Genomic DNA, 72,089 nt, shown 5'->3' with positions numbered 1-72,089 from the left:
GAACACGTGTGGTAGCATGCCCCCCAAAGCTGTTCGAGATTTAACCATAGGGGGCGCCACAAATGCGAAAACCATAGCTAAAAAATGCAATGTTTGACAGGCCTCGCCCCTCGCCCCCTGACTCTGATGGATTTGTAACTTCTTACACACGTACAGCTCATGGTGCACTAAAATAAAGCCTCTTGGACCATATGGGTCAGCCATGATTTTTTTTTTTACCTCATTTGCATAAACTGAAATACAGTCTCTTGACATCTACTTCATGGATTTCCAAGCTATCATCACCAAATTATGTGCACATCCTTAGGGGACTGACATACACATGTGTATAAAGTTTTAGTGAGATAACTAAAAAACATGGCTGCCGTTGACAAAAACGTCTTCAAGAGAGTGGGCCTTTGCTGCTAATTAGCCACGACAGCAACTGTTTGATCGGCCCCAACTTGAGGGGTGCTTGTGGTTGCATTTCCAATTCAGACAGACATACAGACAGTATATTAATGGATCCTCTACCTGTAATGTCAGCATTGATTTGACCCAATGACCTTACCTGTTTGCCTGGGAAATCCCTTATTGCACCACCAGCAGATGCATCCAACACTTAGCCTCAATTTGTGGTTAATAAGGCTGGCATGCTTCAAAGCCCTGGCTGGAACGAGATGTTCTAAACTGCCGTGAGCTGTCGGGAGCTGCTCTGAGGTGCTATGATGTGGTGTTATGATGAGCCATGACCTCGGGGGTCATTTGTCACCAACGTTAATGTGGTAGCTCTGAGTGAGTGTTGATAGTAAAAGGTTTCGGGGCCTGGAACTGAACCAGCGGGGGGCCAGCCAAAGCCAGCAGCTGCACGTAGCACATGAAGAGCTGATGGCAGGTAGAGCAGGTGCTCGCCTCCAAACGAGGGCTTTTATCAAGCCTTTATGACACAAAGATAACGATTGGCTGATAAATATAACTTGTATTCAATAATAATTTCAGAGAAATGTTAATCCTGATGTGAAAACGTGCCAAGGACTAAAGTTGACGAAAGCTAACGAAAGAAAGAGCCAAGAGAAACTGATGATTAATTGAACATATGCCAGTGATCTTGTGAGATCAAAGGTGAGACTTTACAAAAAGGGGCTTTTATTGTCCGCGGGCTGCTTATGAACATCTTGATTTTGTTGTGTATAAATTTATAATTAGTAGTCTGCGTAGTTCAAAAGTTGATGCCCCATTTCTGTTTCATCTTTGAAAACAAAATAAGCCATAAAAAAACATTATCAAGTATTTCAAAAGCCTCAAACCATACTTTGTTATCAGCACATAATTATATTTTGTCAGTCAGATTATAAGAAAAGCATTTTTATTTTTTCACGCGTAACTAAAATAATTTAGTATATTTATCCTAAAGGTGAAGTGTGAAGTACATCATACCCATGTGACTGACCACAAACTACCTTTATAGAAGCGTACAAAAATATGTGCAACAATGACATCTCGGCCTACACACAATCACAGTAATACTCACACACATCACAGACCAACCACAGATTATAGGCCACTTCTTCAGTAATTACTACTGGCCAGGCCTAGGGCATAATCTTGCAATTTCCTCTATGACGCGCAAAGCATGCAACTCCATGTAGGCACCCAATTCCACATGGATCCCCAGGTTCTTTTTTAAACTGGCAACGCAAACATGCGATTCTTCCGATAAGAGATGAGCCATTACCTCAAGTGTGTGTGTGTGTGTGTGTGTGTGTGTGTGTGTGTGTTTTGAAAAAACAAACATTGTTTACGTGGGCTCATTTCCTTGTGTCCATGGCTACTGAGCATCGGCCCTCCTCCTCAGCAGGCGTCATACACCTTGCTGCATCACCATGGAACGCCGGCTGAACCACATGACCTCACGGGAAGAGATTTACTTACCACCAGGTCTCTTACCCCTGCTTGTAAAGAAAGATCTGTGTTAACATTGCCTTGCTAGTTGAGAAAAATCTACCGTAGTTGTGCTGATCTATATTGAAACAATTGTGTCCTCAACATAGCCCCAAAACACACCTTTTACTTACACTGATTTATTGTGAAGGTAAACTCTAGAACGGTCCACTGAAGCCTCCAAGGTGGAGCAGAAGAATTAGGTAAAACCGCTGGGTGTTGAGGAAAAGTGGACTAAGAAACTATTTGAATTTCTTCTTTACAGTTAATTTTTTGGCAGATTAACACAATTATTCTCCAAGTATGAGTTGTGAAGCCGTTGAAGATACATACATAACAAACTACTATATTCAATTGCTGCCATTTGGTAACAATGGATTGGTTTGATAAAAAAAACAGGAACATCAATCCTCTTCCTTGTTCCGATGTGATGCCATAAAAGCGAATGAAAAATGATTTCAGTCCATAGACATAGCCTGTGAAAGCTACGTATATTGCCCAGTTATATGTGTACAGCTGCTTTTATCTGGATCATAATCAGCAAATACACATAACCATATGTTATATTACTCGTATATTACTGACAAAGATTTGTCTATTTAGAACTTTAAAGTTGCTTGTAACTGAATAATCATAAGCGTGTTCGCAGTTTATAGCAGGATGACATTAACGTGATTAAGGCATCTCGTATACTTGTTTATATTTATGTGGGACAGAGTAGAGCCCACACAGTCCCTTTTACCTGCTAAAATACTTTTTTATTTGACTGAAATTACTTTTTAGCAGACAATCACTTTTTAGCACCACACGGGCAAAAATACTTTGTCACCCAGAATGAACTAATCTGCATAATCATTACAAGCTGAGCTGCTGAGCCTAAAACAACTGTACATTGATTCCAACTAAAGATTACAGAAGTAAGTAGAAGAGATCCAAAAGATCAAGAAAGGAAGTAAAGGTGGTCAGATGTGGATGGTCAGACGTATGCTCTCGTCTTGGTCCAGGGGTTGACACTCTGCACAGCTATCCTCCTCTGCTTTCTGCCAATGGTTTTGATTGCTTGATTGATTGATTCAATTTATTTCAGACATATCAACAACACAAAATAAAATGAAAAGCATGAAAATACAACGAACAAAAAATATGTTTAATTTATTTCACAAAAAAAAAAGTGAAACACCCTGTAAAGAGAAGTAATGGAGTGTGTTCTCCTCAGTCCTTATCAGCACACAAGGTTTTTATTGAGAGGCCCTCGGAGAGGTTGAGGGGCAAAACTTTGCCTAATCCCGGAAATATTGTCTAGCTACATGAGCTATTTAAAAATACCCCATTCAACAAGCACTTCCCTGCTTAATGATTTACTATTATTAACAGCACAATACCAGATAGGCCATGATATGTGGTTCTATTTTATGGACGACTCTGAAGGGAATGGGAACAAGTTGTATTAATCAATAAATGCAATTTAACAGAGGAATTTTGTTTTAAAGATGTGTCCGGCTCTTTATAGGGTGTTTCATAAAACTTGAGACAGAGAAGAGCAAAGGCTTAATTTATCAATTAATCAGCAAACACAAAACTTCAAACGCTTAATTACCAGGTACACACTTTACCCCTTTCGGATGTGCTTTGTTGTAGGAGGTACTTTCAATATGGTGGAATTAATAGTCATACTGCTGCCATGTCATGGGCCTGTTTTATTTTCTCTAACAAGATCTGCAAAAGTGAAATTTGAAATTGAGCATCTCAGACTATTATCCCGTCTCCTGTCATTTAATGAGTCGTTCAATAAGGGATATTTCAAGGTCAGTTTATTAAATGAGGCATGGAAAGTATGTTGCCTGCACCATGAGAGCTAGACACGACACTGACACCTAGTGTTAGAGAAAGCAACTTAAGTTTAACCTCATAGACTGCTCATATCACGTTTATTAACGGTATATTAACAGCAACAAAACAAGACAGTGCCTGTCAGTGAACACAAGAAGATTCATGTAGGTATGAAACACACAAACAGAGAGGTAGCGGTTCACTGCGTGTTTGTGTTTCCCACGCTGATTTGTAAAAACACACAGAATCTCGAACCAAAATATGAATTAGGGGAGATGTGAGTGATGCTGATACAATTGAACGTGACATTGTTCCCAAAACCACACAAAGACGAAAACACATGCCATGATATGACTTATTGCACATACACACACACACACACACACACACACACACACACACACACACACACACACACACACACACACACACACACACACACACACACACACACACACACACACACACACACACACACACGCACAGTGAGCCTAGCAAAGCCATGGAGCAGAGAGTGATAATTATGCGTGCAAATTCCAGGACCCCTCTCAGCAGCTCTGCTGGCTGGTGTTGAGTGCTGCATCCACTGGCTCCGCTAGTAATGGTAACCCGCATACAGCTTGCTGATTCCAGCCTGTATACAGAAATGTGACAACATACTGTACGTGTGCATCTGGGTTGGTGTGTTCTTGGGCTGAACAAATGCAGTACCAATGAGGAAGCACCTGGCATGATAGTTGGCATGACTTCAATCTATTTAAACAAGTTTTATATCAATAAATAATAATTATGGAAAATAATGCGTAAAGAGAGGGACAAAGCCCCCAAAAGGGCTGATTTATGACCTCCTTCTCTAAGAAAGATTGGGTAAGAGATGTTAACTGCTTGTAGGCAGACAACCTGTCTTTTGTTATACAAAGCAGTGGTAAAACTGTACAAAAGACACTGCAATGGACCCATATAAGTGCCAGGTGTTTGATGCAGATTCCAATGTTTTCATAAGTTTGTCCATGGTGCAATGACAGATTTGGTGGATTAGTCACATCATATAACTTCAGGCAATGAAAATCCATCCATGCATGCATTCATTCATTCATATCAATATACACCCACAATAATGACGTGCCATAAACTGACCAAACTTAACCCTTCCTCCAATGATCATACCATGAAGTGCCTGGTGAGGTCAGCACGACCACCAGAGTTTTTTTTTCTTTTTAATCCTTTCATTTTCTCCCATGGGAATTACTGCAGCATGTTTTCCCTTTCTGCCTAATGTTTATTCTGGTCGGCATGGTGGTGGTGTGATATCTGAGGTGCAATGAGCCAAGACTGCCGTGAACACATTCCTCTCTATACCTGACCGATGAATGCTAAGCATGTAGGTAATGCGAGTGCTGCTGAACCACATCAAGGCCATATACCTCTTGGCTGGTGTTCACCGCATGCACTTGATGCATAGAAAAAAAAGTGCATGACAACCATCCCGTTGAATTCATAGCCGCTTAAATGTGGACGCGGCAACTCTGGTGAACACTTGTTGTCAATACTACTTTTTGTCAAAATCTTTAAATATCTCCTCGCGATCCGCTACCTGTGTGATAATACACTGCCTAGGCTCTGCAAACGGGCATGTTGCTAGCTACGGAGGGCCCCCTGTGTTCACATACCCGTTTAAAGAGCCTAGGCTGTGTATTTATTTTCAGCACACACACAGAACGTATGGATAGCGGATCGTGAGGAGATACTCACTGATTTTGACAAAAGAGCTCGGCAGATGGTAATCACATAATGCAACTATTTTAGCAGGGCAGTGGCAAGGAGGCATCAGCTGGTTTTAGTCTGGGATGAGACTCAAGGCACTGAGAAGAGGGAAAAGAGAAGTTTGTGGCGATTGGCCTGATCTAATCTGGTCTGTACCAAGCTGTCTGCAAAGAGGCAGATGACAAACAGAGGACGGTGGTGGAAGTGGAAGTGGTGGTGGTGGTGTGTGTGTGTGTGTGTGTGTGTGTGTGGGGAGGTGGGGGTCTGATTCCTGTTACATCATCTGTGGCTGACAGACACATTGTGGCAGACTTATCTGTCTGTGGTCCGGGGTGGCATTTGTCTGGACTAGCAGTGAGTCACTCTTTCTGTTTACCTCAACATGAACCCATCCCTGAAGCTCCTAATTCACCGTCCACCAGCCTCCACTCACCATCCCAGCTGCATGAGGGCCGGTAGCAGGGTGGCTTCCTCCCGCGGGTTGGCATGCCATGCCAGGAATGTGCAGTGCCCACACCTTGCTAAACTGTGACACCTTTCCTGTGGTGTAGGAACTGGTTCCCTTGAAAAAGCTCTCAGATGGAACCCAGGAGAGTAAATATAGCCCTTCATACTGTAGTTGCTCTTCCTCTGGAGCAGACGTAGGTCAAACAGTGTTGAAAATACTGTTCTGCTGTTTGTTTTTGCCTGCTGAGGTGCCAGATTTGTAGGATTAACCACATAAAACACTAAATTAATCCAAGGCTGTTTGGACAAGCACGGGGAAGTGCAAGGAGGAAAGTTTATTTCACTTCTCAATGACAACTTAACAGACTATCTGAATTGACCTGATGTGGCAAACCCCAGCCACCTGGTTCCCTGTGACTGTTCAAATAAACACAATTCTTTGCTAAGAACAAGTCTATTCTGTGTGGAGATTTATACAAGGTGTTCTAATTCTGGCACTGAGAGTTGCAATGGAAGAGTGAAGCTTCCTCACATTTACTTATGTATTTTGCTTGTGCAGGTTGTTATCACAAGATTCAGACAAAATGTTGGTGCATAGCACTTATTCATCTCAATGCCCACATTGTTATGCCATTTTAAATATGTACTTTGGGCATTTAGTTTGTATCTTTAGGTAAAGAAGCAGTACGAGGACAGGGCTAACACTTACTCTCGCTATTGTGAACACTGTACCTTTGATCTTTCAAATACAGTGATGTTGATAAAGCCTAATTAGCTCTTATTAACACACAAAATTAATTGTTTTCTGATCAATATTTTGATCAAGTGAACCACTCTGAAAGAATTCCAGCTTTTGTATTGTAAACTATTTTGTATTGTATTATATTGTAAAAGTTCCAATGTTACAGCCAAGTCACACTTGATGTGTCTTGAATTACTCGTCAATAAAGGCCCAATGGGGTGCGTAACCTCAGACTTTGCAACTTGCAGGGCAGTCGGTCCCGTCCAAAATAGAGTCAAGCACATCACCCCCTATAATACCGCAAATTGTCCATTTACACATTATACTGTGCAGATTAATCAAACAGAACAATTTATTAAGTAGTGAGTCCTAGAGGTGTTGGATTGTGTTATCTTCAGACAAAGTGAGGCTAGCTTGTTCCCCGTTTCCAGTCTTTCTGTTAAGCTAAGCTAACCAGCTTCTGGGACCAGGTACTAATTACATACAAGAGGTATCAAATTTCTCATCTTACTCTCGCAAGGGAGCTGATGAGTGCATTTTCCCAAGTGCCCAGGCCATACACCTCTGTCCATCGCATATCACAGTTTACCCTCTCCCCTCCTCCCTTGCCCTGCAGTGGCTGCTTGGCAGTGGCTCATGTGACCCCCCCCCCCCCCCCCCCCATGAGCAAGTTCAACATTAACCAATGGTGACAACATCCTCAACTGGTCAGGAAGCCCCATCAGTGGGACACAAACTCAGATTAGTGGCTCATCCCTGGTGAAAAGAGCTGCTGGCATGTTGCCCTGGCTCCCAAATCTAAACCAGCAGCGCTCTCATGAGAATGACAGGGTTTGGTCCGCCTCTCCTTTGGCCCCCTCCACCCGCGATGGCCTCACCCACATCCTCTTTTTTATCTCCTGAATGTTGTCTTTTCCTTTACATAAAGACATTCCCTTCATACATTGATGCAGAATAGGCACGAAGTAGGGCATACTAAATATCACCAGGATTCAGGAAATGTGCATGACACATTTGTGTCATGCACATTTATGCAAGTGTTTGACACTCAAAATGTTCCGGGAGAACCCCCACGCCGCTCTGCTTAATGTTTACCCCAAGGTCTAAACAAAACTTACACCTATGTTTCAAAGGATACCTTGGTTTACTGGAAGATCAAACTTTGTAGGTGAAATCTGTGCAACTGTATCCCGACACCTATCTACAACTATCTGCTATGCGGTCGATCTCTCTGAGCTTGTCGTGCAGGAATAGCAGCCACTGCATCTCTGCTTCCAAGTCCAAACTGATGAAACCACAGAGCGGTTAACGAGACAATGATAGAGCCAATCAAGGAAAGCAAGGCTTTGCATTTATTATAAGGAACTCAACAAAGGCCCTGGACTCATGCCCTGGGGATGAGGCCACACTTCCAGTAGAGCAAGACTAATCATGAATGCAAATAAGCACAATGAAAGCAACGAGAGGGAGAGAGGTGCTGCGACGTCCTTTGATAAACCTCTGGGAAACAGCACTTGGCACGTCTCAGGGGTTCTACTTATCACTCAAAGAGAGACTAAAACACACTGGATGCTGAGACAATGATGTATTCCCACCAAGCAGACAGAGAGGGAGAGGGTAAATGAATCCGAGAGAACAAGAGATTAGCAGATAAAGTTAGCAAAAAAAGGCAGTGTAATCATCCCCGCTAATTTGTTCGCTGCAGTTTCGGGGCAACCAGATACACTCATTAGCCAAGGAATAACCCTACAAGCAGAGCGTGCTGTAAAGTTGTAGACATCATAAGGGGAGATGTCAGTGGTCTATGACAAAATGGCTTGGAGAGATGAGCAGGCTGTGAGGAAGAAATCTTTAAGTGCTATGTGACAGCTTTATTGGGATTGATCATGTTTGAATTGTGTGGTGAAACCTCCGGAGGAGTATCACTAACTCGAGTCTGGCCGTGCAACTGATATTGCTTCATCTCATGCATAAAGCTCTGAGCCTGGCATTCCTCGTTATTACAGGAGATTATTGTTTATGCTATCATATGCAATAGAATATATTGCTAATAAATCCCTGTGAATTAAACAGGTCTCCCACAGACACAACACACAGTAGGTAAGTAAGTAAACTGTGCATATACACAGAAAGTTCTCCGAACTCAAAGCACAGAGTTCACAACCCAAACACACACACACACATATTGACCAAATATGTATTATTTACATTTATAAACAAGATAATATCTGTATAATGTATAGCATGCTATTATGTTTGATTATGTGTCTCAGAAATTTGTTTATTTCTTATATACAGGTTTAAGTGGCAGTACCATCCATGGTTGAAATTGTAAATCAATAGTTGGAGATTTAGAGAAGAACACAATGGCCTCAGAGCTCGCACAGAGCTGAGCCATTCCAAGCGGAGGGCTATCTGGAACGCGGAAGAGTGTGCCAGTTCACACTGAAACATAAGCAAATACTCAATGAATGAGCCGGCTTCCAGGAAAAGCCGGAGCCCAGTGGAGATAGCTGCTAATCTGAGCATGAAGCAGAAACCCAAACAGAGGGCGACCGCAGGGCAGGCCACCCGAGCACGACGGCCAAATGCATCAGACACCTTTGGGTGATACCAAACCGCGGGGCGCGCAAGATGCCTGGGAGCCACGGCAAAGGCAGAGCAGCTGTAACCCACCGTTGAAATAACTGACCACACAAGGAACGTCAGGGAAGAACAGCCATCCCACCGCTGACTGTAAGGAACGAGGAACTCTATACATTACACTTTCAGACATGCAACAGCCACAGCTGAGCATTTTACACCTACAAGAGCTTCAGGCAGTTGTTCAGTATAAAACACATTTTCGACTGTATCAAAATGTAAATTCAGGGACAACCAGACTTTATTCATGTTTTTTTTAGTTGTTTAACACCTGAAAGTGTCACTGAAAATGTGTAGTGTTGTGTTATTCCTGGAGATGGTCAAGTTCTCTGCCTCAGGAGCCTTGATCCGAGAAACTACTGTTACTATGCAGACTACTGTCACTTTGTGCGACGCAGCATTTGATACTTGGATGAATCTGTAATCTTGGAGACATGGGTCATTCAAAATAAAAATTCATATAATCAACATTGATAATCCACCCACAGTTTACTACATCTAAAGTGAAGACAAATCCTCCTAGTCTACCATTGTGTCACTTTTTGTTGCTTTGTTGGCAAATCACTGAAACTAGAACTACAAATGTTAGCCGTAGTCAGTTGATTCCGAGTTCTCCTTGCTGTGTCTGACTCTACTTTCGCAAAAAAAAATTAAAAATATTTCAGGGAAAGGAAACTATTTTAATCATGGGCATATCATAAAACACTATACAACATCAAACTATGGTATCGTCTGTGAACAAAAGATGTATCAGGGGGAACACGGGCCAAAGCTGATTTGACTTAATACAGATTTATTTTTATGAACAAAGACTTATACACTCAGCAAGGGATCTTTTAAAGAATTTATTTTACAGATCTCAAGCGGTCTGTCTGGGATACAATTAAGTTTTATGGTGTTCATAACGTAGCACAGAACAATTTTGGTAACATAAAAATATTCATCTCGTTGGAAATGTTCTCACTTTGTGGCGGAAATTGCAGATGAATTAGAAAGCATTTGTGGAATATCTTACAAAACACTATTGTATCTTATTTCAGATTCATATTTACGATGATAAGTTTATTGATACCCATTCATTGTAATGTTGTAAAATGTTGTACAAAATACAAATAAATTACTATGACTGCAAAGCCATATTCTTCTTTGGAGACCAAAATAATGATGGACTCAAGACACTCAATGAACTCTCTCAGCAAGTCTGACAACGTCCGGGGATTCCTTTCACAGAGAAATGGACAATTATAGGGAAGTCCAAAAAGTCTTCTCTTACAACTGTAATTCATATTGACAGGAAAACAATAACAGTGTGGTTGTTTCACAAACAAGTGGAAAACACGAATGTGGGCTTTCCCCATATTTTTGTTTGTGGAAAAGCCTGTTTGTCCTCAATATGTCACATTCTTCACCATCAGTGGCACAACACACCACATAGCCTTGACCTAATGTTGTGGGTTTCCTCATAGGAGTAGCCAGGCATATTTCACAAGCACACATTTCACGCTAACGTGTTGCACTAAATTCTTCTCTGTGAGCTTTCAAGGGATTTTTAATGTGTTTATAAACAGCATCTATTGTGTATTGGAATTATTTCCTAAAGTTGATTCTTAGAAGCAAGCACACACACACACACACACACACACACACACACACACACACACACACACACACTCACAGTAATGCATCCAAAGATTCTACCGCCCACCCATAAGGAAGTAAGCACCACATAAGAAAATAATATGGTAAACAGGAAACTTGGGCGTAAGAATGCCAAATGCATTCTGCAGTTTCAGCTCCAGCATCTCCTCAGCACAGCAGCATCTATTTCTGGGAAAGGCTGTGAAAACAGTCAGCAGGCTATCTGTGTTGAAATAAAATGCTATACCCTTTGTTTTGGAGTGAAATAATATGGTATCATAGAGTAAAATAAATGACAAGTCTAATGAGTGACAGTAGATAACATGATGTTTATGAGCTCTGTGAAGACCATAAGAGAGTTTTCCACTCTATTGTCTGCAGCTGGTTGAATCATTGGCAGTGTAGATTGGCAAGCGAGGCAAAGTCCTGGCGCTCTGCCAGCTTTTGGTTCCTGCCATTATCTGTGCTTTGTGTCTCAGTGATGGCCACATGCACGTAATGAATAGGCAACTCTTTTCCATTAAAATAATACCCTCATCAAGTGGGCTCCTGTCAGCAAGGTTGCATCTGTGCCTGACTGAGCCCCATGCTTCAAGACAGCTCACAGGGTGAGGGCCAAAGGCTGGAATTTTAATTGTTTCACGGGAATCAACTAGTTAGCCATTCAAACAGGCTGGTGAAGGACAGCTTTCCATGAAAGATGATGAGCAGATAGAAAGAAGGGATTTAGGAAATGTTGCCATGAATTAATCCCGGACAAACCACAGCTTTGCAAAGTTTTGCCTTGTTGAAATGGACTACAAAGGGGTGGACTACAAAGAGGAGTGGACTTGAAAGACGAGGTTAGAAGGAGAATGAGGAGGGGGTTGGCGGCTACTTGTGAAGTATGCCAACGGAGAGATGCTTCCTTTTGAATCTCAGGGAGATTAGACATTTCTTCAAGTGACAAAACACCTTATTAACCTCCGCCTGACCTCTGAGGATTGACCTTTGACTTGTGACCCCGACACTGCTGCGCCTTACTGCTGTTGGGAGTCATTAGCATGAACCTTTTCATTTCAACTGATGGTTGTGCCAAAATGCCAAAAGAAGCAGACAATGTGGGCATTGTACGTGTGCATGTGGGCCAGAAGATGGAGGGATAGAAGTGAGGGGGGAAGCAAGAGAGAGAGGAGTTTAATTAGAGACACAGCACCTTTGGTAATCCACTCCCGCCCTATTCACAAAAAGAACAAGGGTGGGAGGGATGGGCAGGGAGAGATGAGAAGTTTTTAACAAGAGGTCAGAGAAACTTTGGCTTAGAACATGGGCCTTTATCAAATCCACTGGCAAATCCGCAGATTAGTCCATTCCATTGTTTTCAGGAAGTCCGCTCCCACCGACCCAGAATGCAGGAGGCGGATTTAGGAACTTTGCAAGTGCTCCAAGCCACTGAGCTGGATGGCAGAGCATGTGTGTGTGTGTGTGTGTGTGTGTGTGTGTGTGTGTGTGTGTGTGTGTGTGTGTGTGCGTGTGTGTGCGTGTGTGTGTGTGTGTGTGTGTGTATGTGAGTTCACGTGTGAACTGTGTGTGCAAGTGTGCATACACGTGTGCATGTGTCTGTGTCCCTGTGTGCATGGGGGGATGACACAGTGAGGAAGGGGCTGTCAGGAAAGCTTGGGCTCAAACACGAAGCTCTGACCAAAAATTCCAATGATCACTCATGACTTTCTGGCCACCGAATGCAATGCAGATGGATGGCGGGCCGCTTTCCCAATGTGACCTCTCCACAGATAATATGTTCTTTGGAAACTGTCACCCTGCATGGTTTCATTAAAGCTTTTTTTTATATTTACATGGCCTGCTGAGCTGTTCTCTATACAGAGTCAATTTGGTCAAAATGTGAAATTCTCCCCCTTGAATAAACACTCTGCTTTCTTCCCTGCCGAGTCACTTTACCACAACCAGAGTCACTGGTATTTGATATTGAACTATGGTCTAAACACTTGTGGACAGCAACAAAAGTCAGCACAGGACTAAGATCCAATATTTTATTACCACATTTTGACAAAAGCCCATTATTTGTTCCCCCTTTTTCCTCTCCTCTACCTGTTACTTGTCACAATATGTCTCCAGCAGTATGCTTCCTGTGCTATTCAGCCTGGGGAAATGGGGCATTGGAGTGATGACAAGAAGAAAGAATCACTTGCAAGCACTGAATCTGCCTTAGCACACTTCTGCACCCATTTAAAGCAAGCCTCTTTCAACCCCAAAACCAGAATGTAGGAGAGAAAACACATTAGCAAAATAGGGAGAAAGCCGAGACACAAAAGACAAATGATTTATTATAGCTTTCAGCAGAAATACCTGTGGAGGAGTGCAAGCCCTCAGGTGCTTTTCTGGCAGAGTATAGAGAAGGATAAGAGAGGCAGTGCTGAGAGATGCGCTGGAATGAGGAGCCAGGGAGTCTTTGGCAGCAGGTAGGCAGAGAAGATGTTGGTCCCTCTCTTGGCAGGTGGGGATCTCAGGGAGAGCTGAGTGAAGGCTACTATAGGAAGGCTGCAAATGCATTTTTGGGGACATTTTTTTTAAACAGTATATGTTGGGGCTTGTCTACATTTGGATTGATTATTATCCTAAGGTGAACATGTGCCATACAGCCCCAATAATAAGCAGCCTCCGTCCATGAGGTCTCTGTCCTGTCAATAACTCTACACAGCTCGTCCAGAAATTGGTTGGTGTCATCAGCATATAGTATAATGTTCACTGCTTTTGCATGACCAATATAAACTCCCTCGGCGGATAGTAAAGGTGGTTTCCGATGATGAGATGCTTAAGGTTATAGGAGAACAATCCAAACAGAGTATCCCCACATCTGAGAACCACGTAAAGTGATAATACCTTACCCCAAATCAAATCTTCCTTTAGGCCCTGAAAATTCTAGGGCTGACCCTGCCACAATGCATTGTGGAATCACCATGCCTGACTTATGAGACTGGAGCACGTTTTTCAAGAGGCTGGAAGAGTACATCAACCCAATATCCCAGTGAAACCTAGCTAAACAGAGTTACCCACAATACAAAGTTTTGGTCAGAATGATTAAACAAACCTGGGTCTTTGGGTGTTGCCATAGTGTCACAGATGCCAAGTGACTTAATTGTAATGTCTGCAGTTGTGTCTGTGTATTTCCTCAATGTAAATCCTAGATGGGGCAAGATTAAAACATTCCTGTGATGAAAATAAACATTACTTTAATTGCTTGCAATTCACTCTCCTCTTGTGTAGTAAATAAGAAGCAGGATCTCCCATCCTTTTGTGTAATGCTTTTACCCATTCATAGGATCCCACATTAATGTCCATTGTCAGTATAACAGCTTTCACACACATCTCACCATTGTCAAGTCTGGCTTTAATTCTAAAAATGTCATTGGCAACTTAAAGGAAAAGCAAATATTTAACTAAAACTTAAAAATAATTTTTCCATCTCAACAAGAGGACCACACAGACACACACTCACACCAACACATATGCATGCATGCGTGTTCATTCTCCTCTCTCCCTCACACTCTCTCTCTCTCTCACACACACACACACACACACACACACACACACACACACACACACACACACACACACACACACACACACACACACACACACACACACACACACACATACACACACATGCACACACATAGTTCTGCTTTCCTTAACAACCACATCCTGAATCTCCTTCCTCGGGGGAGAAGATTTACACTGTGGTTGTCCTTCAGGTACACCATAAGAGCTCTGCATTAAAGCCTCTTCGTCTACAAACCTCTGATTTTTGACTTCAGTGGTTCAGTGGAAAGAAAGAAAAAGTGGAAGTATGAATCATACGGGTGGCTCAAGAGGAATACGAAACTTGCATCTACAGTGTAGTGACTCAATCCTTTCAGACACAACAAAGCATAAGTTAATAAACACATAGGGAAAGAAAAGCTACGTGAATTTCTCATGTCAGCAGTTTAGCCTATGGAGTGGTTTCACATCTACATTATTTGGATGGGCTCCACTGAGGTCCTCGGTGGCTTTGTTATTAATGTGGCCTGAGTCAAAGAAAAATGTAATGACTAAAAAATCATCATCCATATCCTTAGTAGTATGGACTAGTAAGTACCAATGCTTAAAAAATAAAACGTCTGGCAATATCAACCATTATAGGTGGAGTCAGCGATTCTGGATAATCTTTGTATTCAAAATCTCTTTTGACAAGCTACCACACAGTATGGACAGGTAGATATTCACTGATTTCAAATGGATTTTGACAACAAACATTCTCCAGAATGGCTGACTCCACCTTTTACTGACAATATTTAACGTGTCTGATTTTGGCTGTATAATTTGAGTTGACCTTCGCATCTGGACAGTAACTTTACTGCATAGATTCAGTGTGCAGTGATTTAAATGCGGCACTGTGCATGTTTGCAATTCCAAAGTGGTCATTATATTCAATTCAGGCTGACACTTATGCAGTTTTACCAATCATTCTGTGACAGCCCATGCAGGCGATTGGCTGGCAATAAACACCACCCACCTATCACAGGGGGCCACCAATCTACAATAAACGATGCTTTGGCTTCCTGCGGCTAGCATAGTGTCAGCTAACACATCATCAGCATTCCTGAAGTCTTGCCCAGTGCAAAGGTCTATTTACACTGCCATAATAACACAATTGTTCAAATGGGCTGTATGAAATATGAAATGAAACGGGAGAGGAATGGAATCCAGGCTGATACACATGGTTTCAGGGAGGAAGGAATCGCCTGTCTCGCCTTGTTTACCATATGCAGGCAAAATAAATCATAATGCTGACAAATGTACATTTCTTTGCAATCTATGTCCATATAATGTCTTGTGTGGTTTCTTGTCACAGGGCATGCTGTCAGATGTAATTACGTACAGCAAACCTTCTTCTTAGAAATAAACAATTTACAATAGAGGTAGCAATGCACCGAGGGTTAAATGGTTGCCCTTTGGGCAGCATTTAAGATTGTTTACTTTGAAATGTAGTAAGTGTGTACAGTATGTTAAAATAATATGTCTGAGATTTGGCAACTTCTCTGACCTTGGATATAACACATGGCCTGACCAGCCAGATGCCAGCATGTCTGTGTTTCATGCTTAATATCGGAGGCCATGAGTAGATTGCATGCAGTCAGAGCAGTGACAGTTCCTTTGCAGTGCATTTCAGTTTTGATTACAAAACTCCCAATGGTGGTATCTTGCAGGTCTGCCATGGATTCTTCACTGTAGTTTCTTTAATACAGGTCTAAATAAAACATGACAAGATTAGACTTGCACGTAGTCTCAAAACATAAACAATTACTGTGAAAGCAGCACTGAAGCTTCCAGATGTCATCTCTCTACGAAACAGGTTTCCAAGGAACTTAATCCAACAGCACAGGGCTGGACAAGGCAGAGAAAAAAGAGTGTTTTAGTCCGTGGCATTTCTGTCAAGCAGGAGATAAAATCAGTACATTGTCTGATGGAGAGGTATGCATGGCTTTCCTGGAACAGAATAATGGATAGCCCACCAAAACTGTTGCTAAAATAAAAACCTGCTGCTCATATACAAATGTCGCTCAAGAACAAAAAGAGCAAGAATATATGTCAACCATGCAAGCAGGTTATTCATGACTAGATCGACTATTAGAAATGACTACCGTAACTGTGACAAGATGTTGTCTTTACATAAAGTGATGGGAGAGGATCCCTAATACATACTGGGATTTGAGGTTTGACCCCTATCTTAACTTGACAGATTTTAAACTCTTATCAGACTATCACAAATGGAAATAAGAAGGGAAGTCTGGTGTGCAGTGTGCAGTGTGTGTGTGTTTGCATGTGGGGGCCACAAAGAGGAAACGTGTTCATTTGTTGAATCGGGATTAGTCTTACAAATTGTAGTTTCAAATGTAGTCATGGTTGCCGAGAGGTTAAGGCGTTTCACCTATCTCCGTGGGGGTCAACCAGGTTGCTGCTTCAACCCCCAGCACCCAAAGGAGCATGAGTTGAAGACTATCAGATGGAGGGTGACTGGTTTAATATCTATGTGCCCACCATCTCTACCATTGTGTCCTTGATCAAGGCACTTAACCCCCACACTGCTCCAGGGGCGCTGTACTATGGCTGACCCTGGAATATGACTCGCTCTGGAGAATTGCATGTGTGTGCTGTGTTAGAGATGTTGGAAGGGGTAAACAGAAAGACACATTTCAAGAACCTGAGTGAGTTACCATGTTAAATGTCTGAGAACACCACAGGTGTACAACAGACACATAATACACAGCATATAATCAAAATAATCAAAAATGTATTGTGCTCAGAGGCCCGGTGTGGACAATGCATTGGAACCTTTTGACAATCAGAATAAATGAACTATATTTTTCAGGAAAAGAAAAAGTGGAAATCGATACACATGACCAAAACAGGAGGGTTAAACCTGTACCATCACAGGAAGGTGATGGCACTATATCAATGCTGCTGCTATACTATATATTATATTGTTGCCCTGGTAGGACGACCAGTGGTTAACATTAAAGTTTCATGGATTTTCTTACAATGCTCTTTCACTGTATTACTCTGAAATACTAATGTCACTATAAGTCCTTATACCAACATCTCCCCATGAGGTTAAATGATTATGGATAGTTTATCAATAGATAATAAGCCAAGCAAAATGTCATGCAATTTACAAAATGCCAGGCAAAATAACTTGTTATTGTCCATCTGTGGTGGGAGCGTCGGCTTCCCGAAACAAGGCTCCAGAGGCCAAATGTTGTTGGATTTGTGGACAGAGTCACACTACAGTTTGGCCATCCCATGTGTCATAGATCTGCCCGGTCCCTTGATGGTGGAACAGTGTGTCCAGAGCTGCACTGAAAGGGAAAGCTTCCTGAGGTCAGGGGATTATAATGCACAAGCTGGTTCTCAAATAAAACTGGTTTGTTTTTCTAAAAAGGAGGTTGAGGTTTTTGGGTTTTTAGTCCATCACCCCCACACCACACCACCTCCACTCCTCTCCATTTGTTACAATGGAAGCCTTATGGTGTGTGCATTTTGACCTTTTTTTGATTTTAACACAAGGTGGTGATTGGCAGAAAATGTGTTTCATTGTGACTGGAGCATCGGTTTGGCCCACCTAAATGTCAGCTGTGTATAAATATGGGGAAAAGGGACTGTGTACATAGTACAATTGTTGGAAAGGCTTTTGAAATCAAGAATAATGCTCTGGCAAACAACATATAATTCTTTACACTGTTAAAACTATCAATTGCGAAGACAGCCAATTTATGGAAGCCATTGTAAAGGTTTATTTGCAGGGTCATGGGGAGCCATCTCATGTTTCGCAAAAACGGTTAATTTCGCTTCAGAGACAAAAATAAATCACTCAACATTCACAAAGAGAAATTTGAGAAGGAAAAGTAATTTTCCGTCATCATAAACAGTATGGTCAAAAATGAGGAAAATTGAGTCATTTTATTTTATAAGGTCATATATGAGAAGACGTTTGTTTTATTTTTCTAAGCTATATTAAAGTCTGTGGCTGGCAAAGGAAGAAGTATGGGGAAGAAGTAGCTCCCATGATTGCATTTAAGTGTGAATGCACTCTGTTAACCTGGAGATAGCACCGATCGAAAATAGTTATAGCTCATTGGGTGTAATGGTTAGCTATGGTCAGTAATGGCCAGTGGTTTGGCGAGATCTACTCCTCATTACATAGCCCTTCCTGTCCACACACATACTGTATAATAAAGACTTCCTCAACACATCAGAAACCACTCCGCTCTCACCAGCACTCTTGAGTTCCTCCTTCTCCCTGTACCCCCTCAGTCATTCTTACTTTCTTTCATTTTTGCTTTCTTTAAGTTTCTCCCATTCTCTATCTCTATCTTGCTCTCTCTGTCTACATACTGACCTTCCCAGGCTGGCCTAGGTCTTTATATTTCAGGCTTTGAGGCTACATCTGAAACAAAAGCAAAATTATGGGTCTGGTTTGGCTTGAGGAGAGCGCAGTGACCCCGGCATGTGGTTTTCTTAGGCCAGACCAGAGAGAGGTGAGGTGGGGAGAAGAATTTGTGTGAATCTAGCTGTGTATTTGAAGAAAAACCCTAACCACAGCTAATTTGAATGTGTCATTAGCTGGAGGGGGGTGTAAAGTGAGTAAAGTCCACATACTGCAGAAGACACCACTTGTTTTTGTTGAGAGGTTTTTTGGGGGGAAACATAGGGGCCTCAAGAGTAAGCACACTACTTCTCACCTCCTAAATCTTCTCACCTCCTCATCATTTGTCCAGGTCATGAAGCCATTGTTTCTCAATGCCTCTCTGACGTCTGACATTTCATGTTCTGGGTCATCAACACGAAGTGCGAAATAGTGGGCTTGTATTATCAACCAAATCTCGATGTGTATTATTTTCAGTGACATTTACAATGTGTCCTATACAGTTAATTAAGTAACACAAGTACTCCAAAGTGCGTGGCATGATGTCCCATTGTTGGTATACATGAAATATAGGTGTAGCAATAAAACAGATATACTGTAAGTGGAGAATGGTGTATTGTGAGACCTTACGCAGATAGAGATAAGTAAAACAATGAAGTAAGCTCACAGTTTCTTCTTGTGTCTCTCTGAGTTTCCTGCAGTGGGCCTGCATCATACTGTGTGGTCTTGAACCCTATTTAGACCTAGTGGGTGACCACTGTACAATTAGGTATGCCATGTTTCACAGCAGCAGCAGAAAGTGGAATTCCTGTCAATGGAGCAGACCTTCTCATGTTTACTGCTCACATTTTCTCCCTACCATTCATGGCACTGCACCCAACCTGGCTTATGGTTGATTGTATCATGCCGTATGAATAACACAATTATAAAACCCCATAAGACACTCCATGTTTATGCAACTGCAGATCCTCCAAGGGGAAGGACTTACTACATGCAAGGATGAAAGCTGATGCCCCAGATGGCAATTTCAGAGCTAACATAGATATATGTTTCTTGGCTAGAAGGTGTTTGACACAGCTAATTTAAGGATGACATGGTTTCAGGTCAAAAGGAGAAATGGGTCAGAACCCTGTAGATTTCGATTAAATAATAGTCACGTAAATGTCATACATATAATGTACAATAACAACATAACGTGCAATTTTAAAATGGCAACCTTTGGTGTTATCATACTTCCTCATTTATCTAGATGTCAAGAAACTACATGAATGGCAGAACTCCTGTTAAGATGTGCTGGAGTTAACTTTTAAAAGCGTTTGGTGCATCTGCCTGAGACAAAAACAATGAAAGATTGAATCATCCAGGCAGGATTTAATCAGGCCTTTGAGGAGACAGTGTCAGCACCATAACAGTCTTTAAGTATTCTGGTTTGCACTTTTGTGGAGGAGTAAATTGCCAAGTATTTGGCTTGTTTATAGGTTTCAGTCAGTGGCTGCTGATAGATGACAGCTAAGGTTATCCCCGAAGACTGACTAGACAATCTGGTGTGAGTGCAATTGGGGAAAAAAGAACAACAATGTAGCGAAATCCCATTATGGTTTTGATCCTTTGAGCCAAACGGTGCCATGCTTGATTCATAATGGTGGAAAGGAGACTTGAAGCATCAAAGTGTGGCGGGAGGTCTGACACCCGTCACCGTCTTGAGAAAACTCAGCGAAAAAAGCCACAGTTCTGGAATCATATGTTTAAATCATTACCGAGTGAGACCCTGTAACACTGCAACCATGCCTTGACGACAAATCTATCCATGCTGCTGCTCGCCGAGTGGTGTTGGTGGGAGCTTCGGTGGCAGACCCCAAGTGAACCCAGCGTGAACTACATTTTGCTTCATCACCTTGCAGTCCAATTGCACATCCTTGAGATTAAACTGTACAGGCCTCCATTGCTGCTTAGCAAAGACCAACCAAACACGACTTATGGCTTCTCAGAATTCACAATGCGTTCAATCTGGGCCTGCTTACTCTCCTCTTCAATTACCATATACCACACACAGTCCATTTCGAAACACAGCCGGCATCCATAAATTGTACTGGAAACCATTGACTGATTGGCAATGAGCTCAAATGCAGAGCTCTCTTTAAAATCTACCTTTGCTCAAGTGATCATTCAAAAGTCTGAAACTCACACAGTCTGATTAGATCACAGTAAAGTATAACAGTGGATTCCCTCTATTGAAACAGGCACTCTCTAGTCCTTGACCCAATAAGCTCAGTGTCAGATTTGTTCTCATACTGTAAGTCTGAAACTTATTCTCTGCCTTTTCTCTTAACAAATGGATGGCTTCCTGGCAGGTCCATCTGTTGGACAGTAGACTGATGTAAAATGTGACAGGTGGTCACTGTCGGTACAACCCTCTTCCCACACTGGTGTCTAGGCAAGTGGGCAAAGGCCAGAACGTGCTCTGGGCAGAGGGCTGTGTGTGGTCCATGGAGCTCCCACGACAGACCAATGTTGTCCAAAGAAAGTCAATGCCAAATCCACAGTGTACGTAAAAACGTAATAACATTTCTTTGAATTCAGGAAATCCTATTTTGAAGAATATACAAAAGGACATCCACTCTCCTAGAATATACTGTAAATATATTCTTTGGTTTCCACGTGTGCCAGTCTCCTCGTCAAAGTAGTGTTTCTCTTGCTCTAGAGAGAAAAACTACTTTGTGCCACCAGAATACAATAAAAAACACTTTTAAACAAGTTGGAAAATATTTATGTACTGTCTTTACCCGCAATACAATCACATTCAGACTCAAAAATAAATTACTTTTAAATTTTTATAATTATAGTTAACTTAGTAACTGTAATGACAAGACAGAACAATAGAGCAGACTATTATGATGACATTTTCTGGGCTGAAAAACGTTGTTCTCATAGTCATGTCTCAGAGGAGATGGCAAAGACTGCCTCTTCATCTTGTGCGTTCCCCAGCGCACAGCGGGTCTGCTCTTAATTGTGGCAGGGAGAACATCGGCAAGACTCATTCTATTCTTCATTTCATCCCACAGACACACCAGAAAAGAGCTAGTAGTTTCTGCAAGTTACATTTTCCACGGGAGACAGCCACAAGCCCAAAAAAGCAAAGCGCAATGTCATCACCCAGGAATCCAAGAAATACCAGAAAGTCTGAGTTTTATTACAAAAATCATCTGTGAGCACAAACAAATGTGGAGCACAAACATGCCTTTTAATTGAGAAGGCAGATGGTCACGTCGCGGGCGGGACAGCAGTGAGAAGGGACTGTGGAAAACAAAGCATCCGCAGAGACCGCGACCCTCCATTTGTACCGTTCCAACTGGGAGACAGGGTCTGGGGTTGGAAGCCACAAGACTCAAACAGAAATCACCATTGTTGCCTCAGCGAGACACACAGACAGACCAGTTCACAGGAATACAAGTTGTATTGGGTTTCCGGGGGGAATGTTGTTTATCCACTTCATCATCATTGTTGTGTTTGTGTTGCTGTTTCTTTGATAGCTTTGGGAATAAAGCCACTATCCTGACCTGAAATCCCAATGCAAATTGATATTGGGGGAATAGTCGGTTAAAACACAACATTTACCCTGAACTAAACACAGCGAAGACTCTGGAACTGATCTACGAAGTACTCATCATGTACAAGTAAAAGCAAATTTTTGGGTAGCCACTGGTAATGGAATGGAATTCCACTAGTTGAAATGTTGTTAGTGATTTGAATTACATGTATGAAAAAAAAAGTGTTCTGTTTGCTGGGATTATAGCGAAGCATTCAGAGGAACAAAATCTCTCTCGGGAGATACCTTCCCTCCCAGACTGGCTGTAGTAACTGGATCCTCTGTTTAATAGTTTGCTGTTGCAGGGGACTGACTGAGTGGTTTCCATTCCGCTGGGCTGTAACCGATTGTCCCAGTGACCACAACAAAGGATAAAAAAGGAAGGAGGGTGAGGGGATACAGAATAACTCGGGGCTCAGTACGGATTGGAGAACCCTGAGATCAATGACTCAATGGCTTCCAGAATCTCCTCCGGCTTAACTACATTTTTCCCCCCTAAAACCTTATCTGTAGCATCTGCTTTATCCTTACCACACAACAAGTCAAGGCTGTGTGATACATAGTTTGTATAACATCATCATAAGCTCAGGATATGGTGTCTAACAACCAGTCTGGTTTCTCTGAACTTTACACTAATAGGTCGGAATCAAGAAGGATTGATCTATTTTATTCATCCAGACATGAGAGGAAACAGAGTAAGACAACATCACAGTGGTCTACCAGCAATGTAGGCCATATGTCCATTAAGTAGGCATTTTGTTCTGTTTTGTGAAGTACATGTGTGTGTTCACAAGGGTGACTGATTTGTCAACAGACGTATGGTGTACATGAAGATGAAGAGGCCGTATACCTCCACAGCCCTGCTATCCAGGCGTCTGTTCTGTAGCAGGGAATCATTAACCAAACATACTTGTATGACTGTGTAGACACAGCACTAATGCAAGAAACATTTTGATGGATTTCCTCAACCTCTGAAGTTACAGAAAACACCCTATTGAAAAAAACAAAATGTGACATATTAATTATCATTGGCAATTCTAAGCTCAGTCACACAGAAAAGCTTCACGCCAACGTGTCAGATTCAAAGGCCTTCCACCCATTAATATCGGAGATCACTTTGATGACTTTGTCTCATCGTGGTTCCTGGAAACATAAACCGCTCCGTATTCATGCATGGAGAAAAAAAAGAGCATTGAGCAGACCGAGATACAGTGATGTTAATGGGAAAGCAGGCATTGTGGTTGTCCTCACATTAAAAAAACTAATTGTTTCTGAACAATTGGATAGTTAATTCTCTGAATCTCTCCTCTTAAAAATTGATTACATGCAGAGACAATGGTTTAAAAAGAGTCAAACACAGATGCGCTCTGGAAGATCAAGCTTTTACCATTACAAACCCATAAAAAGTATTTATATCGAAAATATTTTTATATACTTTTCTTTTGAGCTCAGGCAAACACATTTTTTAAATAATCTCATAGCAGTAAATCATTTCCTCACTCCCCTGCTCCGATTGGGACTGGTTCACACTGAGTATGTCAGCTGGCTCCATTCTTTTTGCCTTGTTCAAAACTGCTTCACACATTTGTGTTATGATTGTGGCAATTCCAATGCCAGATGTTTTCTTAGACTTTGTATGCAAGGTGTTTTCCAATTTATCTGCGCTAATAGGAACTCAGCAGCCGAAGCTTAGTTCCTTACTCGTTCTGTTGAGTGATTTAGTGATGAATTACTGGGTGTGATTCTGACCACTGGAAGTGATGACGCTACGTGTCAAACTCAAAAGGGCAAGTGCAAAGTAAGTTCCTGGTGATAACATACTTGACACCTCAAATCAAAACATACAGTACGTAATAGTTTCCTTTGCAACAAAACATCAACTGGCAACTCCCTGAGTTTACAGAGGAAAAAAATCTCCTTTGGGTTGATCTGTTCCCTGTCTGGTCACTGGCCAGAGACCTGAAGTTATCTGAGACGGCGCTAGGTGTCCACTGAGAGGTGACAGTTGGGTGTGTGTACTCAGTCACAGACCAAACAACACTTTGGCAGACACAACAAAGTCCCAGCTCATTTTCACATACAATGAAAAGCTCAAACGTTGGGGTCTGAAGGCCACTTATGTCAGTGAGGCCTTTATGCAGACATGCTTTGAAATCATGGTTATTGTCGGAGTATATATACGAAGCTTAAGTCCTCAAGGACCAAGCCTCACCGCTGGACCAGTTTTTCCAAGTGCAGACAGCCACTTTATGACGTAGGTTTGATATAGGACTAGAATCCCCTTAAAATGTCTATTTGTACTGAAACTGACGAGAAAAAAATGGAAAATGACATGTGAGTCTACCATAGCTATAAAATGCATTCATTTATCTGAAATATTAAGCCTTTAAACTTTAAAAAAAATATATATAAAATCAAGAAACACTCCCCTACTTTTTGAAGTGTTATTTCCTATTACTGGATATTTAAACAGCTAGTGTGTCATGGAATAGGATTAGTTTCCTCAATAAACAATGTGCTTTTTATCTTTATGAAGAACACATTTGTTTTAAATGTCGCAACAGGCAATAAAACTTGACTTAAATTGTAACAAATGAATGCCATGTTAAAGTCATCCATTACATTTCAGAAAAGATGACTTTACAGCCTAAGGTCAGCGCCTATTTTAGGTGGCCATCACCCCCATGCTTATATGTGGTTGGGTTTGTTTCCCGTCCTTTCCTATGATATGTATCCACTTAAGCGCCGTGGACGTCACAGTGTGTTTCTGAGCTGCTTGTAACAACAGACAGGCTGCTCGCTGAATTTTCATGAGTACAGCCTCGGTCTATATTTCCAAATGTGATTGATCCACTGTGTACTCTGGCAACAGGTCCAGTTCAGTAGTGGTTGTAAATGGTTACGTTTAGAATCTGTAAGTTATGGAGGGGCACACTCGGGTGCTTTGTGTTTTTCTTTGGGTCAAGGTGGAGCCACTGTATAATTGGTGGACTGTCTATCACCCTGAACCTCAAAAGATTTAATTGATTTAAGGGGAAGGCAATAATAAGATTCTTAGATCACAAAGGCAGTATAGAAGTTGTCATGAAATACAACATCATGGAGCCAATTATTTATGATCCTATTTTGGGTGAAGGTCCCAGTATACTTTTTTACTGTAACATTCACATCAGACTCCCACATTGTTTTTGTGTTATCCAACACTTTTTTAGGCTTAAATAAGAATGTTATAGGATTTTAATGTTGTACTATTTAGTTCCCATGTGGAATATGTTTAAAAAATGATGGGCATAAATTTTATAAATTCTGATTTTTATAGCGAGGTCTTTACTACTGGATAGAAGGCTAGATTTATGGGGGGATTTTTACTGAAAAGTAAAAAAACATTGGTCTTAGGTTGGCTGTTTCTGTCATTGTAATGTAAGGTGATGACAGTTGTCCAGGGAAATACATTGTTAAAACCTTCTGGCTGTGCAGTGTTGTCTTGTATGTGTCTGCCATCTATTGGTCTTCTATGAAACACCACTTTGCAAATTCCTTTAAGAGCACACTACGTGAGCACTTTTTGACACAGGTGAAATATGTTTAAAAACTGCTCATCAGGGGAGATGGTGAATTATAATTAGTTTGGGGTTTATTCAGTTTTATCATAGGAGAAAAAGCTTGTAATAAATGGTCAAAACGTATCAACCCCTCACATTTAAAGGGTATACATTTACCAAGTCTTTGTCAACATGAATTGTACTCCAGTGATGAGAATCTCAGGGAGACTGGAGTAAAAACCACAGCGAGTTGGTAGTGCCCATCTAAATGAGACATTTTTTGTGTTTATGGTAATAAGGAACAGTGGTTTGTAAAATAGAGGAAAAAAAGAAATACCCCCAAATTTATTAAAAGAACTTACTTATATCCTATAACATGTGTTGCGGTGGGGAGACGGGGTAGGACGCCAGGAAAATGAGGGAGTGGGGTGAGCGGCGCAGGAGTCGTCCGAGCACGTGCCTCCATGAGGTCCTCTGGTCTGTGTCTGGATCCGTCTGCCTCACCAACCCCTGGGCTAGACTCCCATCAGCCCCATACCCGCTCTACTCTGGGCCAGACACCACCATGACCACTTGTATTGAGAGGCCTGACCACCATTGTGCCACAGGAGAGTACACAAACAAACATCGCAGACACACACACACACATACACATACACAGGTCGGCTCCCCTGCTATTACGTCGACTCATCAAGCCCACTCGGCTTACTCATGCCATAGGCTTCCAGTGCTAGCAAGCAGCTCCCTCTTGGCTTTGGGATGGAGAATCTGGCAGAAGAGATTTGCTCATTTGTCCCCACACATGTATGTGGTTTGGTAACGCTGCTTAGGGACTGCTGCCCTTGCCTTTCTTACTGTCCACATTCAGAGCCAGCCAGGCCTCTCCTGAGTAATGTCTTCCCACACAGTCTGGCTCTAGGGCTTTTTTGTTTGCTCATATTTAGCTGTTTACGTCCTTTGCGATGTGTTTACTCTGGATTTTAGTATGCAGTACAGATGAGTCAGATGCAAAGGAATTGCTTTTGACTTGACACTGAGAGCCACTGAAAGGGTTCTCAAGTGACAGTATGAATGAAAATCGCCTTTCATCTGCCATTGAAGAAATAGACTATTTTTGTTATAAGAATGTAGACGTGTGAGATGGACTGTTTTTTTTTCGTTTTGTACAAATAGAAGTGGCCTTAATTATGCTGGGTGTGTACAGCTCTATCTGCTTGTTTCTCCTTCAAGAATGATACAAATGGACACTTTTCTTACTTCTGATTAGCATATGGTCAGATATATAGGCATACAGATGTATTTCATGACTTCCCTGTGGTTCAGAGAAAGAAAAACAAAATTCCACCTATTCCCACTCCTTTTCCAAACCAGTCCATTTGGAATCATTTCTATTATTACATAAGTTAGGTTACTCACTCTCATAGTAGCGTAAAGTTAGGAAATTGTATTAGAAGCATTAAAAAATATGTACCATATCACACACTGCCTGAAAGTATGCTTTTTGGGGATGTGAAGTTAACATACTCTCTCTCTCACACACACACACACACACACACACACACACACAGCATTTCTTCCCTCTTTTCATGTCGACCACAAGGCTGACCTGCTGGCCTCTATTTCCTCTGAAGAGGATATCCCCCTTCAAGTAGAGCCTTAAAATCCATCACAGCAGACGACTTGAAATCCTGATGTATGCGCCTCCTCCTCCATTGTCTTTGAAGCATCGGGAGGATTTGGCTCGGCCCGGGCGCAGTGATGATTGCAGTCTCATAGTTTGGCCGTTACTGACATGTGCTCAGCTCCCTTTCCGTCTGATGTCCCCCCCCCCCCATGTTTGATGGAGAGAGGAGTTCTGGTTCACTGATAAATGTAATTAGGAATGTGGTTTCTGGTACCTAAGCCCCATGTTCTTAAACTACTACTGCCACCTTGTTCCCCTCCTCAGTCACTCTACCAAAGGGGATTTTTTGGGGAAAATCTTACCTCCCCCCAGCTCCAATAATGACAACAAGACCATGAAGGAAACCCACAGTGAGCGTGCTTGCATGCATGCACAGAGTACGTTGAATCAAAGCTTACGTACATCCTAACTCAACTGAGGGCATCCCGAGGACAAGCTGTTAATATAAGTCTTCACTGGCTGTCAACAGATATCACTGGGTGCAAAATAAACGGGATGTTTTAAATGTCACCATGGAAACCGACCTTGCATGGACCACCATGAATGAAAGTAAACTGTCGGGGATAGTTCTATTTGCATGTCTCTGTTTGTTCGCTAATATTGACATGTCTGAATTATCGCAATCAAGTTTCCTGTCATCAGTTTATGACTTCATACAGAGTATTACACAAGTAATCATGTTTTCATGACCAGGGTGAGCCACGTACACAACATTGTCAACATTTGTAAGGGCTATTTTCAGTCCAGCACATTTGCACAAAAATAATTAAAAAAGCAGATAACAGGGTGGCTGTGGACCAGGAAGAGGACTGTCCTCTAATCGTAGGGTTTGTTGTGTGTGTGTGTGTGTGTGTGTGTGTGTGTGTGTGTGTGTGTGTGTGTGTGTGTGTGTGTGTGTGTGTGTGTGTGTGTGTGTGTGTGTGTGAATGAGAAGCAAACGTTTTGGATAAAAGCACTATATTTAACAGAGTCCATTTACCACTTACATTCGGTGGTAGTGACTGAGAATGTAGCTTCTCAAGGATGTATCTCAAGAGGCCCTATTTCTTCTCCATATATCGGTTTTTGGCATGTACTTAAATGTTTTATGTTATTATTAAAGGTGCTCCAAGGTTCTTTGTTTGTGTTAATTCTTGCACCCCTTTTGGACAAAAGCGGTAGTGTTTTTACTACGCCATCTATTGTTCCTCAGTGAGCATACCCATGACAAAGGCATTAAGAAAAACTATATAAAAACAGCATTATTTGCACTGATGGTCTTGTTTGCTGTTGTAATTTATGATCATCAGAGGAAAAATTAGACTGTTTCAGAAATATTCAAAAGTTCCTCATAGCACCTTTAACTCCCTGAGCCCAAGAGTGTACATTTAGTAAAACATACAACCATTGGTATTTAAATGCTACTGGGAGGAAATACAAAAAAAACAAATACTGTAACTAAAATAGTGTTTATTCCATAGAAAAAATACCTCATCCGATGCACACAGTAAGAATGGAAAAGTGAATGTTACAAAAACAAAGGCTTATAATGTCAAGGAAAGAAAATTGTTGAATTGAATCATCATATCCTTAGATGACCTTTCTAAATGCATGCACTTTCAATTTAACAACGTTCTGGTTTTTCTCATTACTTCTAAGATTTTTTCAAAACGTTTTTTTTTCATATCCAGCTCCACTATGCCAGATGCAACACAGGAAGTGCACTTCAGGCTGAGCTTGTCATCAAAACATCAGTCCCTCATCAAAAGCAGCTAGTAGCCCTTCATCTCAGAAAATGTCATATAACATTAAAACCTGGACACTGATATACCAAAACCAATATGTACAGTGTTGACAATGGATGTCTTAATACATGTGGGGAAATTTGACATCCACCTCTCAGAACCAGAACTCAGAGACGAAGACATGAACGTTGATGAGGTTCTGTCCGGAGTCGCCCTGGGTTGTCAGGTTGCGCATTGACAGTTTTAACACTGTCGTCAATGGACCAATCAGAGGCTTCACCTGGCGAACAACACCTGAAGGAGACAAAGAATAATTTCAGTGACTAAAAGTACCATAAATAGAAAACAGAATAATAGACTGTCTTTGGCACAATAACAGCACCAGTGAAGGTTACGATGTAACACTTTGGCAGTAGCCTCTTGGCTTCAATGACAATATAAATGTGTCGATTTTGACTTTTTGGAAACGTAACTTCAAACATAACAGTGTCTTATTCTTGTTCATTTTGGTTTGATTTTCAATTAAGTTGCTCCAGTCAATCATTTCAAGTTAGTATTTCTGTTTAGTTTAAATAGTCACCCAACACATATTTTCTCAATTACCCCTAGTGGTTATAACAATGCAGATAGCTTTGGTTGTGGTGACATTTTGAGTTGGAAATTTTGTATGACACCCCAATACAATGGCATTTTCGTGTAGTGCTCAGCACATTGAAAAATGTAATTAGTAATTTAAGAGGAAATTATCTGTTTTAAATCAATGTACCGGTCAAAGGCTGTCTAAACCAGATCCATTTCCTCAGTCGTTCGTCTCATGCACATCCGACAGTTCTGTCAATTTGATATATACTTCCATTTTATTGAATGCAGCTGCCAACATTGGTTGAGTAAAAGCTAACACTTTGCGTGCATAGGCCCAAGGCACTTTTCTTACATTTCAAGTATATTTTTTTCTAACCATATTGTTTATTTGGCTGTGAGTGCTGCAGTACTCTGGCTGAAGTAATCCAGAGTAGAGTACTAAAGCTGCTATGATGTTGATGTGCTTCTTTCACTGGCGGGAGTGGACAAGATGTTATCTTGCAGATAATCCACGGACATAACTGTCAGCAGTTTTCAAGGACACTATTTCTTTGGAAAGAAATGGCTCAAATAAATACCTAACACTAGCTGATCTCTTTAGGCAACGATTATGGCAAGTCATTTAAAAAGTTTCTTTCCCAAAGGGGGCTGAGGATTAAAAGGGTATAACACTTATAATAAAACAAGGTTTCTTTCACTTTGCCAACATCATATACTAATAAAAATCCGCTGTTCTAATGTGCCTTGGTATCAGCTAGTACATTTGGATGAGCAATCAAATTAAGTGTTAGTGTCCAGTGATGTCAGGATTATCCATTGACAATTCTAATCAGTTTCACTGACAAGAGACACCCTGTATCAAGGTAAAACAGATGGGGGACTCAACATACTGCATTACTGAATGCCCGTGGAATTCATTGGGGGCTCTTTTTTAAGTGAATATGCTACTGACTACTGGGGAGAAAAAAATGCTACTGTTTATACAGGCTGTCAGCAGGCCTTTTCTCTGCACAGGGCTGGTGACATTTCAGCTCTGACCTGTTTGAACAGCCATCGCCAGAGTGCAGTCAGCCAGCACAATCCCCACACTGTCCTCATATCACACCTTCAACCTTCGTTGTTGTTCTTCCTAGTCAGTGACGTGTTCAAGCTTTAAAGGTAGAGTCAGCGATTCTGTAGAATGCTAGTTGTCAAAATTGCTTTTAGTCAAAATCAGTGAATATCTCCTCACATTCGCCTACCTTTGTGTGCGCTAAAAAAAAATCCAGTAATAGTACAAAGCCTAGGTTCTGTAAACTGGTATATAAACGAAGGGTGAACAATGGAGGGGGGGGGGGGGGCACCATTAGCCAGCAACATGCCCGTTTACAGAGGCTTTGTTGTGTATGAAGACTGGATTTTTTTCACAGCACGCACATGTAGAAGATCATGTGGAGATATTTACTTACTTATTATGACAAAAAGTGATTTTGACAACAAGCTTTCTCCAGAATCGCTGAATTCACCTTTAAATATGACGACTCGAGAGTTGAACTCAACATGCATCACAATGTTGACGGATCGTTGCCTCCGTCGGTCTGTATTATGAGGCTCCTTTTCTGTGGTACTTGTAATAAAGCAGTAAAACCCAGTTGGTCGTCGTTCACCACAGGACAAATGATGATCCATTATGCGCCATCCACTGCGTCTTTTGGGACACTGGCATTGTATGATGCCTGACCTCCCCCCCAACCACCCACTCACTCCTTCTCTTCCTTCTCTCCCTCCCCTCTCCTCCCTTCCTAAAGGGGGCCTGGTGTTTGTGGCACCATCACTATAGCCCACATGGGTAAATGAGTCCCATGTGTTTGATGGAGGGGAGCAAGTCGTAGTCACGCGATACAGCCATGGAGGCATTCTTCCAAGAATCCATCTTTTACTCTGGGAGGGGCAAGCAATAGGAGCGTGAACTGCTCTCTCTCTCTCTCTCTCTCTCTCTCCATGTCACTTTCTGCTGCTCTCTCGTCCCTCTCCGAGTGGGATCTGTGGGCACACAACAGATTCCAGCAGATTCCGGCGATAAGCACTTGGAGGAGTGTGGAATGGGGCCCACTTCTACGAGGGTTGCCCCTTTGTTTTGGTGTTTTGGGACTCTGTTGCGTAGTGACACTCGACGAAGGGGAGCGGGACTGAGATTTTATTGTTTCCAAAGCGTCAGCGCAGTCAGAAAGAGCTAACCTTTGTCTAAACCTAACAACCGCCCCAACATTAAGAGAATAGCTGACATGGAAAAAAAGTCATTGAATATTGAGTCTGAAAATTATTTTCAGACATCAGCCGATCGAGATGGCATGCAACTGGGTGGACCAATTCAAACTCAAAGTGAGTTCAGACGGTTCAAGAATTGACTGTGTGCTCGAATCAAACCAATCATTTGAATGCTTCTGTGCTGAGTTGAGCAAGCAAACAGTGAATATGGGTAAGATGGCCCACAATAGGGATCACCGCAAAGACAGATGTTTCCAGGCTTTTTTAAATTGTGTGTAAAAGTGTTGCACACACTATAATTAGTTCCAAATGAAGGAACATTTTCCACTAAAAATATTTTGTTTCTATGAAAATAAGATAAACAATCTTACCGCATGAATAAACAATAAATTAATAACACACACACATCGCGTCTAAACTTATATTTTATTAAGTACATCTAAATAGTGCAATATGTGGAATGTGTTTGAGGCCCATTAGTGTTTTGTAAATTTGTTTGTGGTCTAATTAGCACATGCAAAGGGCACAACGGGGCTCTGTTCTGTTTAAGTGCCCAATGACAAATCCTTATTCTGTGAGTTCACTGTTGATGAAACTTAACACAAAACAGAGTTTAGTTTTCCTCATCTCACATTTTGAAATCTGGGATGTTATTTGGCCTGATGGCAAACCATTCCAATGAGTCCATCTACTATAGTGGTTTGTGGCATGGTAAGAAACACACTATGTTCAACTTCTAGCCTCTGTTATATTTATTTTTTGCACAGCCTTGAAGGCGAGAAATAGGTAGTTATGATCTTACAATTTGGGCTGATGTTCCAAATTGTGCACGTAGGAGGTTGATACTCAAGTCAGTGTATGTGACCATGATGACTCTGTGTTTCCGTAAGCTTTCCATCAAAAGCACGGCGGCACCTCAATGAGGGGAAAGCATCAGCTAACAGCCGGGCCTCAACATACTCACAGTGAACCTGAGGTGAAACCACAACCGCATACTCATCTTTAACATTTCATCCGGGCTGTAAGGCAAAAAGCCAACAACCACAAAACAGGTTGACTTTGATTGGCTACCATACCACCTGAGATTCATATAAATAAACATGGTAAGGTTTTTAAACCCCTACAGCTGACAGTTTGCCTTGTGACTGGGTTGCAAGGTCATGTCATCTGAAGCTTGAAGTTCTGGAGCAGGAGATCCAGTTGTAGCGCTGGAAAAGTTTGTGGTGTCTTTCCATCTCACTGAGGTATCAGCCACAGGGTGCAAAGGTGACTGTGCTGGCTTCGACAGCCACCATCAAACAAACAGCTGTACAATCTGTCCGTTCTCCAAAACATTCCGCCGCACCATAAAGTAGCCCCTTAAGTAGAAAATAGCCTTAAATAAATGCATGCTAGTAGCAAAGACACTGCCACAAAACAAAGTGAAGCAAATGCCAGGAGGCATTTGTCATCCTTCATGGCCATGAGGGCTGCAATATTGAAGGGTTACATGTAAACAGTACAATTTCGGGGTTTTCTGGTTTCTACAACTCAGCGAGGAAGTGTATGACAAAATCCAAAATGAATGGGTTTAACACCAGAGACAAATGAAAAATATGCATTGGCCTCACCACAGTATTGTATAATGACACGCTGGTTGTGGCATTATGCATGCTCGCTACAGTAAAACCGTTGGAGAGCATCCAGGTGGTGCACAAAGTTCCAGTATGCAAAGAGGGTACTGGAGGGTATTCTGAAGCATCATTATGACAATAACTGTGAAAAGTTGTGTTACAACCATATCACTGAAGTACAGCTGAACACTGTTGGCATAAAAATCAACAGCAAAAAGGGTTTTTCATTCATGTGATTCTTTTTTTTATTGCCTGGAACCCAAAACAGTCCATAAAGGCCAGGAGACACGCCAAGGATATTGCTAACTAGCTCCCTCATTACCCCATTAGGAAAAACAACCAATTTAAGTTTTGGAAACGGGTCAGCATGGCTGAAATATGATCCATTTAGATTGCCAACAGTGTACAGAGATAGATTGTGCAGTCCCCATAGGGACTGGATCTCTTGTTTACGGACTGGTCACTGGTACAAGGATGGCCATAAAGGTCAGGCTGTCCAAACACAATTCTGACCAAGAAGGGGTGGGAGCCCTGCCCACTCCTGCTCTGAAAGGCCAGTGCATGCGGCTTGATATTTTACGGTCAATTAACAGCGAGTCATAGTTACAGATCTCTCAAATGGGCCATGGGTCATTGTTGGACAGTGTCCGTCACTGGGTAATGACATCATTGAAAAGCACCCATAAGGGAATTGGTTGGGTCTTTTCTTGGACTTTTCTGTTTTAGCAGTTGTGGGCCAGAGCAGCTGAGATGACATAAGATGCACCATTTTCTTTACCACAACCTTTTGCATATTACGAGTGACCTTTTTAAGAACCATAACTAAAGAAAGAAAATGCACTGTCGACTAAATGGAAAGGATATGAGATAAAAAGCTTTTTTTTGCATTTTAAATCGGGATTTTAAAGATGTCTTTTTTGGCATTTTTATGCTTTTTATTGATAGTGTAGAGACAGAGTTGAAATGGGGCAGAGAGGGGAGTGACATGCAGAGAACGACCAAAACCTTTTGCGTATTACGAGTGACCTTTTTAAGAACCATAACTAAAGAAAGAAAATGCACTGTCGACTAAATGGAAAGGATATGAGATAAAAAAGCTTATTTTTTTGCATTTTAAAGATATTTTTTTGGCATTTTTATGCATTTTATTGATAGTGTAGAGACAGAGTTGAAATAGGTCATGAGGGGAGTGACATGCAGAGAACGACTGCGGGCTGGAATCGAACCCGGGTCCGCTGCTGGCCGAGGCCCATGGGGGGGACGCCCTACCAACTGAGCTAAGGGCGCCCCCTTAAATCGGGATTTTAAACTAAATTAAATTATTAAGTTATAAATTAAAGAAAGTATACAATGTCTTTATAAGCTGTTTAAGTACTTTGCTGTGTATTTTGGCAGGATACTACATGAACTTGGATAAAAAACAACATTAATTTTGTGAATTGAGCTATTACATAAACAAAGTTACATTTTCCTAAAATCACCGTGCCAGACAGCAAAGAGTAATGACGAGTATACACTCAATAGATCACCACTCCAAGGGAGATAAGTGTACGTGATGAATTATTAAGACAGTTTTATTGCAAGTCATATGCTTTGTATATTTACATACCAGTGTGTTTTTGACCGTGTACATGGTATGTGTCTGTGGGGTGTGACATACAGTATCTGTATAACTATCTCTTCATCAGTGCATTGATGACAGAGGACCACCCGAGGGGAAGCAGTGTGTGTTGTTTGCCTATGGGGTTGCTGGGAGCGGTAAGGACCCTGTTTTGATTAGCTGTGTGCTATACTCATCTCTTGTGGGGCAGACAAGGATTCCTTATGGTCTTGGCGCACTCTGGTGGGCCCGCTGTTAATGCCATTGCCAATGTCATGATTCATCCCAATGACAGCCACTCAAACTTGAGGAGCTATATGGTTGTCTGCTTATCTCCACTGCTGTCTTCAATACTTCAACCAGCACGGCCACAAGACCAGAGCCGCCACAAAGCCCTCCACCGGCTCTGTGAAGCAGTCATGTCTCACACAGTAGGCTCACATTCCACCAGCCACTGTGGACAGCTGCACTGACGGCCATGACTACCTGCATACAGACAAACTTTCCATCCACTTCCCCTTCCATTCATCTTTCTGTCGGCCTCGCTGGCGGCCGGCCCGTGTGCCAATGGTAGCGCAAGAGGTATTTATTCATCCACACACACACACACACACACACACACACACACACACACACACACACACACACACACACACACACACACACACACACACAGGATATAAACCACACAGGCATATTTCCACCTGCATTTAAAAAATGAATGGAATTTAGCTGTGGCGTCTTATGGACTTACAGTTTTCTTGAGAGGATGAGTTTGATTCATGAGGAGAAAGATACAGTTTTATCTGTTACTCTCCGGTAAGATAAACGTAAATACTACATAATATATCTATTTTTCCCCTCCTAAAAAGAATTAACCAAGCAGTGATTCATGGCACAGTAAAAATCCTTCCATGACAAATAATTACTCATGAAGAGGAGTTTTTCTGGACTCGTTCAGGGGATGACTAAGCATGTGCTGACTGTTTGATTCCACCGTTGGCTACTGATTGTATTGCACATGTGAGTCAAGTAAAAATCAAAAGTCACATCATTGTAGGCTATATATTTTTTCTAGACGTATTGTTAGCGATTTTTGCCCGTTGCTTCTGTTAACTTCATATTTTGCATGGTGGACCAGAAGAAATGGGATGGGTGGGTTGTCACATATTTTCCCTGTTAACACCCACTAAGTAACAGCTAAAGCAAAGCTGAGAGAATGCTGTACATGCAAACTGACCTTGATACACGAAGGTAAGAAAAGCTAACAGCCTATCATGAGCTCGCTGGGTGTAGTCAACGACAATATTGATTCCCACATTGTGATGTAACGATGAAAAATGATCAAACTGGGGGGAACCACCGGCAGTTTGTCAGAGGTGAGAGACGAGGCCCCAGACTCGGCCCATGCGTCCAGCGGAGATCACAGTGTCTTCCAATGTTTTCAAAGGGAGGACTCATCCATCCACCCGCTGACTGCCCCAATCAATCATCCCCATTATCAAGCCTACTCAAACAACCTGTCCCTTATCAAAGGTGGATGACAACGACTAATGCATTCCTCCACTGTTTGTGTTTCCAAATATGTGTATATATATGTGTCACAAACGTTGTCTTTGTTAAAGTCACTTTCGGTTGGTTCTGCTGCTGTGCGATAACATACCTGCAAGGGATTTTGTGTGGTCGTCAGTGTGCTACTGTGGTTGTCATGGTTAGTGTTGTCATGGTTAGTGTTTGATCGGTTCTGATCATGTTTTCCAAGTGCTGAGGGGCCGGCGGTCGTGTTTGCACAGATGCGTAAGGCTTGTCAGGGTTGTGTCTCCCAGATGTGACAGTGCAGGGAGAGCCAGTGATGGATGAACAGGAACTAGGAACTAGGAAAGAATGGTGCCGTTTTGTCTGTGTGTGTGTGTGTGTGTGTGTGTGTGTGTGTGTGTGTGTGTGTGTGTGTGTGTGTGTGTGTGTGCACGTGTGCGTGCACGTGCGCGTGTGCGTGCACATGCGCGTGCACATGCGTGTGTGTGTATGTGTGTGTGTGTGTGTGTGTGTGTGTGTGTGTGAGAGCGCATTTGTCTTTACTAACACTGCATGCATTAAAAAATTGTGTGTAGGAAGTCGGGAAAAGAGTGTCAGCCAATCAAACTTTTTAAGAATACTTTGCCAAGTTAACAACGCATTCCGAGGGTTCCCTAATTGCCTCTTTTGTCCCGTTCGAAAAAACACAAAAAGTGGCCAAAAATAATGGCCGCAGTTAGTTTGAGCTCTCACACAATTGTTCATTAGCTGGAGCCTCAATGTCTGTGACTCTTAGCATCCCACCAAAAGCCAAAAGCTTTAATACCACTGTTGTTGGAGACACTGGAGATACTGGAAACTGAGCTTCCTTAAGTGACACGTCAGCAAAGCCTCATACAATGGTTGCGCAACAGCAGCGTCTGTGGGCCAAAGCACCAGCAGCAAGCAGCACATGAACCCACTAAATAAAAGCCAAGAAGGGCCTTCATCGCACTGTGGACGCCGCACACTTCACAGCGAGCACTCGGTCACTGACCAAAGGCCTTAGCGCAGAAGGCCTCCATTTGGGATACGTGATGAGCTACTGGTGCTAACATGCCAGAGCTGCATCCAATAAGCATCCAATGGGTTTGTGAGAGAAGTGGCTCCTCACAAACAGGCCTCTCATGTGGTCGCCGGTTTAAGTGCCCTAATGCTCGGCGAGACACTGAAGCCTAGCGTGGGGAAATGGAACAATACATTTAACCACATGAAGCAAAAGCGCCCGGGATTACTTCTGCACATATTTTCTCTCTGTTTCTCTCTCTCTCTCTCTCTCTCTCTCTCTCTCTTTCCTTTTTCATTGAATCACAGTCTCTCACTTTGTCTTTCTGTCGCTGCAATTTCATTACTGCTGCCTCTCCTCCCTTGTGCGCACACATGCATACTTGCCCTTGCAAATGAGCTGCATTGTAAACAGGGAATTTCTTCCAAATCCTCTTTATTCACACGCACACAGACACACTCGCTAGACGATATATTACAGAAAACAGTTGTATCACTCAAGCAGCATTACGCCATGGCACATTGCAATAAAAGCATACCATTATAAGACAGCGCGATATAATTATAACTGCTTTAACAGGGGATTATGTGAAATATTGCTGGTTATAAACATATAAACATGTTTCTCTCATGTCTTAGTGTGAATTTGGATCGGTTTGATAGGCGCGCACATCTGTTTCTGCAAGTGCACAAGACAGAGAACACTTGCGTGCGCCCACAGTCCAGCCTGAACCAGTGACAGTCACACACCCCTGTCCTCCTCCTCATCCCTCCATCTCTTTCTTTCATTCTGTAAAAACAGATGGCCATACTGACAGGCCATCCCTTCATCTGTTAGCGAGAGGAGAAGATGATGAAGACGCTGTCCTTCCACTACCACCACCCTGCCTGCATCTCGGCAAAAAGCAAAAAGCAAAACAAAACACATCGATGGGCCCAACAATGTGTCATCCCTTAGGCTCACAACACCCTCATCCCAGGGCCAAGGCTCAGTTCAGCTCTCCAACAGGCGTGTAGCAAACCTTGGGTCACCACCAGACTAGAGGATTGGGGAGAGATTCTACCCAAACATGTGTTGTTGTTACACACATCACTGGAGATGGTTGTCTGCTGCTCCTATACTTGAACTATAGCGCATGGCTCTGTGTTTGCATGCCGGCGGTTGCTGATCAGGTAGTTATGATGTACTGCTTGTCAACTGCAATCACTCACGCATATGAGCATGTGAACACAGGAGTGTGGATGTATGCACTCTCTTTCTATACCGTTCAGACCACCGCAAGTTGTTGCTGTGGAAAGTAACGATCTGCTTGGGGATACGCGTAGCCATAGATAAGTGAATTTAATGGTACTTTGTTTGACCACAAGACTGTGAAAATGGATGCCGAAATATTTGGTCGAGACTAGAAACAGGCCTTTGTCTGTCTCCGAGGGACAGCTCGCCAAAAGACACAGACACCAAGAGCCCCCGTTAAGACGATGACAGCTACATGATGCCGCCACACAGCAAAGAGCATAACAGGCCGTGTCAGATGTACTCATGTCAGGGCATCCAGACTTTCCTAATGGGAGATTGTTCTGCTTTTTGTCCCGTCTTAATGTGCACAAGTGGGTTTGATTTGTAAAAAAAAAAAGGAAAGGAAAGAAAGAAAGAAAGAAAGAAAGAAAGAAAGAAAGAAAGAAAGAAAGAAAGAAAGAAAGAAAGAAAGAAAGAAAGAAAGAAAGAAAGAAAGAAAGAAAGAAAGAAAGAAAGAAAGAAAGAAAGAAAATACACAACTTTATTTCAAAATGACTTATTGGTTAAGAAAAAAAAGAAAATGCAATGTCTATTCATGAAGCCTGTCGGGGTGGCACATTTAAAAAAATCTGCTTTTGGCAAATGTTTGTTCTACTTTCATCCAGATCTCACGACACGCAAAGTAAAGTCAAATCCCCCGTGTATATACTCACCCACATACATTCCATTCTCGACCCGCTTGATGATGTCGAAGGCGTTATCCACGTTGCCCTCCAGGATGTCAAACTGGACGTTGTACGTTCCCAAGTGATAGGTCCCGTAAACCGGCACCGTGGTTCTCAGGAAAACAATCTCTATTGGAAGAAAGCAATTAGATACAAAAACATTTTAGGGGTTCAAATCACACTGGGATTGCACCGTCAAGCCAACTGTACAAACTCTTGCTTTTCTTTTCTTTTCTTTTTTTGACAAACAGAAAGACAATCAAAAGGAAGATGGAAAGGTCTGTGTTTGTTGTACACCATAGGAGGGTCACAGGAAGGTTGAGTTTTTGCAATACTGTTGTTCAGCTGAGCGGCCTCCAGTCTTTTACACCCCGACTCATAGCTTATGAGAAATGACAAGAGCTTAACTCCCCGTGACGTTGAGCATGAGTGTGTCTGAAACGTGCACTGCATGCCAGCCAATAGATGCTTGTCAGCTGTCACTGTCTGCAAGTGATTACCGGGGTTCCTCGTATACAACCAGCGTGGCACTTACTCGCTGGTGTGGGCCAGCCAGCCAGCCAGCCAGCCAGCCAGCCAAGCCCGGACTGCATAGCGACACATCATGGAATAGCTCATTTGGGGGTCAGAGGTAGTCATATAGATTGTGACAACTGCAGGGAAATGCATTTAATGGGAGCTGAGAGATTAAGGGAGATTAAGTAGGAGGGAAAAAATGGGCTAAGGAACACACTGACACACGCACACACACACACACACAAACAAAAAACACAAGTCATCAAGTTTTCAAATGTTATGTTCTGTTATTTCCAAGGGTTTTATAGGAGATTTCTATCAGAAAATAAAGCCTCAATATTGGCCCTATGGGTAAGTGAAACCTTAGAATAAAACAGAACACATTTTAGGGGAGATTATATGTTAAACATTTGGAAAATAGATTAATTTGCCTTCTTATTGATGAAAACTTGCATTACACTTTTGTATCTGTAAAACAAGAGTAGACTACAGCCAGAAGCTATAGCTAAACTTTGTTGGATAGATTAGGGAAATATACCAACTAACATCTTGTAGAAATCACATTTTTACATTTAGTTTTTTGTACATATTTGCATGGAAGTGAGTTTAAAAAGTGATTGTTACCAGGTTTCCCCCTGTTTCCAGTCCTTAGTTTAAACTATAGCTAACCAGCTACCGGCTAAAGCCTCATAATTACCCTACAATTATGAGAGTGGTATCGATTTGCTCATCTAACTCTTGGCAAAAAAAAGGGGGAATAAGCATATTTCCCAAAATGATGAACTCTTCGTTTAAGACTTGTTCATTCCCCATTGAACTCTCTTGCAGGAAACGTGAATACATTTCGTCCAACACTTTCTTTTGTGTCTTTGTCTATCTGGATTACTCCAGAGGTCATCAGTGCTCACAGAGAGAAATGGACTTGTACCCACCCTCTGGCGTTGTGAATTCTCTGAAGGTGGGCAAGGAGATAAAGGTGTGGGACACTGAGTGCGTGCGATCCAGAACACAGGCGACGTCATTGGGCTGACAGTTCTTTATACAGCGAATGGTGTCAGAGCGTTCAAGCCTCGCCAGTCTAAAGGAGAGAACAAACACACACACACACACACACACAAAGAAAAGAAAACACAAACACACACATGGCCTCTGACCTTTAGGTAAAGTCTATATAAAGACTTCAGAGCCCACAAACCGCCTTTGGTTTCCAAAGCTTACAATAACAGGGCATCCTTGGGTGCAGCCCACTGCAAAATCAAGAACTCAGTGGGACATCACCAATGCACGCCGCACAAACAATATCTGAACAAGACAGCATGAATACTGGATATGGCAGTCAGCACCAAAACAATCAAATTCAATGTAGTTTGGAACAATGTTGATTGTTGACTAAAGCTCATTTGAACTTTTTAAAGCTTGTGGAGACTAGCTCTGCTGCCATTGATGCTTTTCATGATGCACTTTTTTCGAGCTGTGTGGGAAATTAATTACTACATTCACAGAGAATGATCCACAACCTGCTCAGGAAAATATGTGGATTTGCTGAGCATCCCGGGCTTCACATCAGATAATCTCTTGAGGAGGATTTATGGGGCGAGGGAGTGTTCTAAAAGACTCCTAAATTGTGAGCAACATGACTAGACAACTCCCCAGCCTCTCCCCAGGGCAGCTCTCATCCTATTATTTAGGGCTTTGTTTATTCCACAGACTAATCAGTGACAGGTCGTAGGGGGGAATGGAGGGCCTCCGCTGGCTCCTAAAGCTAACCACCTGAAGTATCGCTATTCACTACCTGTCTGCCACATAAGACTTTGAGAGAGGTTTCTAAGGCATTAACAATCTCATAAATCAAGAGTTCGTCTTTGAAACGACGAGGAACTCGTGATAGCAAGAGAGAGCTATTGAAACAAAAAAAAGCCTAAACTTTGACATCCACTAGGTTAAAATTCAAGCTTGCTCTTCACAAAGGAGACATGTCAGTGCACGGTTAATATTGGGTTATAAAAACAGCCATGTTGCCATGTATAAGTTAATGTGCATGGCAGCCGTAGAGCCACACTGGAGTCATGGGCCGGGGATCTCTGGCGCTCCTCGGGGGACCTAAAGGCTGCAGCTCAGAGCCCAGGCCCATCTTGGGTTGCAGGGCTCCTTCCATGGAGAGCAAGGAGAGAAGCCCCTGACAAAAAGTCCAAGCCACCACTGGGTAGGGGCTTGTAATTAGCAATTAGCGGGTGGGTCCAAGTTTTGCTTTGGCCCAGGCCAAACCCACAAAATGTTCTTCTAGTTTATAATACCACGGGCCTGAGCAGCAGAGAGACTCGTGCGGGGCTCTAGAGGACGAGGTGAAAGCTCCGTTGGGGTACAGAGTCAAATTTACGAGAAGATAATGACCCAGGGTGAACCGCCCCTTTACACACAGACGGGCACTTCAAAGCACAGGGCAGCAAGTGGAGCTAATTACAACATATGTCTGCAAATGCATGTGTGTGTCCGCATAGAAAATGCCCATATGTGTGTGTGTGTGTGTGTTCGTTCGTTTGTGCATGTGTGCCTCTGTGCATGCAAACATGCTTGAGCATGTGTGTGTGTGTGTGTGTGTGAATGTGTGTGCGCACGTTCATGCACAAATGCACGTCTTCTTCATCTCCCCATGCCTCACGTGGCCCAGCCCAGGAGAAAAACCCCAATACTTTCAGACCAGAAAGAAAAACAGACTATTTGGATGAAAGTCCTCTGGTCAAGCGCAGGGCCTTTTATTTTTTTGGTAATTATTATTTATAGTCGGCACATTGATAACGCCCCAACACAAACACTGCAGGGCATCATTCATTCTGTGCGCGGTGATGTTGCTGCACCGCAAATTGTTCAGACCACCGGCCAGAGCCCAGAGCCCCATAACTCAATGTCAAAGGGGAGGAAAAAACCTAATGCGCGCCACTATGTTCTTATTTTAAGGATATCCCCACTAGGGACCGAGTGCATCCCTATAGGCCTGACAGCTCAGGACAGGAGGAACCCAGGACATCTGAATTTACAGTTATTATAAGCCACAGCCCTCGGGCAGCAGCCTCACAGCATGTCAAACTATTTATACTTGCTCCTGCTGGTGCACATTTCCCTCTCCTTTGCCACTGCATCCCATCGCGTGTCACTTACTCAGCCTTCATTTGGATTATCTGTCTGCTTTGGGGTTTACACCCGCAGTATGCAGTGGAAAGATGTGCATTTCGCATTAAGACCGAAACGTAATGGGAGCTAAAGGGATGTGCATGAAAATAACTGCCACAAAAAGATGTATTTGCGGTGCAAGGTAACTGATGTTTGGGAAGTGGGAGTAACAATGCAATAAAGTCCCAACTCTGGCACATTTGTAACTATAATTTGGGGATGTGGAATTACTTTAATTCAAAAGTAATGGAATTTGAGGTGTTTATATATATGTATATACACACTAAATGGGCTATGGTATATAACTGGAGGGTTTTTAGTAAAAGATTTGATATTTTGCTTTTTTTTTTGTTTATTTACAACATTGTAGTTTGGTCTGGCTTTGCGAGACTATTTACTACATAATAACCAATAATAACTAATAACATAATTGATCAAATCAGTCGTTTTCTAGTGTTAGAATGTGTATTAAAAGATATTTTGTATAGATTGTTGTCATCACGCGGCCCTTTTTACACTCAGAACACAGAATGTACCATAACTTTATATGCATTACAAGAGATTTGCTTGTATCGTTTTATTCCCTCTCAACTCGATGTAGGAATAATAGTAATATGAAACTATGCGAGGAAATATTCGTGCCTCCATCTGTGAATTGGCCTCGCATTCCAGCTGCTCCCTTTGCTGTATTTGATTAAACCCCACAATGCTCCATTATCAAGAACTGAATTTTACTTGAACATGTGTTATTTCTATTCCATTTTTAATAGAAAACTGTTCATCCAACACATAAACCATAAAATACTGCAAAACGTCAGACTTTATCATGCAACCATCATCAAATTACACTCAGTTGAAGGAAGACTTGGGTCATTACCATTCTTATTAGTTTCCCTGACCTAGACCGCCACCTAGCGGCTATCACAATGCCTTACCGAGAAAATACATTCAATTGCACCTAATTCATACTGCTGAATAATGATCCGTAATTCTAATGATGAATTCTTGATTATGTGAAATGCTATGGTACTAAAAACTGTGCTTCTGGTTGTGTTGTTTTGACATATCCACTCCTAAAAATGGATGTGTCATCTTGAGCAGACGTTGATCGTTGAACAGTAATATGTAGTGATTTAGTAGAGTGCACATAAAAGGAGGTTCAGTGGTCATTTGAAGCCCGCAGCGCATTTTTGCCCCAGGGCCCGCAAGTACAGTAGGTTAAAGAGACCTTAAGCTGATACATTTTACTCACATTTGTAGGCGGACCTTAACCTAATGACATATATCGATGAATGAAAGAAACATGAATGACTTTTGGTTATAAAGATGAATACCGCTAATCCCTAAATGCTAATGTTCATTTATTTTTATATTTACCTGCCTATATCTATGCAGTACATTCTGCAATCATCTGCCTTGCCATCAACCTACTGCATGGTCATCTTGCAAGCATTTTGTGTACTTGTGTTGCCTGTCTCCAACATAGAAAATGCATTTGAAAATGACACATCCTCTTTTTAAGAGTGTAGTAGACTACTACATCATAACCCTAGATGGAGCTCTTGCGGTTATTCTAGTAGGGGACTGTAAGGGACTCTGGGCTCGTCCTGGGTGACAAACACCAGCACTTTGGCGAGGTATGTGCTAACGCTGTCGTAGCGACGCAGCCGGAGCTCCACGGACAGCTCAAAGTCCTGTGGCTTGTTGATGAGCTTGGCCACCGACATGACCCCGCCAGTGGACACCCGCTCCGTCTTGAAGAAGCCGGCCTCATTGCCGTCGGTGATGGCGATTTGGATGTCGTCGCCGGCCATGGTGTGGGAGGGGCCCATGCGGAAGATGTTGGTGAAGACGGGGATGTTGGTGGGGAAGGTGAGCTGGTAGTAGGTTATTCTCATGGGCGTGGCCAGGCACTCCACAGACTCATCGCAAAGCAAGCGTTCGCATCGACTGCAAAGACAGAGGTGGGTGGGGGGGGGGGGGTCCGTGGGGGGAAGGACAGGGGCAAGACAGAACAAAACAAGCACAGAGGGGGAAAAGAAGAGAAAGAGAGAGAGAGACCAGGTGTAAATTCAATTTGCCGTGCATGGCATGCAGTGGGAATGGGAACATCAACCCTGCAGCCTAATACTACTACTACAGGCCAGTCATGGTGCCCTCTGTGGGATCATGCAAGAAGTTATGTCACTGGTAAACAAAATTATAATTTTTTTCTTTTTCGTATTGCACCCTTCATACATAGTATGCAGCTCAAAGTGCTTTTACATGCACAGAATGGTGCCTCCATAACGGGGTGATCATACACAGCCTCTACTATAATTGAGCCAATGCGAAAAAAAATCCACAATGCATTTCATCATTCTAAAACAACAGAACATGCTAGAGCAGAATGAATATTTTCTGAGGTCTTTCCAGAAGACATGCAGAGCCTTGATCCATACTGAGGTAATAGGTGTATAGTTGAAAAGCCCTTGGTAGGATGACCGTTCAGACTTGACTGTAAGGGGACATGGACCTTGCTTTGGGAGCGTTTATGTGTGCGAGGTTTTCTGTTGATGTCTGTGTCCGACTATTCATTCTCATATTGCTATGAGCACAGGAGGCACATTAAAGTTGTGTCTATTAAAAATGAATGTGCGTCTTGTTCAGCAACAGTGTGTGCAACAGAGATAGACACAATGCGGGTACTCACGTCTCTCCAGCGCGCCGGTAGTTGTTTGGACAATCAAAGGACAGGCATCGGAATCCTCCCTGTACATTAAAGCAGCTCTGATTCTCCAGACATGTGTGTGTTCCCGTCACACATTCATCAACATCTATAGCGGAAAGACCGAAAAGTGAAATAATGCGTGTTCAAAACATTTACAAAATTAACTTTTTTTTATTCAAACTAAAATTCATCATTCATCATACATCATTGTGCAACCATCACACGTAAGACTACAGTAAAGCTTACCCTGACAGCTGCGTCCATTGGGTGACAAGGTGTAGCCATTGATAGGACAGGCACAGTGGAAGCTGCCAGGGGTGTTGTGACAGCGATAGGTGCAAATATGACCTCCAGTGGGCAGGGCACACTCGTCTATATCTAAAAATAGCACAGAGACGCAGAAAAACAAGTCAAACCGGAGAGTGAATTTAAGAAATATTAGCAGCTTATAATTTGTTGGTAACATACTTAGCATCAGTGTCTAATATCTAATAGTTTGCTTTAACGTATGCTTACACACATATTAGATGTAAGCTCAAAAGATCTATCGCACCCGCAACTTTTAACATACACAGAAGGAAAGTGAAAAATCTTTCAAAATATTTACACGTATTCCTGTAAATGGCTGTTAAAACGTTTCCATTTTACCTTCACAGGTCAGGCCGTCGATGTCACTGAGCTGGTAGCCACGGCGACAGTAACACTGGTAGGACCCGTACACGTTGGCACACTCTTGACTGCATGGGTTGCTCTCACATTCATTCAAATCTACACGCAGAGAGAAAAAACAATACAGACCACTGCGGGGGGAAAAAAGGGAATAGGGAAGGATTCGACTCTCTGCAGGTGCGCAATATCTACTATGTGAATGATTTTCAATGGTTAAAAAACTTTCACATAGGCCATGAATTGTCAGTTTTAACAGAATTACTGGTGAAATGCTCTCCGGTCTGTTGGTCTCCATATCGATAGTTGTCAGTGTATTGTGAAAACACAAGCAACAGCTATGGATATAAAAATGTGGTACTTTGAGTTCCTTAGGCCCTATGTGTGAATGTTATAGATAGCCCATATTGGAATGTTATCCCCTGCATTATACACTTGTCTTACCATCACAGTTCCTGGAGTCACCGGCTATCTTGAAGCCAGTGGTGCAGCTACACTTATAGCTTCCCGGAGTGTTCTCGCACTTATGAGCGCACAGGCGGCCAGGATAGTGCCTGCATTCATTAATATCTGCAACACAATATGCCACAGTAAGAAGCTAGATACATTTACTGAATTAGTTTAATTTACAAGCAGAGGATACATTTGGGATTTAGATACTTTTGTAAGGCAATCAAACGAAATCTACAAACTGCTTACCCTCACAAGTCCGGCTCATGCTGTTGAAGATGTAGCCAAGCTCACACTCACAGCGGTAGGAGCCCACCAGGTTGATACAAGAGTGACCTGTACAGTACTTGTCAGGTTCCTTACACTCGTCAATATCTGCGGAGGGGGATTTAAACAACAAAGAACATCATGATAAGCACATAGTGTATGCTAGTGCGATGCTTTGTTGGCTAGGAATGGAGCGCCGTACCAACGCATCGTGAGCCCTCTTCATTGAGGTGGTATCCTCGACCACAGTTAACAGACTGCCTGTGACACGCGTAGGAGCCAACTGTGTTGATACAGAGCTGACCTCTGGTGCACGGCCCCGTCTGGCTGACACATTCATTGATATCTGAAAACAGACAGAAAAGACAATGTTAAATTATGAACAGAAAGCTCCAGAAACAAAAACTCTGGCTGACCACCTGAAAAATCCCCTAAAATATGCAGGTAAAATATGTTCCTGCTACTGTTGATGAAGGCTGCTGTACTATGTTGCTTACCAATGCATTTGCCGAGGGCGTCCTGGATAAAGCCGTCACCACACTTGTCCTTGGGGAGACAACGGAACGACCCCTGGCTGTTTTGGCACTGAAACTCCGGGCCACAGTTATGGATACCATTCTCACACTCGTCAATATCTGGGTAAAGACATTGCAGGAAAAATGACCAGTTAACACATCACCCAAAACCAAATCAATCAGATACACAGTAACAGAGCCAAAACTGACCGTTGCATTTGTTGTTGTCAGTGAGTTCATAGCCAGTCCCACAGCTGACCTCTCTCTGGCAACGGAACGCGCCCTCTGTGTTGATACAGCGCTCTCCTCCACGACAGTTGCCGGATCCCAGCAAACACTCGTTGATATCTGAGTGTAGTGTTTGAAAGCAAAAAGATTCTCCTATTGTGCTGATCTTTACAATATTTACATTCAATATTCAAATGTTTTATTCGGTGCTCTAATGCATTTGTCACACACATTGAATTTTTTTTCTCAAGACAAACATAACATAACACATATACATACAAAACATACATGAAAGCACACACACTTTTCACAATTAAGAAATCATATATTTACCCAAATTTAAATAATTCATCATATTGCAGACATTAAATACAAAACGGATAGTCTTTGAACTTCACTCGTTGAAGTTTTAATCATTCATTTAGAATGACACACAGTACATGCAGAAGGAGAGGAATAGGACTAGTTACCCTCACAGCTCTTTCCATCTGAATTGAGTTTGTAACCTTTGAGGCAGGCGCAGGTGTTATTGCCAACACAGCGATGAGCACATTGCCCTGAAAGAAAGAAAAAAGTGCTGAAACAGGCTTTGAGAATGTATCGCTGCATTTGCAAGATTCAATCAGTCAGGCGTAGAAAGCAGTTTATCAGCGAATGATATTATACCTTTGCACTGATCACTCAACACTGAATTATCTCCATTTTCTTTGGTATCATCTTCATTTGGTACTGTGTGAGGGAGAAAAAACATGCTCATAAATATGTTTATATATATCAGTCATTTTATCAAAGCAGCCCTGAGACCAACAAATGACCATTATTGTGACATTTTACCTTCTCAATCGCTCAAGCAATAATTGTTTGGCCTATTAAATCTAATTTTTTAAAAAAAAGAAAAGAAAAAAGAAAAACAGGCCCAGGTGGCGTCTATTTTGAACATTTAATGTACCATTCAAAAAAATATATAAAAGTTGCAAATCCTCATAACTGAGAAGTTGAAATGAGGGTATCTTTGTTTCTCTTTTTTGTTGTATGTTTTAATTTATTTTGCTGCAGTGTACATGAGCAACCTTTGGATACATTTCTTCTTTGAGCATCATCGCTGATTAACTCCTGAAATCTTTAAGTGATGACCAAAAAGCAATGGCAGCATATATTCAGCAGGGGGCAATGCGGCCTCATGTTTGAAAAGACCAGCGGCACTTTAATTTGTAAACTGACATATCCTTCCGCTTATGTCCCTCCTCCAATATTTTCAGAAATCACATGTGGTTGGGTACAAGTTTCCTGCTTACTGTACTTTTCTACCCTTGCTGTAAAGTTAGCTGTCTGATGCCAACAAACACTTAGCCAACTTCAGGCTTTTCCTTTCTTATTTTTTTTTTACCCACATTTAGTTTGCCCAGTGGGTGTGGTCTGATTGTCTGGGGATCCATCGACACAACAGGCCCGGGACACCAGGCCACACTGGTAGCCCAAGGACAGGTCTTGGTCACAGGATAGGCCGTGCTCCTGGGCAGCCTTCCCCAGAAGACAACAGTGACAGCACATCTACAGAACAGGGGAAAAGAAAGGAGTAAAAAACAACACTATCACAGAAAATTATCACCCAACTCAACTCCTTTTTGCAAGTGAAACCAAAAGGAAATGGAGATTGTGGGATGGTGTGTAGGATGGTAAAATACTGTTAGTAGGAAAGGCTTGTACACTGACAAATGGGGCCGGTCGTAATTCAGTCGAAAAGCCAAGCTCTCAATCAACCAGACTGTCAGAAAAGGAGGTTGATGGAGAAGACAAGCCAAAGGGGTGAAAAGAAAAAAAAGCATTTATGTCAGTGAGCAAGACGGACGGACAAGACAGTGATGAGATGACATCATCCCCTCAGGCCGAAGAACGCCCACTCAATCATCATGGCAGACTGGTGCTGTCATTTGGAGAAGGAAATGAAAGGTGCCGAGTGTGGGGGAGGGTTTCACTGTGTTTCAGTTTGGCCCAATGAGGGTACACAGTACACCTGAAATGTAACCTTGCGGCTACTGCTGCTCTGTCTGTCTGTCTGTGTTTGTGTATGTGTGTGGGCTTATGTCTGTGACTTTGACCCTGTCCTAAAATACTGTTTTTAACTTCAGGAAAGGAAAAATTTTCTGGGCAGTCTAAACAATAAACAGTAGAAGCTGAATACAGTCCATGGCTTGGCATATTCAATAATGGCCAAATAATAACTTTTTTTTTATATAATGCCAGTTAAACTAGTATCTGTGTAATGCCATTAGATTTGCAATGTTTGCAAAATACTACAAACTAGCAATATACCACAAGTTGTCATTGTTAAAGAAATGGTTTGGCACTTTGGGAAATATGCTTTTTTATTTCCTGACACAAGTTTAATAAGCTTGATTGCACACTCATGTACGTTTTTCAAGTATCAAGCTACAGCCACTGTATCTTAACTTAGCATGAAGAATAGAAAAAGGGGCAACCTCTTATCCTGGCTCTGTCCAAAGGCAACTAAATCTACTTACCAGCAACTCTTAACTTCCCTAATGAACATATCTTCATAGGTTGTGGTTTTAAGGGAGGTAATGTACTGAAGTATTTCTTGGAAATGGCACAGGGAAATCCCTGACAACAACGACTTCAGCCAGGAAATAGTCATGCACATAAACCCACATAAAACCAAAGTAAATGTATTGAAGCAATGCACTAATAAAAGTGACTTTTATCCAGTTAGAGTATAGGTGAAAATCATTCCTTACTCATCCAAATATGAGCCATCTCCTGCACTTTACAGTCTCTCAAGAAAAGACAAGCTGCCCAGCTGACAATGATCTCATCCTTTGAGAAAGTGCACCAACTTGCATCGCCTCTTTTCTACATATTGCCAAAGATTCATATCTGTGATGTGTTGATGTGTTAATGTGCAGTATGTTATGAAAGTAAAGGAGCACACTAAGGGAGAAGAAAGAATAAGATAGAACGACTCAAAAGTACTTTTGGAAGTGAGCCTGAGGAGGATCCTAAAGCCAGAGCTGAATTTATAATCTATCTGACAGCAACAAGATCCATCCATCCCCGGAGCGACATGCCTCATCCTGCTTACGGGACGCGCACACACACACACCCACTCACACAAACATACACACACACACACACACACACACATACACAGACACACACACACAAACGCACACCGTCGGTTTCATCAATCTGACTGTCTTGCAGTGTGATGTACTGAAACACTGATTGAATAGAGGGAGATTTCTGGTCCACACTACTGTGATTTAATTCCCTCGTTTTGTCTCTATATGTACATTATTTTCAGTGAGAGAGACATGTACACACAAACATAGCATATGTTCTGTATATGTACGTGCACAAACACACCTTTGTAGTCTTGGTCTCGCATGTGTTGGCGAATAAGGAATCGCAGTCTCCTTGGCCTTTGGCCGTGTTGATGCCACTGGTGCACATGTTATCCTCTAGCACCGTTACACAGCACTGCTCCTGTACTATCCTGTAGGCAAGAGAACACACAACAAAAACACAGGTGGTGCGTTTTATTTACCGCCCTGTCCATAATACGTACGTTATACGGGCGCAATACAACTCTGCCTTAAAGGGGAGCCTGTTAAAAATGAGCCTGAGGCGAGCCCAAAGGGGATCTCGCAGTGGTCACACCAAAAATGCCTGGATTGAGTGACTTGAGTTAGTCCTATGTGAATTGAGAGTGAGGCCATTGGAAGTTTATTGTGGTTTTTTCTTTTGCAACACTGACATCACTGCACTTAAACTGGGTTGAGCAGCAATCCCCGAGGCCTTCGCTGTGTTGTTTGAGACCCAAATTAAACCAACATTTCGGTCCCAGGATCAACATTTGTCCACCTCCACAGCTCCACATCTTCACGGCGGGATTGAGGCTTTTTGAAGGCACAACACGGATAATAATAATATCACTTGAACACACCACTCCCTTCAGATAAACATGCTGTGTCCTGTGAGGATGGAGAACAATTAGGTGAGTAATATAGTCGCTACAGTACATACAGTTTGCTCGGGGTCAATGACATCACTAGAGCACAATCATCCCATTTGTTCTTTAGAAATCAGTGATGACCTGTTACCCATGTCATTTAAGACATACTTTCAGCCTAAAGTAGAGGGGGGAAACAAACAAGTATTGCAGCCAACCATAACCTGAATTCCCTCCACATGAAGATCATAAAATATCTCAAAGGGATTAAAATCCATTACTACAAATTAATATTATGGCTGTTTAAATGTCAAAAGTAATATTTGGAACAAGCACACCCTCTCACATGAGTATTATTATGAAAAAATCTGGTATCAGCTAAGAGGAACTTTCAGTTTGTGTTCATTGTAGCTGCCCCTTTGGACAAAAGTGTTTTTATGATTACAGCGCTTGTTTATAAAGCGAGTGAAAAAGAGACCGCAGGATGCATTGCGTGGAGGTAATGTAATTGACTATGTAAGATATACTGTATATTGATAATATTGACAATGGTGAAGCAAAGTAAACTTTGATTGAGTACCGTTCAGAAAAACACAGGATGTTTCGGTCTGCCTGTCTTAAATCGTTTGTCTAAGTTCCCCGGGAAAGCAGAGCCGAGCAAAGGCACTTGTAAAAAAACTATATAAAAATAGTGTGGTTTCGTTTTCTGTCACAGGTCATTTATAATCATCAGAGGGAAAAATGAGACTGATTTATAAACATTTAAAAGTTCCTCATAGGAGGTTTATTGTTTGTGTTCGATCACATTTCATTGTAGTATCCAGCATTTGCTCCCCGCTGCTGTCCAATCAGTTAAGAGTGGGTGACTGTTTCTGTCTGGTCTTCATCTCTGTCTCACAGCAGTTTTTTTTACAAGGCAGCGAGCATAAACGCCACCCCCTCACCTCTCTTCTCTCATTTCCAAAAAGCCTCTTTATCAACCCTTACCAGAAATCTCTTTCCACATAAAGTGGATTCTCAAATTCACGTCAATGCCTGGGCTCACCTCCTCTGCACAACCTTTTAAGGGCACAGTCGCGCTCCTGTTTTTTCTTCTCCCCACTGTTTTTCTTGCATACTTTTCTTTCTTCCTCTGGTGTCTGAAGTAATCGTTTAGATTTCCTGTTATTGCCTAGCTCTCTCCATCGTCCCTGTATGTCGCATTTAACCTCTAAGGTATTTCCTGGGTTTCGAAACAGTCCCCACTCTGACCCCCCCTCACCCCTTTTCCTTCCCACTCCCCCACAAACCTCTGCCCATTTCCTCTCTCTCCCCCCCTTGCAATATAATTGAGAGAAATTTGGGCTCTCTTTGGGTGGCTACAGTCAATGCGTTTGCCATCAGTGTTCACAGAGACAGACCTCCCTGGCTTATATGGCCCTGAACCTGTGGCAGCACACCTCCTAGGGTTACCAGCAGACATGTTATTATCCCATCACTATTAGTGTTTCCTGCTCTCACGTGAAGTGAATAATGTGCCCGGAGATTTATGGGGGTATAAGGTAAAGCAATCTCACATTAAGGGCCTATAGACATTTCCCCCATACATGATACAGACCAAAGCTCTCGGGGCCAATAATGCAGGAGCTTAATACTGCTGCAGGAACTTCTGTGGTGAGGATTGAAAATGTTAAATCATAATAAAGGGTACAACAGTTAATGACTTGTAAATCTAAAAATAAGCCCCCAGGCATGTATTTTTAACCAGACCTCTAAAACCTCAGGGTATGTAGATTATAGGTAGGGGTGTCACCACCTTGTGCTTGTTTGAAATTACGTCACGATCTGGACCTCTGAAATTGAAGGTGGAATGGTCGATTTAGCACCGCCCCCAAGATTCCACCTTAAATCTCGAAGATCAAGATTGTGTTGGCGTCATTTTCATCGATTTCCGACTTATAAACGAGACCGTGACACCCCTAATAGATTTAGAGTGAGTGAGAGCAAAGGAGCAGATAGCGCCTGCTTACCTGCATGTGGTTGACTCAGAGATGAGGGGGAGGGACGCACAGTCTTCATTATCATTGGCACGCCTTTGGCCATCTTTACAGCAGTCGTCTATGGAGATCTGCTCTGCTCCTGCGGACATTAAACACAACCCAGGGTGTGTTTGTGCGTGTGCAAACGTGATGAAAAGATGATGATTCAATGCACATGCCATTTATTGTGCACTGTCAGATTTGGTGATTGGGACCCACATCTACATTAAGACTGACAGTGATGTGCCAACCCCAGATGGAGCACTTCTGCATCTGCACCTGTCTGCATACACATATGGTGGTCAACATACTCGCCTTTAACTCTGGTTTGGTGTACCTTTTCAGCTGTTCATTGCAAGCAAAATATATCAAATGGTATAGTCTTGGGCATTGTCTTAGGATGTTTCTTGGTCATTTATTTGACAGAGACAGACTGTTTATCCTAATTTAATGAGTTAAGATCACACTTGCATATCTAACCCAACTAAATGTGTTGCCATTGTCCTCTAAGGCGAGTTGCCTAATGTTTGCTGCTTCAAGATGGAAAAAACAAAATTCTAAATCTGCTTGGCAAATTAAAGTGCTTGCAGGCATCCATTTGCCAAAGACAATAAAAGATGGATATGTTGTTGCAGACACAAGAGCGGCTTTTTTTTTACTGGAGCACGACCAAGTCTGTGGCGACCTGGCTGTTTATGCTTGTGGATTAGAGAGCGTGGAATGCCTTGACTCTGTAAACAATCAGCCGTCACAATCACATCAAGTACATTCATCCGCCTGTGGTTCCAGTCATCTGCCAAACGTGAAATAGCTTTGGCAGTTCGGCTCCTTGGACTTTTTTTTTCTTTCCTACCAGGATCGGTGTTCCAAATTGTTATTAACAATGCGTCCCCCGGGAGAGAGAGAGAGAAAAAAGGAAAAACAAACTCACTGTGAAGTAAATTTGTGTCGATGCATTGAAAAAGAATACCAGTTGTTGCCGGTCGGTGACTGAATGTCTCTTAATTATAGGGAAAAGCGATTGTGAAATGCACTGAAACAAATCCATCTGTATGAGACGCAGCGTCTGCCGCGAGAAGTCTGGCGAGCGTTAACAACACAAGATGATACATCAGATTAGGTAGGGAGGACAAGTGTCTGGAATAGCAGCCCCTCAGTTTTATAGATTTGCTGCGTTCTCCCAGAAGGGAAGGGGAGGAATTTTATTATAAGCATTAAATCAAAAGATGAAACTCCACCAGGAATAGTCATCATCACATGCAGTTTTTCTGCATGGATAATTTGTAAATGATACAAACTTAGTTTCTATGAGGAAGTTTAGGGGTTATAAAAACCCAGTTCTGCAGACAAGATGTGTTGTATAACAATGAGTTTATTCAAATTAACTGGTGTTTTTGCTGAAACAACTGGTCATTTCAACGGCGTGGGCAATACAGGGAAGCAAAGTACGTCATGAAAACACTGTGTTGCTATTACACGCAGGGTGATTTACCTGGCACAGAGGGGGAGTAAATATGGACACAGGATTTATTACTACGCAGCCACTTGAGCTGACTCACTACTGACTTCTGGAGGTCTGGCACATCCCAGAATCCGCTGGCCAATAAAACTTGTAGCAGCTGGATGAAATGAGATGGCATTTTAAAAAAACTTTTCACATGGGCCCACCAAGTAGTTCCTCTAGTCTCTCTCTCGGTCTCTCTTTCTCTCTCTCTCTCTCTCTCTCTCTCTCTCTGTCCCTGAATGTCAAAGATCTCGATCGGTTTGCAAAGTAACAGCAGGATGATTCCAAATGGCTAACCCTACGGATAGGAGTTTTAGTGCCATGAAGGCATCATATTAAGGTGTTGATGACCTAAAGTCAGAAACTCCCATAAAGCAGTTCTCCCAACTCTATACAAGTTGTCCAAGTTTTGGGTGTTTTCACCATTACCGCTGAATCACATCCTTTTCCCAAAACATCCAATTTAAAATAACTAACTCTCAAAATCTTACTCTCCAGGGACACAGTGTGCATATTTCAAATGACAAGAATAGTCTCTCTATTACTGCTCATTTATAGAGATCTCTCTCCACAGAAGCTCTCTGCTGATAACTAACCCTAACCCACTCGGCATCACAGAGTCATTCCAGCGCCACCGCCAGACTGCTGCTCTGCAAACCTGATTTTCTCATGATTGAAAGAGCAGAAGTGCCTTAAAACTGTGTGGTGCCGTTTTATCGAAAGAGGCGCGCCAGGCACAAGCCGTGCTTCGGTTCTAGCTAGATGTAGTCTGCCACGGTTCCCTGTCTCTCTGTGATGCATTGTCTGTCTGCAGAGGGGCTGATTTCCATCTTGGATGGCGGTGCTGGTAGTGAGGGCCATTCTGTCTTGGCAGAGCAGCACGTGGCTCGCCTGTGTCTAGACGCCTCATGTAAACAAGGCTTAATGAGCCCACTGGTGGAGCTCCGCCCAGAGTAGTTGGCCTCAGCCACACATCACAACAGCAGTGTGCATCTCTCTCACGGGCGGCACTCCAGGCTTTGATTGGGAGCTTTCTGTCAATCTAGGAGAAGTCGAAAGGCTGATAAACAAAAGGCTGATAAACAAAGTGGATGTTTTTCTTTCTATCTATCTATCTATCTATCTATCTATCTATCTATCCATCCATCCATCCATCCATCCATCCATCCATCCATCCATCCATCTAGGTTAAACAACAACATATTAAAGGTGATATGTAACTTTGGCTGTGTCAGAGAAGTGAACATTTTTCTAAGATATATTCTCATAACCTAATATACACATGCTTTCCTCCCAGGAACATTGGATCTCTGGAACACTTAAAGTTAGAAAGCTACCTGAATAGTTACTGTTTCACTGTTGTTGTTTACAGCGGCAGAGCCCGCAGTTTTGTTTACAGACACACTCTGGTCTCACGTTTGGTTCCAGGTGCCTTAAAATGAATTTGTTTTGATGTATGATGATGAGAAAATATGTTTTGTAAACTAACGGCTGGCTCTGCAAATGTAAACAATCCCCATCCCCTGAAACTTCATAGTGCACCTTTAATGTTATATCCCCTCTACGAAAAGGTATTTACATGAGATATAACACGGTTCCTTCTGGGAGTTGTGGTCCTTTTTCTGGTGAATCTGACTGCATTTGACTCCAAAATGACCCGTGACACATGCTCCTCACAGTGAAGGGAGCTTGTAGAGAAGTGGCTGACTGTGAAAACTGGCCCATGTGTGACCAGGGCGACCGTGAGCATTGGGATATGGGCCAAACCACACCTGGCTGACCCCTTCTCTGTGGGCGCTTTAGTATAAATCACACCCCTCTGTCTGTTCCATGCTGTCCTGTTTATCAGATAGCGGTCGTTCTCACGAGGAATACCAAAGCACTTGGCCTCTGACTCATGGGGCATAACAGTAAAGACACACCATGGGCAATGAGAAGAACTACTTTCAACTAATGTGGAACTGCATTTTTAACACTCATTATGTCGTATTGTGAAGGAAGTTCTGTTAAGGTTGGAGGTCAACTCAGGTGGAAGAATATTTCAGGAGACTTGGATGAATTATGAAGCAATATTTATTACAGACTTGGCCAAGGAGAACCGGACTGCAACTCTTGTGACTTGCACTTCAATTCTGACAAGACTCATGCTTAGAGCTGTGTTTTAACCTCGCGCTATCTCTACCACCTCCCCGGCTCGGGCACCAAGCGTACCAATGTTTTGGTTCAGAGCTGAACACAGTGAACCATAACATTCTGGAGTCTAAGGAGATGAGACTTTATCTATACAACTGACCTAAGTGTCTCCTAACAGGCTCCAAGGCTGACCTAGAGTATTTGAGACAGAGACACAAGATAGGCATATATGGCCTATTAATCTTTCCCATTAATATTACAACTAAAGACCCAAGATTCCCTCACACGTATGACACCTTCTTCTATCACTTTACAAATCAAGCTGATATGTTTTCTCCTCAAAGAGAGGGTTAAAGATATGCTGTTACATGGTTGACTACAGTTTCAATAGCTTTTGTCCTACACAATTCAATGTGCAAATAGTCAAAAGCTGCTAGATACTACTTTATATTGTGCATTTGAGCACTACACTGTAAAATGGGAAAACAATGGACACAATAACATTTCCATCCTTCTAAAGCCTTTATTTTGTGAAGTTAGTTCACATATAAGTAATTAAATAATGTGGGAACTCTGTCTGAACCCTATTCATTTCAAGACAGACCTCCAACACTTTGAAGCACCACAGCTCTTCTTTCATCACATGCCCAAACTAGTCCTATGATAGATTCATCAGCTCCCTGGTCTCACTCTTTGCCTGTTACCAAATTGATTCTCACTGTAAATGTGTTAACAAATGAATGCCTACTAAGTTATCTAGCAATATAGGCTATTATATGATCCAGCCACATCAGTATCGTATTCCTGCGCCATCATTTTGGCTTGGTCCTAAAAGTCGTCAGGTTGTAGTGAACTTTCGTTTCTCACGGGAAGAAGGTAACTTACCTTGGCCAAGGAGAACTCCGAACAGAGAGCAGAGCAGCACTACGCGCGGACCCATTGAATGAAAAGAGATCCAACTCCAAAAAACTGGAAGAAAAAAAAAGTGTGTGTTGCGAGAGATTTGAGCTCGCCGATGCTGGTGAATTCTGCAGGGTGTGAGAATAAACCGCAGCAGTGCTTCTTTAAAACTGAAACAGCGCGAGTCCGGGGGGGTGGAGGGGGGGGGGGAGAGAGAGAAGTGGATGTGATGGAGTTGAGTGAGTCGCAGTTGCAGCGTGACTGCACGAATGATCGTCTAATTATGGCACAGTGAGGGGCGTGCTGGGGCCACAGACAGACACCGCCGACTTATTTTTTCTCTCCAGTATTAAAATTAAAGCTATTAATCGTGAGCTCAATTGCAGTAGCCTATGTTGCAATTCAACACTAAAGCTACAGTGCGTAACTTTCTCATACGTGTCGGTTGCATAAGCCATGGCCAAACGACTTGACACAAAGTTGACAGCTCCATCAAAAGATCCCGAATTTCTAATTTCTTAGTCGCCCAACTTCCCAAAATCCCAAGAAGAAGCATCAATAAATGTTTCAGTTGGTGATTCTACTGCTCAAAAAAAACTTGGATGTAGGTTATAGCAGAAGGCATAAAACCCATATGTGATCACTGAATGCTTATGTCATGTAGATGCACCAACAGTATTGTTGTAATTATTCAGAATTCCTCATGGGGGTGACAGAAGTTACCCACTATAGCTTTAATATGGCTAACTTATCTATTCGGACTTGCAGGTTGGTTATAAAACTCACAAGATATATTAGTCCGTAAATGATTTCTATATTCTGTCAGTCGTGGTTATACATAAGGCAAATCCTTCTAAAGTGTTTTATATGACCGATATATTTATGCGTTTTGGAAAGACCAAGGCCTGAAATACTACCTAGGGAGACATGGGCTTGCCATCATTTTTATTGCCTACAGCCAGGAGGAATTGTAAGTGTCTTCGGGCTACTGTGCTGCAAGGTATGCATGCACACATGGAAATTGTCTTCCCATCAATGGCAAAGTAGCCTCTTTTTTTCTGTCTGTGACTAATGGCTGTGCTGATTACTCAACATCTGGAGCCGGTTTTGGGGTATTTTGGCTATGTCCACACACTATGAGCCTTGAAACTTTTTTTTTAAATATCTCAGTCAGAGGTAATGGAGGGGGAATCAAAACCTAAATATTTTCATTGCTTCTTTTGCAACAAAAAAAAAGGGGGGGGGGCTATTATCCACTGCTACCTTTACATTTGCTCCACCATGAGGAAGATGATTGATCTAATTGAAACCTGCGCACTTGCATCCTCCCTTATATCCTAATCCCCAGTGATACTCTATCTGCACACTGGTATTGCCTACTTTTCTCTTAAGTTACTAACGCTCACAGCTGTACCAAAGAAAATGGGGCATTTTCAGCTCAGAGTTTAATGAATTAAAGCTTTTCTAACAGTGGCACAGATGTGGGCTCACCGTCAGCCAAAGTGATCATGAGCTGTGAGATGGAGCTGGGTATAAACAAGCCACAGACGTGTACACACACACACACACACACACACACACACACACACATACGACGTCTACCAGAGTTGGCAGGAAGTGGAGAAATAATTGCTAGACTGCATTATAAACATTTTGTACCAACTAAGGCCCTCTGCAAATTCAATCAGTCTACCGACTCTGGGCATGGTGACAAAGAGAGGTTAAATGATCTTCTAATCAGAGCCACATGTCTCCACCAACCAGTCTAGCCGTTCTAGAAACATCACCAAGGACTTGATATCAGGACACCACAGGCATACAGGAGAGACCACAAGTATACGGCAGTTATACATGGGTAACTGCACTGTTGAAGTGTATTGTGTGACAAGTCCACCACTGTCTGCGTTTTTTTTTTAGTTGGTAATCGTATGTCAACAATTCTTTGTATGAGACCACATTTTAATAGACCATACCAGTCTCTGGAATGTTTTGGTCCATTAAAATGCATACTGTACTTGTATGAATGTTATTTAAGCCACTTGTCTCCATTCACTATGTGGTATCACTATTGAAGAGATGGTTTAGGGAAGTGTGGATGTATGTTTAAATTGTATGCTATTTATCTTCCTTATTTGGGAAAAATACAAATGGCTTCTTCAATATTTGTATCCAGGCTTCCATTTATTCTTAGTAAGAACACATACTTGAAAACAATCCCAATATGGTATACATTTGAGCTAGTAGAGAACAGAGTGGGCAATCCATCACCTTGGTCCTGGAAACATATTTAAACTGTGGGGCAGGATCTTTGGGTTAAGGGTATGTCGCTGCAGCAGCACAAACTGTATGGTTTGTGCAGATATCAGCCAATGATGTGGCAACTTCCTTTGTAAAACAGTTATCACAGCAACCAGGAGCACCCCTTGACATCAGACCTGTCATTAGTCTTATCTTTGCAGTAGTGTTCTATAGAATAAAGATAATAGGCCCCTGAGTGTCCATATAAGGATTGAAGAAAGCCCAAAATGAGAGCCAGACTATAGTGCCAGGCTCAGGGCTGGGCAGGTTAGATCACAGTGAACATCTGAGGGGTAACTTGTCATGCCTGCTAGCCTTCCAGGAACTACCACAGCCCTGCCTTCCACATCCAATCTACAATCAGGCTTTAACAAGAAACAGCAGTGTGAGCTGACCTCCCAGCTCCAAGGTGGAGGAAATTGGTGTGGCCGGGGTCACATTCAAACAGTGTTAATCTTGTTGTGGGGGGGTGAAGTACAGTTTCCTTTGAAGCTCAACAAAGCTTGTCTTGCCACGTCTGTGTCAATCTGCCTAGGGCCACTAACACAGCGGAGGTCTGCTCGTGGGGCCAAAAGGTCCCTTGTTCAGCGTTAGTCAACACAACTGACAGTGGCTTTGATTTACTGTACAGTTTAAGTTGTAATGGGGGTTTTAGGAACCAGATTTGTTTAAAGGCATTAATAGACCCCACTTACATGCAGTTATAAGTTGAAGGAGGTGTATAACATCAATCATTTCCCAGGATCACTATCCAGAATTAAGTTATCACTTTTTATTGTAACCTGTAAACACCTGCAAGTTGACCATGTTTATGGCATTGGCTACTTGTTCTGACTTTTGATCTTGTAACAAAAGAGTGTCAAGGAGAAATGTCACTGAATTAGAATTATCTCAGAATAAAGATAGTCTCACATAACATTTACATTATGCTTAGCTCGTCACTATGACATCTGAAAACCTTTTCTTTTTTTAACAAACAAATACAATAATTCCACACCAAATGTAGCTTAACATCATTTGATCTGTAAGCGCTGCACAGTGTTTGAGTCTGTGACAATGGGGAGTCTATCATTGTATTAAAAAGCTCTGAATCCTTTCACGTTTTCATTTTACTGGCCTCAAAGTGCATCGTAACATCCCATTCCACCTACGATAGAATATAAACATCAAAGCTCATGATGATCATCCTTCTTCTGATCACTATTTACACGTCTGGAGGTAAACAGGAAATACACACCAGACCAATGACCTCATCATCTAGTAGCTCAGTGTCGATGATGCAATGTTTCTACTTTAAGTAGCAGACTTACTCACTTGGTAAGAGTAAATATATAAATTCAATGGATAACTTGACCAACACAAACACTCGCTTTCCATAATAGCAGTCAAGTTCACCCTGTAAACACCTAAATGTGCTTTTTCTATGCACCTTTGCATTACTCCCAGTGCGTATCTTCAAGCTTAAGCCAGAGATGGAAGCTACTTGTTTAGATTCAAAGTACATTCGACAGCTGTAATGTAATTTAGTCCGGAAAATAGAACTAAATTGGTGCCCTCTATCATAGTTGTTTGCTTGCTATACAATTTATTCATTAAACATACAAAACATTTTGGTGACCTGTAACAAGTAATTATGTATTATAAAGGTCTGTAACAGTGGAACACACCACACATAAGCCGGCGCTGTTGTAAAAAAACAATAAAGAAGATTTTTCTTTTCATACTACTGTGTATAAAATGTTCGCTGGCGTTTTGCAGGCTCAATAGATGAGTGTTGAGAGTCAGTATGGATAGTTGTAGGTACAGTCTCCAGTTTGATTTCTGGAAAGGTCTGGTCGGGGAAGATGGTCTTCAAATGCTCTTCGAATAGCTCCTTAAGCTTCCTGCCTGCCATGGTGCTATCTGTGTCAGCCTGCTGTGCGAGAGCAAACAGAGGCAAGAGGGCCAAAACATTGTATTAACAGGCGTCAAAAAACTCAATTATACTGTTTGCAAACAATTATTTCTATTGTACCTCAATGCAGCCGCCAAATACACGCCTGATGTCTGACACAAACTCTGCAGGGCTTTGGTAGCACACACTCTGCTTGGCCTCCAGTCGTTTTTTCACAGTGGAAAGCTTCATTGCTCCCTTTATAGGCAGCCAGTCGTTAGCACGTGCCTACAATATTTAGACAGAGAGAGATAATTAAACAATAACACTTCATGGGAAGATGTGGAAATAAAATAATGTTTGTAATTTATATTGTAGCACATGCCAGCATTGTGCACAACATGTTCTGGCTTTTCCCCAGTTTCTTATGTAAAGGCTTGTAATAAACTACTATTTCACAGAAAAAGAAATGGGCACAGTTAAGTGCTAGACAAGTGTAGCGTTCTGTACTGCAATATGCAGTTTATAATCAATTGTTAATTTTCATCCATTCTCTGCAAAAATAACAGGCAAATACTTGTCTATTTACAATACATGATTAAATGTGCTTTTGATCCAGAATTATTTTGTCTTGACATAAACAATGCATATAACACATAACTTAAATGACTATAACTACATGTGACATAAATCCTATGCACACTCACCGAGGGGGCAACAGGATCTTGTAAGTCTGAACTCAGGTCACTGCAAAACAATTGCAGCAACAGCCTCTCGCACTTCTGCAGTAGAAAAAGACATCTGCCTTAATACACGTCAAACTCATAACTACGAAACCAATTACACTTCTCCAATCCAATCTATAATCTAATGCATCTGCTTAGCTACGTAATCATTCAACACAAGTACTGATCAAATAATTTCTTCTTATAATTCTATCATTCTATCATCTTTATTATAACCAATTTTCAAAAGATTACTGACTCGTTTGTCCACAGGGAAAAATCCTCCTTCAGGACCTGGCTCCTTCTTAACTGTTTTGGCTCCTTCAGGTTTGTTTTCATTCTCCATCTCAGTCGCTAACAGGTCTCGACACAAAGAGCAAAGCCATTCCCCACTGTAAAGAGACGGTCCAGAGTCAATACAATGCCAGTTAGCAGAAACGTACACTAACAAGAGCACAGTAATGAAGTTGGATGAAAACCCTTACACCTGCCAATTGGGAAAACTCATTCCTAAGCATACATTTTTTATTCCACAGAAAACTATAATTCCTTAAAAGCTATAGTGCGTAACATTTTCATATCAATAAATGTCGGTTACATTCAAGCCATTGCCAAATGAGTTGACACAAAGTCGACCCATCGAATCAGCTCCACAAAACTCTCTGTATTTCTCAGTATGGCAGCGTTTACAAACTGGCGTCGCCCCCGGAAACTGGCTCAAGGAGCGCCCACGAAATGGTTCTGTTGTTGAATCTACTGCCAAGAAAAAACCTGGACATACAGCAGAAGGAATCAAATCCATGCAAAATCAACGAATGCTTACCCCATGTAGATGTGCCATCAGTATTGTTGTAATTATACAGAATTCCTCATGGGGGCGACAGAAGTTACACACTATAGCTTCAATTCTATAGTTTAAACATGAACATATTGTTACAACATGAGTGGCATTTCACCATAGCAGAGCTTGCCTGGGAGATTTGACGACTGTTGGAACATGGCACGAAAGGTGAAACACCTTGGGACACTTGTTGCAGCACAGCAGCTCTCCCCAGTCTGCAGTCCGACACACAGCACACATGACTTCATAAGAGTCCTCCATTGGAGCTTGGTGCTGCTCTGTGTATTGTTCTCCTCCATACAAACAGATGGGGTTTGGAGCATTGGTCTTACTCAGTAGTGAACGGGTATGGGGTTTGTCGTCTGTGCTTTGAAGAGTAGTTAGGACTTCCCCGTTCTCTTCACCATGGGCACTGAATTGAGGATGGTCCCCTGTGCTGTCAGGAAGGCTGGCTCTTTGGTTAGCATGTACCTGAAATCCCCCAAAAACAGAGAAAAGTAATGTGACGAACATGCAGTAAATGGCCTCAACTTTGACCTTCAACAGTTGACTGGTTTTCTATCCAATATGGTATAATTACTTCTTACATTTCAGGGGCATCTTTTGGTTTTACTTCCATATCAGGAGGTTAAGATATTGCTGAATTGTTGAAATGATGGCCCATACTTTTTTCAGTTTTTGGATAGTAGCTAGTTTATTTATTACTCATCAGAAGTTAATAATAAGTCATGGTCCCCATACATAGCTACTGTATTCATCTGGCTCATCTTTGATGACAATGATGGGCCCTGGTGACGAAGACCTTCGTCTTTTCTTGACAGCTGAGCCCACTGCTCCGTTGGCCTGGTGTGTTTCTGGAGTATTCCCGGGAACAGTCCTTGGGAGGCAAGAAAGCAAGAGCCAAAAATTCACTGGAGAGACCATGGCTTTAAAAGACTAGGGTAATTGCAAGGCAAAACTGAACAATCAGAAGACAGAGATAGAGAATATTTGTACTTTTCTTTGTGCATGCAGCTGTTTCCTCACCCTGGTTCCTCCTCCTGGGATACAGCAGTGAGGTCTGGTGAATCCTGCTGTCCTTGCACTTGAAATAGAGAAAATATTTGGTTTCCTTCATTGCTTACTTTGCCCAAATAATTTACAAGAGTTGTAAATTAGCTAAAAGGTAGAAAAGTCTTTGTGCAGCACATCAGTTGAATTCTTTGTTTTGGAACTATGTAAAACTGCATTGTCCCGATTTAAAAAAAATAAATAAAAAAATACGGCAATATATCCAGTTCGCAAACGTACAGATGAAACTGATAACACAGACATACCGTTTGTGTGTGGCAAAGATGGTGGCAGGCCCTGGAGATAGTTCGGTTTCAGCATATATATTGGAACACCTGAATCGTTCCTCATATTCAGATGTGTGGGATCAATCTAAACACAGCATTGCATGCCATTCACTACATTGTAAATATAGTACGTGTCAAATGTCATTCACATTAATGGACGGAGTCACTTGCCATGTGTTGGGATTGAGACGAACTGATGCCACCATTGCTCTGCAGTGTGGGTATGTGGTTGTAGAGAGGAGAAGAGGCAAATACCTCCATTGGTTTGGATTGGTAGCTGTGGCTTCCCATCCCTCTCAGAGGCTACAAATGAAAGAAGCAGAAACAGAAAGATGGATAGATGGATCTTAATGATACATTCCTGTCCGCATCTTAAAGCATGTGATGATGGAGGTGGAGATGAAAGGAAGCACTTTCATTTCACGTCACTGTGTGCGTGTGTGTGTGTGTGTGTGTGTGTGTGTGTGTGTGTGTGTGTGCGCACGTGCGTGTGTGTGTGTGTGTGTGTCGAAGCCCCATAGCAACAACAACAGAGAAGCTCCAGGCTTTTGGCTTATTTTAGCTAAGATAAGATATTTCTTTATTCGTCCCGCAGCTTTCCAATTTTTCTTTTCTTCTTGACAAATAATGTATTAACACACACTACACAGTTTTAACTGACACTTATTTTAATGTGTGTTAAATTTATTTTTTAGGTCACAGATATTTAGTGTAATTAAGAAGTATTTAAAAAAGTATTTGCAAAACTTACAAACTTGCCATTGACTTTAATTTATTTCGAAACAGCATTAAAATCAACTTGCAGAGATTTGAAACTCATCATGTCAGATGTTCTATTCAGGAAAATGGCATGCATGCTATGAAATCAATATCCAAATGAATCTGCACTTATACACTTTTAACTGCACTGTATAAATATGTTATTAATAATATAATAACTTCTGACAAAAAGGTAAGCGGACATGCTTCTAACTTAAAATGATGGACCGGAGTGAGGTATAAAGAAAAGAAACAGATTCAGTATCCCGAAGACATTTCAAAAACCCACAACAGAGGAGAGATCATTATGCAGCTAAAACAGCTTGTGCACATCAGTATGACGTAACTTATGTGTGCACTTGACATGCCAGTATTGTCCTGTGAATGAGCCTATACTTTGGAGCTGGAACCAAAACACAGTGTGAACTAGACTAAACAACTTGGATGACGAGATATTATCAACCCTTTCTTATGGAATCCTGGGCCCATCCTTTTTCACATTTTGGCTGGTGTTGCACTGCAGCTTTCGCTGTTTTATTTCATCATTTTGAGTCAGAAACTTGTCCAAGACTGAAATCTATCTTGACAAGGAAATATATAGATTGTGCAGGAAGTGAAGGCTGTCATCTCTATTTAGGTCAATGCCATCCGATGTTAAGAGGGGTTGTCAGAACAACTGGCACACACGTGCACACGCACACACACACACACAAAAAAATGCACACGCACACACACACTAACCTGGGGCGTAAATCCAGGACCTAGTAAGCTGCTAGTTGGGTTGATGTGGTTGGGAGGATGCACCATAAACCGTTGGGAAGACATACTGTTGGAGGAAGAGCCTCCTTGTACGGGCACTGGAACCGTTTGCTGCAGTCTAACGCTCTGGTACAACGTACAGGGTTGAGGGGTTTGGGGAGCTGGCGGGTTTAGCTTGTCCACCTGCATCTGGAGCTGAGCCAGAGTATTATGGGGTGCACCACCCAGGGCAAAGCTGTGGGGTGAGCCCGAGGAGAACTGCCCCGGGTGGGAGAAGTGATGAGGGATACCCTGGTAAGCACCCAGCTGGTGGCCCGGTACACTCTCCACCACTAAAGAGCCTGAGGGAACATACACATGGAGTCAGGGTGAGAATAACAAGTAGTAGGATGAACAAAATACACAATACAGACAAAAGGCTCTGCAGAGAACTGTGGGAAAGAGAAGGTTCGGGTAGTAATGCAGTAGAAAGTTTAAGGAGTAGAGGTTAATAAGGGGGCATGTCAAAGAGCGATGATAATAATTGTATCAGTCAAGTTATTGAATATACTATTAATTAATCTAATGAAAATATTTTAGTGTTGTGTACTTGGCTTGTTTAGACAGGTACAGTATGAAATTAACAAAATCCAGCCCTCACAATGAAGAGGGTGGACCCAGATTATTAGGACAAAGTCAGGTTGACTTAAATGAGACAAATAATTGGTAATATAATATTTTTTGACAAACTAATGCTCTAATATCACGGCAAAATTGTCAGGCTCGAATGAGTTGCAAATGCTACAAGTAGCCAGAATTCCAGGCGCCCGTTAAGCTCCGCTCCATTTGAATCTCTCTTAACCATCCCTCCAAATTCAGCATCCTTCATTCCGAATGACAAGGGAGAAATGACAAGGGAGAACCAGCATACTTCTGTTAAGTGGTGGGATTTGCATGTAGAAAAAGTGGCAGCGAGTGATGGAAATACTTCAGATTAATTCCCCCCCTCAGAATCAAGCAGCCACTAACTCACCGCCTGGATGAGATGACAAGTAACAATTAAAAAATAATTTGGAAAATGTAATACGAAAAGGATTGGTTTGTGGTGGAAAACCTCTTGTGATGCCGTGTCTAGACAAATTGCACGTGTGATATTCCCTATTCCATGTTGATGTTTTTCAGCGTGTCACTGTTGATTGGCTGAGTTATTAGAGTGAAACAGGAGACTCTCAAGGGACAACTCATTATGACAGAGAGCTTGTGACGGCTGGAACTAGGACACGATTTCTGTCAGTTTGCTATTAATCAACATCTTTGCTGTCATCTGGCATCACCAGTAATTTAAATAAATTATCACTCTGGCCATTATTTTGTGGCAAGGGATTATGTGGCTGTTGACATTATAATATTGAAACAGTATTCCTCAAGGTATCCAATAAAACATTTCAATAACATGTGGGTGAGGTATCAAAACTGACTAAAACTGAAAAATATCCAGACAGAAAAACAAGCTTAGGTTCAAGTAGAGCTTCCATGTCAGAGAGTAATGTTTGTCTTACCAGGATCAACATTTGAGGCCCAGTAAGAGGATGGACACTGGAAGCGCACAGTGCATTGTGGTATGAACGAGGTGCTGCATTTGACCCGCAGGAGGTTTTCAATCTGGAACAGAATCTGCAACAGAAGGGAAGTTATTAATAATTGTTAAGAGTAGGATGCTTGTCACAAATGGCATCTGTTCCTACACGTCCAACATAGACTGAGCTTGTCACTGCTTTCAGAGCTAAGGTGTGTTTCGACATGTTAGGAAAACCAGATTGTAATGAGACACACTATTGAATGGAGAAATGATCAGACAAGCCTTACCAAACGTTTACAGTGCAAGAGGGCCGTTCCTCCATCCCTGGCTGTGGCCCATTTGGTGAAGTTGATGACATGATCCAGGTGTCTGGATAGATAGCCGATGTCCTCGTCTTGTTTTCGCAAGACACTCTCATGATCTTTTGCAACAGCCTAGGAAACATGAATAAGAGAATATCTGCATTTAAACAGCTAGAGGGGTCTACGCTCTGGGCCTCAGGGTAAAGCAGTCCTTTGAGCTTGCACGCAAATTATGTTCATCTGGTAAGAACACCATGGCAATCTATAGCTCTACAGAATGTGGTGAAATGCACACATTTTTTGTATGTAATTGTAATATATATTCAAATGTGTTTCTCCTACCTCAAGTTGGTTAAGCAGCATCTTGCCCTTCTTGTTAATCTCGAGAATCAAACTGCAGATGGATTTCTTTATTTCATAACGAACAGACTTACGGTTCTGATCGACCTGAAGAAGGCTAAAAATGAATACATGACACATATCAATAAATATTCAAGTTTGACAAATGATATGCAAAATATAACAGTACACAGGAGACACCTGATGATCACTGGTGGAGGTATGCATAGTTTTATTGTTGGATGATTAATCTGTTGTTTAGGATTACTACAGGTCATATGGAAGAACAAAACGCTATAATAATAAAAATCTATTAACTACGAGTTGCTTTAGATTTTGTTTACATGTTGTGTACTTGACATATGTAGTCTTGTACTGTATGTGGAGATACATACCCATTTTTTATGGAGTTTGACACCTCTTCAATGAGTTTCATTTTGTCCTGCAGCTGATGAGTCATGCTCTCCATGTGGCGTTTGTGGTTCTTATAAGCCTCTTCAAGGAACTGGTAACTAATTCAAAATAAGCAATAGTTCAGTGGATACAATATGAAAAATAAATATCCATTACAAACAGTAACAATGATCTGTTAATATTGTAATCTGTGAGTGTACTTGTGGTCCTTGTGCTTGGCTAGCTGGCAGTCGCGACAGGTCAGCAGGTCACAGGTCTCACAGAACAGCTTCAGTGGCTCTTGTTTGTGGATGTCACAGAACATCGGCCTCTGAGTCGACACATCACGGGCCTCTGGAATACAATAAATAGGTGCGGTCTATCATTTGGCACCACAAATATTTGACAGAAGAGAAAAATAAGATAAAGAGTTACCCTGTGGTGCTTCTGCCCTCTGTCTGATGGTGTGGTCTCTGGTGAATTTGACTCGTTGGTGGGCCTCCACACAGGTGGCACAGAGGTACTCAACACAGGTAACGCAAAACCCCGCAGCTTCGGTGTTGTCATCACAGGTCATGCAGAGCTACAGGCAGATTAGACAAGCGTCAAAAGGCTGATGCATTTTAGGAAGGCAGGTAGCAATAGGTCGAACTGTAGGAGAGATGTTGGGTTTCATGTGATCCAGCAAATTAAATTAGACATTATCTGCAAAAAAATATATTCCAGGGATGTTATTAACATTATCCAAGGCTGCCCCCATATGGTGATGCATTTTGTCACACACCTGGACTGTTCTCTCTGTTGAGCTGGGGGCCTCAACGGAGTCTTTCACAAAGATGTTTTCCATCACGTCTACCTCCATACACTCCTGCCTGCACACCGGACAGCGGATCACATTCACTGAAACCAAACAGAATCACACATATTGGTCTAAATTAGTAAAATTGGATTTACTAGTGTGCCTTTTGAAAATCACTGACATATCCTATATGCATGATGCCCGATATGTACGTCAAAAGGCAGCACTCTTTGTAAAATATAGTCCATTGCCACTAAATACCCTAGCCCCATGGAGCTACAATAATTTTTCACTTCCCTGCATGCATTGTTTGTAAACAAAGTGACTCACGTGGTTTGGTCGCCATGTCAACCTGGGAGTTTGGCGGCTCTGCCATGGCCAAATGTCTCGAGGGTGAAGGCAGACATTTTTTGCAGAAGGAGTGCAGACACGGCAGGAGTTTGGGCTCTCGGCTGTAGAAGTTTAGACGGCAAACGGGGCAAGTGTCCAGGTAATTCTGGTCGGTTGCACGGGACTCTTCCTCGTGCGCTGACATGCTCTCAGCCTCGTTCTCAAACATGACGACAACAGCAGCATTCACATTACTTCATAATGTTCCCACGCAGGTGCGCAAACTAGGCGCAAGAGTCATTTCCCGAAAAAAGCATCTTCTTACACCTGCATTTTCCTCACACTAAATTATTAATAAGTATGCTGACCTACCTTTTGGTCAAACGACAATATATCGAGTGGAGAGAGCAAACCTGTCGCGCAAACGATAAAATTGCAACGGGCGCCTCCGCGTGAGGATGTCGCACTACACCCAGATGTTGAATTGCACCGCACGCGCTTGTTCCTGCACGAGATGGGTGGGGTCAAATAGTGCGCGCGCTGATAAGAGGCTGAGTGATTGAAGACAAGATTCACCGGTCAAAGGCTCGTATTTGAAACTGATTTATGGCTTTTACCTTTACTATCCAATAAATATTTTTTTTATTTTTTTTGTTAAAGAAATATATAGATATTTCTATAT

At 42.1% G+C, this 72,089-nt stretch overlaps 2 protein-coding genes across 3 annotated transcripts; both read right to left on the bottom strand.

Annotated features, from left to right (window-relative positions):
- Positions 1 to 29,194: 29,194 nt before the first annotated feature.
- Positions 29,195 to 59,259, bottom strand: fbln1 (fibulin 1). Of its 2 annotated transcripts, XM_080027991.1 has the most exons (17): positions 59,080 to 59,255; positions 54,549 to 54,657; positions 51,954 to 52,083; positions 49,961 to 50,120; positions 49,236 to 49,298; positions 49,040 to 49,126; positions 48,552 to 48,689; positions 48,324 to 48,461; positions 48,029 to 48,172; positions 47,809 to 47,934; positions 47,554 to 47,679; positions 47,092 to 47,211; positions 46,690 to 46,821; positions 46,426 to 46,549; positions 41,498 to 41,643; positions 40,038 to 40,178; positions 29,195 to 29,780 (listed from the first exon to the last, which is right to left on the bottom strand). In XM_080027991.1, the coding sequence occupies exons 1-17, from the start codon at positions 59,132 to 59,134 to the stop codon at positions 29,641 to 29,643; spliced, it is 2,079 nt and encodes a 692-aa protein (XP_079884117.1). In that variant the 5' UTR covers positions 59,135 to 59,255; the 3' UTR covers positions 29,195 to 29,640. The 2 variants fall into 2 exon arrangements, with proteins under 2 accessions (XP_079884117.1, XP_079884118.1); XM_080027992.1 differs by lacking the exons at positions 29,195 to 29,780; positions 40,038 to 40,178; positions 41,498 to 41,643 and adding an exon at positions 43,092 to 45,683 and having other exon boundaries at positions 59,080 to 59,259.
- A 2,299-nt stretch (positions 59,260 to 61,558) lies between these two features.
- LOC307251103 (transcription intermediary factor 1-alpha-like) lies at positions 61,559 to 71,698 on the bottom strand. Its single transcript, XM_080028424.1, has 18 exons — positions 71,408 to 71,698; positions 71,063 to 71,178; positions 70,714 to 70,861; positions 70,500 to 70,632; positions 70,281 to 70,397; positions 69,889 to 70,003; positions 69,532 to 69,678; positions 69,225 to 69,339; positions 67,669 to 68,027; positions 66,340 to 66,471; positions 66,148 to 66,253; positions 65,858 to 65,915; positions 65,573 to 65,708; positions 64,962 to 65,302; positions 64,250 to 64,382; positions 63,973 to 64,047; positions 63,407 to 63,553; positions 61,559 to 63,307 (listed from the first exon to the last, which is right to left on the bottom strand). The coding sequence occupies exons 1-18, from the start codon at positions 71,634 to 71,636 to the stop codon at positions 63,116 to 63,118; spliced, it is 2,799 nt and encodes a 932-aa protein (XP_079884550.1). The 5' UTR covers positions 71,637 to 71,698; the 3' UTR covers positions 61,559 to 63,115.
- Positions 71,699 to 72,089: the final 391 nt, after the last annotated feature.

This window comes from Ammodytes marinus, assembly GCF_949987685.1.
Source record: "Ammodytes marinus genome assembly, chromosome: 5".
Classification (NCBI taxonomy): domain Eukaryota; kingdom Metazoa; phylum Chordata; class Actinopteri; order Uranoscopiformes; family Ammodytidae; genus Ammodytes; species Ammodytes marinus.
Note: the sequence above shows the minus strand (reverse complement) of the source record. Positions and strands in the feature narration are given on the sequence as shown.

Excerpts from the sequence above, each read along its gene's own strand:
- fbln1 (XM_080027991.1), bottom strand. The coding sequence starts at position 59,134 with ATGGGTCCGCGCGTAGTGCTGCTCTGCTCTCTGTTCGGAGTTCTCCTT. Across the intron at positions 52,084-54,548 it reads TCTGAGTCAACCACATGCAG|GATAGTACAGGAGCAGTGCT; the intron begins GTAAGCAGGCGC and ends TCTTGCCTACAG. Across the intron at positions 41,644-46,425 it reads TACCGGCGCGCTGGAGAGAC|ACTGGCGAGGCTTGAACGCT; the intron begins GTGAGTACCCGC and ends TCTCTCCTTTAG.
- LOC307251103 (XM_080028424.1), bottom strand. The coding sequence starts at position 71,636 with ATGTTTGAGAACGAGGCTGAGAGCATGTCAGCGCACGAGGAAGAGTCC. Across the intron at positions 66,472-67,668 it reads GTCCTGGATTTACGCCCCAG|CCTCTGAGAGGGATGGGAAG; the intron begins GTTAGTGTGTGT and ends TTTCATTTGTAG. Across the intron at positions 65,916-66,147 it reads ATCTTTGCCACACACAAACG|TGCAAGGACAGCAGGATTCA; the intron begins GTATGTCTGTGT and ends CTCTATTTCAAG.